The 70,926-nt window shown below is 38.2% G+C and overlaps 1 protein-coding gene and 3 long non-coding RNA genes across 7 annotated transcripts; 3 read left to right on the top strand and 1 right to left on the bottom strand.

Moving 5' to 3' along the window:
- The first annotated feature begins 19,118 nt into the window (after window positions 1–19,118).
- Window positions 19,119–21,174, top strand: LOC139973362 (uncharacterized). Its single transcript, XR_011795193.1, has 4 exons — window positions 19,119–19,228; window positions 20,092–20,146; window positions 20,275–20,343; window positions 21,080–21,174. It is a non-coding gene; the product is annotated as an uncharacterized lncRNA (long non-coding RNA).
- Window positions 21,175–30,494: 9,320 nt separating this feature from the next.
- Window positions 30,495–49,093, top strand: LOC139974359 (fibrinogen-like protein A). 3 transcript variants are annotated; one of them, XM_071981445.1, is made up of 6 exons: window positions 30,495–30,705; window positions 37,222–37,290; window positions 43,741–43,802; window positions 44,544–44,672; window positions 45,937–46,201; window positions 48,616–49,093. In XM_071981445.1, the coding sequence occupies exons 1-6, from the start codon at window positions 30,615–30,617 to the stop codon at window positions 48,897–48,899; spliced, it is 900 nt and encodes a 299-aa protein (XP_071837546.1). In that variant the 5' UTR covers window positions 30,495–30,614; the 3' UTR covers window positions 48,900–49,093. The 3 variants fall into 3 exon arrangements, with proteins under 3 accessions (XP_071837546.1, XP_071837544.1, XP_071837545.1); XM_071981443.1 differs by lacking the exons at window positions 30,495–30,705; window positions 37,222–37,290 and adding exons at window positions 40,955–41,255; window positions 42,132–42,218; XM_071981444.1 differs by lacking the exons at window positions 30,495–30,705; window positions 37,222–37,290 and adding an exon at window positions 40,955–41,255.
- A 97-nt stretch (window positions 49,094–49,190) lies between these two features.
- LOC139974363 (uncharacterized) lies at window positions 49,191–67,579 on the bottom strand. Its single transcript, XR_011795461.1, has 4 exons — window positions 67,024–67,579; window positions 54,242–54,423; window positions 53,416–53,573; window positions 49,191–52,151 (listed from the first exon to the last, which is right to left on the bottom strand). It is a non-coding gene; the product is annotated as an uncharacterized lncRNA (long non-coding RNA).
- LOC139974362 (uncharacterized) lies at window positions 59,052–64,687 on the top strand. 2 transcript variants are annotated; one of them, XR_011795460.1, is made up of 4 exons: window positions 59,052–59,307; window positions 60,853–60,951; window positions 61,332–63,642; window positions 63,846–64,687. It is a non-coding gene; the product is annotated as an uncharacterized lncRNA (long non-coding RNA). The 2 variants fall into 2 exon arrangements; XR_011795459.1 differs by having other exon boundaries at window positions 61,332–64,687.
- Window positions 67,580–70,926: the final 3,347 nt, after the last annotated feature.

The raw sequence follows: 70,926 nt of genomic DNA, 5'->3' as shown, positions 1-70,926 counted from the left end.
GCATATCAAATGTCAAATCTAATTTCGAGTGTGTCAGGGCTTACTATTAATATCGATAAATCAAATGTGTTTCTCATTGGTCCTTTTGTTAATCTCTACAGAGATATTAAGCTTTCAAAGTTGTTGACAATTGACAATTTATAATCATGGACGTTAAATATGAATCTAAGAGACTGACTTCGGTGAGCTTGCGGCATTGATAAGCCAATGATGGCTTCTTCGCGAGTTCTCGAGGATCTAAAATACATACATACATACCCTGATTACATTATTTGACGACACATTTTGACGATACCATGTCTTCTCGGCATCAAATCTGTTCACTTAAATCCAGGTGCTTTAAGAATCTCAGAAATATTTCTAAAATGCGGTCTATCTTACTAAGTCTGAGTTAAGCACTATTGTCCAATCCATGGTTATTTCGCATATTTATTATTGTAACTCACTTTATTTTGGTTTCAACCAATATTTATATGATCAACTCCAATCTGTTCAAAATTTTGCTGCAAGAATGATGTATGATATATATTGTTATGATGTAGCATGTTACTTTAAAGGTTAACTACGCTAATTGATGTTATGCAATTCTTAAATTTTGTATTATTATGCTAATTTGTAAACTTAAAGCACAATCAGTGCAGTTCTAAGCTACGGTCGAGTAACCTCACCGAATGCCATATATATTAGTTTTCAAGGAGTGGCTCGGCCTCTTCTCCCAGTGGCACCAACCTGTACGTCACGCCACGTATCACAACTATGTCTGCATAGCCCTTAGAAAACCTACCTTTTCCGTTCCGGCCTTTCTTCACCATGCCAACCACGCTGTGTGTGACTTACTCTTAACTCTCTTTTGGATACCATTCTTCTGAACTTATTATTTACCTTACCTGGTCCTGTTCTCTACACCGGAGCTGTTATTTATACGTAAAGCGCCTTCCGGAAGCTTCCAGACACACCCGCACTACGGTCACAGACTACCCTGGGATTTGACACCCCGACGGAGAGCCCAGCGGTAGCGAGGTACCTTGCGTGCGCGCTAAGTTAACTTTAAGTATTAAGGTATGTAATGTATTTATGCTAAGTTATATATTTTTGTTACCAAGAGACACGCATTAGATTCTTTTAAAACAAAACCTATCTAACCTACTTTATTGTGTTCGTTTCCCAAACCATGATATCTGGACTTCGTAACAATATATATAAATCAAGGAGAGGGTGTACTTTAAAATAATATTGATTGTGTTAAAGTCTGTTAGATAACTGGGTCCTAAATATATCCATGATATTTTGGTAACCTCTGACCGTAGCAGAAATACGTGATTGATAGAGCCTCGAGTTAAATCCTCGTATGGGTATCGCTCGTTTGCGAAGGCTGGACCTAAATTGTGGAAAAAGCTTCCTAACAGCCTTAAAGAAATCCAAAATGTTGTTACTTATAAGAGGCAATTAAAACACTACTTATTTGTCAATGGCTCTGATTTCAGCCAGAATCTCGACCAGGTTTAAGTTTTGTATCGTTACTTTCAGATTTATTTAGTTGTTTTCCAGCACAGCAGTGCACGCAGTTTTCTGTAGTAGTTGTGCTTATAAGCCTGTATTATTATTAAATATATATATATATATATATATATATATATATATATATATATATATATATATATATATATATGTATATATACATATATATATATTTTAATAATAATAAAAAGTAAGATTTAGCAACAGCTGACATATACTTTACTACTCTACTCGGTTTAATTTCACGATTCATAGAAAATGTCATAAAAGTTTACACTGAATAAAAAATCGCACCCTAAAACCATTTTATCGCAGAGATCACTTGTGTAATACATTAAAAGAGATATATCAATCGTATACATGCATGCAACAAAGCAAAGATAAATGACAGAATAGGATGTTAAGAGAAGGTTGAAAAGAGGCAGAGTCGTCAGTGTGTTTATTTATGAATCTTCTTAGCAATCAATAAACGATGTTTTATAGAGATTCAAAATGATGCATGAGTGATTGCTAAAACTTATTAAGAATATGATATCCGATCACTCATCCGTTGACAATATAACCGTTTTATCATTAAAGATATAGATCAGGGTAAAGACAAAATCACACCTGCATATAGCACACTGAGGTGAAATGAAAAGCTGTATTTTGAGCTGTATATGGTTGAGTTGATTTTGTTAGATTCTGACTAAGTCTCAGTTTAGTTGCACATAATTTGTTACACCATAATATCTCACTAAGTAATCGGTATGGTTGTCACGTCACCGCTGAATCAATCACAGTACAAGCAACGCAACATCGTTCAACAGATCACATCACCGTACAATCGATCACATCACATTACAATCGACCACAACACCATACAATCGATCACATCACAGTACAAGCAACACAGCATCGTTCAACCGATCACATCACCGTACCATCGATCACATCACATTACAATCGACCACAACACCTTACAATCGATCACATCACAGTACAAGCAACACAGCATCGTACAACCGATCACATCACCGAACAGTCGACCACAACACCATACAATCGATCACATAACCGTACAATTATTGTCGAATTATTCTATTTTGTATTGATATGTAAATACTTTTCTTCTTTCCCTTATACAGGGAGTCTTCTACTTTGTTAAGCTGTTGTACGCTTTTTGGAAGACTTCCTTCACACTGTAAATTTACATGTGAAAAACAAATAAATAAATCAAATCAAATCAAATCAAACAATCGATCACATAACCGTACAATCGATCACATCACAGTACAGTCGATCACAACACCATACAATCGATCACATCACCGAACAGTCGACCACAACACCATACAATCGATCACATAACCGTACAATCGATCACATAACCGTGCAATCGATCACATCACAGCCTAGTCGATCACATCACGATACAATCGATCACATCACCATACAATCGATCGCATTGCCATGTGTGTGTGTGTGAAGGTCATTTCCATGTTAATCTGTCAATGAAATTGATTTCGTTTTTTTGTGTATGAAAAGCCCGTTCTGTTTTTTGAGTGTATTTTAATATTATTATGATAATTTTGTTTATGATAGGCCTATATAGTGGAGCATTAAACCCCGTTGAACCGCGTTTGATTAATATGACATTTACTTACGGGGTTTTATTAATCATGAGTTTGTAAGGCTTATTATATATTCTATTTGAAAATTGAATTTCTTTTTAATATCGTCTACCATGTTCAAAACGTGATATCTGTGCTATTATCAGAAGCAATTACCGCATCGCTGAGAATTAATATTCTCTTTATGATAACGAGAGCTTTTTTTTCTGATTTTGAACAATGAGATGAGCCTATACAAAAACTGTAATATAACTTTATGAGACATGAAAGACCACTGCTGTATATGTTCATAGATTTACAACTATATTTATTCCAGTTATTGGATGACTTTCATGGTTACCAACGAAAAACCCATTGTGACATAAACCAGTAGAGTTTGAGAAAGGAGCTTCCACAAATATTTTCTTGTGGAGTTTGTAAAGCTGTCAGAGCTCAGTCGTTGCATAGTAACTGTTCAAATAATCTGTTTAAAAAAATCGTGCAAAAATGCTCCTTTTCATAAATTTTAGCGCAATTGTCTGAATGACATAGCAATTTCCCCCAGTCGCGTACTAAGCGGATGGGGATGGGGGTCCACCCGGATACCAGTCAGGGAGGTGCCATGCTACAGCCCCCATGCCCCCAAATTCCATATTGTTTTTGTAAATCATTGTGTAATCAGTTCAAGGCTTTGCCAAAGAAAGCACCATTTTGCATTTAAGTCACCTTACAAACACAATTTTCTCAAAGGGGAGGGGGAAGCCTTAGACCCCCAGTACGGCATTCCCGGCACGGGGGGACAAAGGAAGAACCCGCCACGGGTGCTAGCTATTCTAGGTACGCCACTGGATTGACCATATTGTTATAGATATAGTTTCTTTTCTTGTTCCTGTATACTCTTGTTGGCTATAACTTGGAGTATTCCTATTCATTGGAGTCAAAAGGTTACCGACCTACAACAGGCTCATTTTTTCCGTTGACACAATGGATGTAAATGTAATCATGCAAGGTATATAACGGCCATGGCACCATTTCTTTTCTATTTACCCGTTGTAATACATCTGGTATCAATGGAGGCGTTAACGTTGGTCAAGACGATAATGAAATGAGGACCAGAAAGGGGGAGGGGGTGACTGACCAGTCGGCCAATCGGAGATGGGCACAGAGCAATGGGGGGTGGTGGGGGTGGGGGTGGGGAGGTTATTAGCCGCCAAATCAAATCCGATATTCAGCAAGTGTAGTACAATATTTGTTCCATAGTTCTATCTATGCGTGTTGTTATCACTAAGAGAGTAAACGAAAGAAATAAAACGTCTACAAGCTTTTAATGCATAAAAGAATATATATTTTTTAGCTTCACTCACATCCAAGCAGGTTTGGTTATTATTTAAGGATGAATTTAGTCTTAATACGTCATATTGACTGTCCAAGAAATAGGAATGAGTTGAGTGTCGGTAATGTTTCTGTATATAGTCTGGTTTGCGAGATATTGATCTTTAAAGTATGCTCAAGTCCTGGAATGCTCCTTTAAGGATAATTCGATGATGACGTCAGTTCTTCAGTGTAGGCCTAAATGTTAATCCCTTGTTTAACAAGAGCACAACAGGCACTATGGTTCCTTGCTTAAGTGGAATATTTGTTGCAATACATGTACCAGCTATTAACCAACAACTGTATTCCATGTTTGGTTACAATCCGATTTAAGGTTGTGGAGTTATTGGAATTTTAATATTTTGGCCTCTCTCCAAACAAGAGCTCAAAGGGCACAATGGTTCCTTGCTTAGTGGAATATTAAAGCGTTGTATGTCCTCACCCAATATCATAATATTTATGCCTACGTGTAATAATAGGTTACTTCTCAATGGGGTCCTCCAGCCATCCCCATGAGCCAACAGAGGGTGCTGTCACAAGATCTTACCTAGTTTCCTGAACTTGACAAGCTGCAGTCTCAGACTATTTATCACATCGGTACTGTGAGCTGATCACTAATAGTATATATATATACAACTTCCTTATAGTTATTGAAGTAGCCCGGTTTTTGAAACATTTATTCAAAGTTAGAAGTCAAACTAATTGTTTAAACACCTTAACTTGTTGCATTTTAAAATCCTTTTTTTTTAAACCTTGAACTAGTCAATTACCAAGCATGTGTGTATCCAAGCTTATCTGGCGAGTGCGAACGTGATACCTTGATTCAGGAATAATATCACAGTCCCCTTTGTCAAAATGCAAGAGAGCCCCTTCCTCTGCTGGAGGGTCTCTACCAATCAATTCTCAATAAACATTGAACATTAATATGTACATAGTCATTCAAATGGAATACATAGAGTCAAGATAATAAATAAATTCTGTGTAAAACACCGTTATGCAATATACTGTTTGGGTAGACTATGCATAAAGGCTAGGAAAATATTACAATGCATTTGATTCAGCAATACAACCTTTTAAGATGTATTTTTTTGTGAGAAATGCATGTTGAGAATTCCAATAGGCTATCCCATCCATCCCATAACGTGATATGGGTAACTACTCTTATTGAGAACAAGTATCTGAACACATACCTGTGCAAACAACATTAGTATATATATTATTTCAGGACTGATAACAATACATAAGAATGTGTGCGTGTGTGTCTGCACTTTTTTTGTATTCTGACTAAGGGCTTGAACAAAGGAATTGCGAGTCCTCAGACGGTAAGAATCACCAGGTCCTCGGAAAAGTTCTTTTGTTAAGGGATATTGTTAAGGTTAGGGTACGTGGACTTGAACAGTAGGAAAAACCATGAGCTCCTCAGTCTGATTGTAAAACACACCTGAGTGTGTCTGTGTCTGTTTAGAGAAGTTTTTAGGAGGTTGTGTACATAGGGGGGGGGGGGGGGAGGGAGGGGATGAAATTTGTGATTTCTTAGCATATCACCGTCATTCATTATGCTTGGTTTATGTGTTGTCTTAGCATTTCTCTATAAGTCATTATGCTTTGTTTCTGTGATGTCATAGCATATCACTGTCAGTTACAATGCTTGGTTTATGTGATGTCTTAGCATATCACTGTCAGTCATTATGCTTTGTTTCTGTGATATCTTAGCATATCTCTGTCAGTCATTATGCTTTGTTTCTGTGATGTCTTAGCATATAATTGTTAGTCCTTGTATGTGATCTATGTGATATCCCACAGCTCGTTACAACAATAATCTTTAATAGTTTTGTTTTAACTGTAATATTATAATTAGCCATATTAATTAACCCAGGAACCATAGCGTAAGTTAATCCAATAACTGTTAATCCTGCTTCTTAGGACTAGTATAGACCAGACAAGATCTATTACCTTACTAATCACATTTTACTTATTATAATGATAGCAAATGATTTCTCACTGAATTATCTGGATTTTTATGCCTTGTTAATGTAGCAATGTAACAGGAAGGAATATTCTCAGGCAAATATAGTGGTGACGAGTCGACACCCACCCACTCTGGAGTGAAGATGGCAGAAGAAAGGAGTTGGGTTAATCCAATATATGTTCAAGGTTTGCTCCTACAAACTATGGCAGCAATTAATAGGATCTTTTCATGGATGATTGAAGCATTACCTGAAAGTGTTGTGTATCTGGGGTCAATAACACATCCTCACAGCAATTTGTCTCACGAGGGTATTTTTTTCATTAAATTTGGTGCAATTGCAGACCTGCTAACTACTGACTGAATGATGTCATCTGGGCAATTGAGCTGAGAATGTCTTTATTTGTCTTTCATAATATTTCAATCATTCATCAAAACAGGAGGAAATTAAAAAAAAGTATTGCATGTAATGAAATTCTAACTACAGAAAAAATTGAAAGCTAAGTAAACATTGCAAATGTGTAGGTCTCAAGGGTAAACCAACAAAAAGATTATATAATAGCCTAAGGAAGCTTTCAAAGACCATCCACCCAGATGAAATCACAGACCACATACTGTGATCAACTTCAGATAGTAAGGAATGGCTTAGCTGTCCAAATAGGTTACATACAACCATATCTTGAGGTAGGTGCAATATGGCTCGGTTCCAGTGGGCCACACCTAGATAAATATGCATTCGGTCATCCCCTTTAATCCCGACGATACTGACCGTCTATTCATGAAGGGATTATATAGAGTTTGAATTCCCCTGAAAAGCGTCGGTAATCCTGAAGGTTTATGAACTAACAGACTGGAGAAGAAATGAAGCCCTGATAAAAGGCAAGCTTTGAACACTCACTCAAAATATGTTGAAGGTTTTAATGGAAAGATGCAGTAAGCCCAACCCAAAAAACGGAAAAAACGACCAACCCAGCTCCCACCCTTTTTTTTATTTCAAACAGCTAATGATGCCACTTTTAAAACGAGTTTCCACCAGAAGTGTCATATTTTTAAACATGGTCACAAAGGGAATAAGTACAATAGAATAATGAATTAAAAGGCTTGTAAAGACTTGTAGTACTTCACGGCATGGTTCAGGGTCGGAAATGGATTTCGTTTTACCTATAATAAGGCTTAAATAATTACCATTCGGAATAAAGAAACATGACGTAGACTCTTACTACAGAACAGTTCACCATGTAGCAACACAGATTGTATTGAAAACCAAATAAAAATGTAATCCATATATTCCATAGCGGTGATAGAAGGATATTTTCATCCATGTGATAACGTATATAACCATTTGCAACCATCCCCATCCATAAAATAACATACCCTGCCTCTCCACCCTCCCATTGCTACAATAACTGAAAAGAGTTGCTTTAAAAAATGTATATCGCCTTAAAACTGTTAATGTATTTGTGACCTCTGTAAAATTCTTACCACAGCTATATATTAAAGTTGCATGCCAATGAACTTCCCTGGTAATCTAAGTCCAGGGGTGACTACTTGGGTTGCTTAAGACAATGAAGGTCATGCAGCTGGCTGCCCTAAAGAATGAATAAACACGATAAAATATACTTACCGAGTATATTATGAAACAAACAGAACATGACATTTAATAGTACAGTGAAGTTGTATGCAACAAACACAGAGAGAAACCTATCATTTGGACATACCTGCATTTCCACTGTAATTTCCCAGTTTAGACAGTTTGTAATTGTCACTTTCATCGTTGATCCTGAACAAGTCAAACTTTGCGTAGTATGGAGCTCCATCTCTGTTCACCATATCGATCCGCAGTTGATAGTCACCTTGATTGGTGAGGTAATACAACTTATCATTTCCCAACCAAAACTCATGGTCCAGCTCACCAAAGCCTACTTTATAGCTCTGCCAGTTACGATAGAAGTCAACGGAACCATCAACACGACGTTGGAACACCTGTTTAATGTAAAAACAAAAAGAATAATTTTAATAATAAATAAGAATAAATTTACACTCATATTTACCTACTGTGTAAACTTCCTGTTTATGTGAGCAGCTGGTTTCATGAGTAAGAATTGAGATGCTAGCTTACTCCATGAAATAAGCCCACCATTGTGAAAAATTCCTGTTTACATGAATTGCTTGATTTCAGAGTACCATTAACGCTAGATTACTCTCCAAACTTAATAGATATTATCATTTTTGAACACTAAACATCAGATCATTCACAATAAGCTGAACAAAAACAAGCATAGTACTGACATATATAAAAATATGATAACTTATCACAGCACCATAACATCAGGCCTACACAAAAAAACAAAACAAAAAAAAACTGGTACTTTCTTACCTCCAGGCATGGCTATATAAATGTTTATATAGGTGTATCTATATGTTCTAATATGGTCCCTCAATTTGTGAGGCTAATTTACCTAATTTCTTGCATAGCGGTTGGGTTCCTTCAAAAATCTCAAACACAGAAATGTACACATGATTGCTGGAATATTGGACAGACAGTCAGTAGATAACAGTATACACCCCGTTGCCCAAATAAACCATTAAAACTTGATTGCATATATGCTGGCCGTGGCTGACCTTAGAAAAACCTAAGGTCTAGTTGCATATGTAGCGGTGTGAAAACATGTGAATCAGTAAGGAGTGATTCTAGAGTATTTATTTAGATGCATTATTTTTATAGGAAAAACTGCAGGTCGATGTGGTTGTACTTGTAAAGCACAGTAGGTGAATATTACAAAATTAGGGGGATGCAGTTACTATGAACACTAAATTCAGATACTTTTTACCATAGGCCTTAGTCCTATGTTATATGCCTAGTTAATTATGACTGGGCAAAGATGAAGCTTCATACTTATTACCTTTCTTTCAAATGCTCATTCACAAGAATATCTTCTTCAAACAAGGACAGCTGATAACAATTTAGAACCCGGAGGGGGGTGGGGATGAACAGATCACTTAGGCCTAGTGGTTAGAAAGTATATTTCCATCAATTTGTTGAAGCAAAAAAAAGTTTACTTTTTGGTGATGAGAAGGCCCAGCTTTCCATGGCATAAATATGAGGAGTGAAACCCCCAGTCCCTGTCAGTCTTCTTTAGGAAGGCTATTTTAATTTTTAACTAACTATGACATGGGTTAGGAATGTATCATTATGTAAAATAGGTAAGTAGTTTATGATAACATGGATTAAAAATGTATGGTTATGTAAGATACATAAGTAGTTTATGAAAACATGGATTTAAATGTATGGTTATGTAAGATACGTAAGTAGTTTATGATAACATGGATTAGCAATGTATGGTTATGTAAGATAGGTTAATAGTTTATGATAACATGGATTAAACATGAATGGCTATGTAAAATAGGTAAGTAGTTTATGATAACATGGATTAAGAATGTATCATTATGTAAGATAGGTAAGTAGTTTATTATGACATGGATTAGGAATATATCATTATGTTAGATAGGTAAGTAGTTTATGTTAACATGGATTAAAAATGTATGGTTATGTAAGATACATAAATAGTCCATGAAAACATGGATTTAAAATGTATGGTTATGTAAGATAGGTTAGTAGTTTGTGATAACATGGATAAGGAATGTATCATTATTTAAGATATGTTAGTGGTTTATGATAACATGGATTAAAAATGTATGGTTATGTAAGATAGGTTAGTAGTTTATGATAACATGGATTAAACATGAATGGTTATGTAAAATAGGTAAGTAGTTTATGATAACATGGATTAGGAGTGCATCATTATGTAAAATAGGTAAGTAGTTTATTATGACATGGAGTAGGAATGCTTGATTATGTGAGATAATGTGAGATGTGATAATGGTGATTATGTAAGATATGTAACGAGTTCATGATTACCTCAGTGTGTTGATGATTATTCAGAAGGGAGGTGAACAGTTTATGATTACATCAGTTGATGATTATGTGAAGTTGTTAAAATTGTTACATCGGTTGGGTTATGTAAAGGATATAAGACTAGTGATAATATATTTGTTTGTTAGAATGAGAATTTGCCATATTGTTTCATGTTGGTTTAAAGGTCACATTTGCAGCATTGTGTATCTATATTATACAGAGTCCATCATACTGCTGTCTCGATCTACACAGCCCAGACTTCAAAGAAGTTGATTGCACTGTGCAGCATGTTTTATTTAAGATATTACAATCTTCATTGTGTATATATGTATTTATCTATGTGTTACTTAGTGCAAGATTCATTGAATAAATGTAGCATGATAATTATCAATACTACTTCTGCCAATGTTCTTTGGTTACTTGTTCCGTCCATTTTCAGGAAGTCATCAGGGGCAAACTGACCCATAGCCTACACCTTTGGGCAAAAACGGTCATCACGCCAGTGTTGTCAAAAGCAATGATCAAGTCACTAAACTTCCAGGTATATAGAAGAAACACAGTGACTTTAGCCAGTCAACTGGGGCCAGGAAAATCTCTGATAATTGCTTGTCCTTAGAAAAGAGGTTTCTCACTACCACTCTCTAGTATGCCCACTCGCCCAGAACCATAGCCAGAAATAAACAGGTGATGTGTAATTCCCCTCCACTCCTTCCCCGAGTTCCACTAGTGGTACTGCAGGGCACGATATAGCCTGATGCAGCAATAGATATTCCCCTCCCCTTCCCCCACTCCCTGCCACAGTCCCACCAGTCGTGCTGCAGGGTGCGATCTAGCCCTGGTGCAGCAATAGAAATCCCCCTCCCCTCACCCACTCCCTGCCACAATCCCACCAGTGGTACCACAGGGCACGATCTAGCCTGAAGCAGCAATATAATTCCCACCTCCCCTTCCCCTATTCCCTGCCACAGTCCCACCAGTGGTGCTGCAGGGCGCGATCTAGCCCTGGTGCAGCAATAGAAATCCCCCTCCCCCTCCCCCACTCCCTGCCACAATCCCACCAGTGATGCTGCAGGGCACGAACTAGTCTGATGCAGCAATAGAATTTCCCCTCCCCTTACTCACTCCCTGCCAAAGTCCCACCAGTGGTACTGCAGGGCACGATCTAGCCTGAGACAGCAATAGAAATTCCCCCTCCCCTTCCCAACTCCCTGTCAAAGTCCCACCAGTGGTACTGCAGGGCACGATCTAGCCTGAGACAGCAATAGAAATTCATCCTCCCCTTCCCCACTCCCTGCCAAAGTCCCACCAGTGGTACCGCAGGGCACGATTTAGCCTGATGCAGCAATAGAACTTCCCCTTCCCCTTTCCCGATTCCATGCTACAGTCCTACCAGTGGTGCTTCAGGGCGCGATCTAGCCTGATGCAGCAATAGAAATTCCCCCTCATCTTCCTCCATTTCCTTCACAGTCTCACCAGTGGTGCTGCAGGGCGTGATTTAGTCCTGGTTCAGCAATAGAAATCCCCTTCCCCTTCCCCACTCCCTGCCATATTCCCAAGAGTGGTGCTGCAGGGCACGATCTAGCCTGATGCAGCAATAGAAATTCGCCCTCCCATTCCCACTCCCTGCCACATTCCCACCAGTGGTGCTGCAGGGCACGATTTGGCCTGATGCAGCAATAGAAATTCCCCTTCCCCTCCCCTTGCCATAGTCCCAGCAGTGGTGCTTCAGGGCGTGATCTAGCCTGATGCAACAATAGAAACTCCCCTCCCCTTCCCACTCCCTGCCACAGTCCCACCAGTGGTGCTGCAGGGCACGATCTTGCCTGATGCAGCAATAGAAACCCCCTCCCCTCCCCCACTCCCCGCCACAGCCCCACCAATGGTGCTGCAGGGCCTGATCTAGCCTGATGCAGCAAAAGAAATTACTCCTCCCCTTCCCCCACACTTGCCACAGGCTTACCAGTGGTACTGCAGGGCGTGATCTAGCCATGATGCAACAATTGAAATTCCCCTTCCCCTTCCCCTCTCCATGCCACATTCCCACCAGTGGTACCGCAGGGCACGATTTAGCCTGATGCAGCAATAGAAATTCCACTTCCCCTCCCCCTGCCACAGTCCCAGCAGTGGCACCGCAGGTCACGATCTAGCCTGATGCAGCAATAGAATTTCCCCCTCCCCTTTCCCGATTCCATGCTACAGTCCCACCAGTGGTGCTTCAGGGCACGATCTTGCTTGATGCAGCAATAGAAACCCCCCTCCCCTCCCCTCCCCCACTCCTCGCCACAGTCCCACCAATGGTGCTGCAGTGCCTGATCTAGCCTGATGCAGCAATAGAAATTACTCCTCCCCTCCCCCACTCCCCGCCACAGCCCCACCAATGGTGCTGCAGGGCCTGATCTAGCCTGATGCAGCAATAGAAATTACTCCTCCCCTTCCCCCACACTTGCCACAGGCTCACCAGTGGTACTGCAGGGCGTGATCTAGCCATGATGTAACAATTGAAATTCCCCCTCCCCTTCCCCACTCCATGCCACAGTCCCACCAGTGGTACCGCAGGGCACGATCTAGCCCTGGTGCAGCAATAGAAATGTTCTCCCAGAAGAGTCTTCATTCAACTACGCCCAATCATGGTTTGGATTTGGCTGAGAATTTGTGTACATTTTCGGCACCGTAGACGCCTAGATATAGCATACTGAGGCTTTCTCTGTGGAGGACATGGTTTTGTATGAATTCTCAGTTCGATGGAGTATAATGAGAGAACTTTAAGAACTGAACATTTTTTTAAGAAATCTAATAAATATTCTTAATGTAAGCACTTATCTTCAGGCGGTTATCGGTCATACTCACCATAGGGCCCTGGCAAAATGAGTCCACACCAGCTGCACTGACCTAGTTACGACACTGCCACCCCCCCCCCCCCCCCCTCCTCGCATCCTCTCCCAAGACAAAGTGTAGATAAATCCCAAGTTCGGAATACAAAGTTTTCGTAAATCATATAAGGCCCATTGATTATAAATTCCCAACTATCAGTTTTACAGTCAGTTACGAGATCATTATGATGAAGAGACATAATATTGACAGAACGTGAACATCAGAAAATAACTTTAAGGATGAATGTAGACACAAAATAGTTAATTGTGGCATTTAGAGCGCTAAACAACTCTGTTATCACCCCATGTTGTGTTTCTTTACCACAGACTTTTAATATTTGAGAAAACCAGTAACATTTCATACATCCAAGGCCTATCAATTAAAGCGGCTGGGTACTTAGTATAACACCCTGTTCAGTTCGTCCGTCAGACAGAACACATAAACTGATTAGGAAAACAAGACTTACCGCCTGAAATATTTTTCTTCAATACTCTAAAAGTTTAACGATGATAAATAGTGATAATGTTTACCAATGGTGCTCTGCCTTTTTGTATATGAAGATATAAGAACAAAATTTTAGTTGAGTTAATACAATTGATAAAACATTAACATTTAGGCCTATATGCACCGACGAGCTGACGCCAACAGTCATTTAGCCTTAAATGACAAATTAAGAGCTTAAGCATATTTTAAAACTGAATATCTCGTGAATCAGAAGCCCTCAAATTATTCATATTTCTTGGATAGTATATTTGAAATAACAAGAAAAGTCATCCGTTAATGTAAATGAAACTAATAAGTTTACTCTCTTCTCGATAACAACACTCGTGGGCAGGGACGTAGCTAAGGCCCGATGATTGGGGGGGGGGGGGGTAGTGGCTGAAATTCCAACTGGATGGGTTTTGGAGCCAGAAAATTCCGACTGCTGCCTTGTACCCCCCCCACTCCCCCAGCACTACTCGTCAACAATACGGTCAGTCAGACACCCTATCTTTCGCGACTGCACTTTTGTTCCGAACTTTTTTTTCGGTATTGTACCACTTGCCCTCAATTCACAGACTTATTAATCATTCTGGTTAATCGAGTAAGCAACTGAGTATAAGTTATCTGCTTAATAGGCTACATAGACTACTAACTACAAAAGCTATGTTAATGTTACAAAGAGGAAAACAACAAATTTCCAACAAATTATATTCGACGACATAGTGAAATTACCAAGAAATACAGTGCTTTTTCTTAGCGCGCTTAATATTATTTTCTTTGGGGTGTGGGAGGGGGTGAGACTATTTATCACTCACATGAAAAAAAAAATCAATTTTTCCCTTCATTCCAACTGAGCATTTGGAAAGAAGTGAACAATTAAAAATTTGCAGAAAAATGTTGAGTTGACGAGATACGATAAGTTGTCAATGAAACATTTTGCCAAAAAATATTTCAGTTGCTCAGTTGGAATGAAGTGAACAATTGAACATTTTGCCCAAAAAATGTCCATTTGACGAGATAAGGTAAGTTGTCAATTAAACATTTTGCAGAAAATGTTTAAATTGCTCAGATGGAATGAAGTGAACAATTGAACATTTTGCAGCAAAACGTCCAATTCACGAGATATGAAAAGTTGTCAATTAAACATTTTTTTTTCAGAAAAATTGTTCAATTGCCCAGTTAAAGCAACTGAGCAATCCAACTTGTTTCTGTTTTTTGATAAGATTTTATCTTGTAATCTAAACAATTTACTGAAAAATTTCACCTTTTGGGGCAAAGTTTTCTTATGTTGATGGCAGTTTTAAGCTTCCGTAGATTAGCATTGAGCGTTTTAATTGTATAAGATGTACAGTAGTTCTCTAACGCAGTTTTTTTAGAGTATTCAAAATGATACGAAGTTTTGTATGGTGAAGTATAAAGATTGCGAGATACAATTTCTCAAAGTGACAAGGAAAACGTGGTAAATATGAGGTCAATTTTGACCAAAAATTTTAGGTCACTCACAAATTACAAGAATATATTAAAAGAGTGCGACAGTCGGAAATTCCCACTGTCGCACTCAAATTTTCCAACAATTGTCAGGTTTACCAAAATTGGGGGGGGGGGTGAGACACCCCCACACCCCCCTGCTCGTAGGTAGAAAATGGCACAACTATTGTATTACTATTGCTGAATATCGGTTTTGATTTGGCGGCTAATGGCCTCTCCCATTACTCTAGAACCATCCTGAATAGCCGAACGGTTAGTCACCCCATTCCACTCCCCCTCCCTGGTCATCTGGTACATAATTTGATTACTTAGACTATTAAATTAAGTAATCAAATTAAATTATTTGATTAAAAATATGATTCATTTGATTAATCAACTTATTTAAGTTGATTAAACAGATTATTAATTTGATTAAACAGATTATTAATTTGATTAAGGAGATTATTAATTTGATTAAACAGATTATTAACTTGATGTAACAAATTATGAATTTGATATAAAGAGGGAGACAGACTGTTTGCCAACAACTACTGTGTGCATGCTACAAACACTGGTTTTTGCGAGCAGTCCAAATACCAATAAGGTTAAGCAATTGGAAAAACATCGGACAAATCTTGGAGTGGAAACATAAATTTTTGTCGAATGACAAGGTCAAGATTTCTTTCCCCGATCTATATTTTAACTGCTAGCCTATTCTAGTTATATCGTCAATGGAAGAGTGATCGTTATTCATATTTTTTTATTAAGTTTTAGCAATAAACGGCTGTTAGCAATTAAGGATTGGATGATTTTGAATCTCTTGTTTATTGATTGGCGCACAGCGTACTAGAACATTTCTGGTTTTAAACACCCCCCCCCCCCCCCAAGATCACCAGAAATGGCACATCTCGGGTTTGAAAATGACCAACTAGATGTACACTTTTGCCTGAGAACCAAGTTTTTCCCATTCTTTTTTCCATCCATAACCCTTTTGACGATTTTCACCAGTCACACATCATGTTCGACCTCATCGCATCTCCATTGCTTTTGTAGGTGATTCTACGTCGCGTCCCACAATATCGGTCAGCCCCACTTTTCAAGGTTTAAAGCCCATTATTAGTTCAGAATTGAAAATTCACATTTCTCGTGAAATAAATTCACTTCAAAACATACCCATAATGTTGCACAAAATTTTATCTATGGACAACCAAAACAGAAAAACCTTCTCAACCCCTGACATACCGGTCAAGATTGCACGAGTAGAGGGAAGTATTTTAGAAATGTTGGTCAGGGAAATTTCGAAGATTCAGACACAGTTAATTTATTGGTGCATTGGCGCAGATCAGTCTTGGATAATGGTGGGGACGCGCGTCTGTTCTCGGATACTATCTAAGCAGAACGCAACCAAAAAATATCAGGGGAATATCAGTGGTTAGGGTGTCCGCGTACAGAGCGGGAGGCCCGTGGTTCGAATCCCGGTGGAGGCTGAAAGTTTTTTCACTGTTCTTGATTTTCCAACTCATTACGATTTTCATTTATATATATTCATTTGCCTTTGTCGTTTACCTCCATTGCATTAACATAAAGTCTGTTCAAAGTATCTCTTTCGAGATCCGGCTTTAGGAATCACAAATGATTTTCGAGTTGGATAGCATCATGTTTGATCTCTAGAGTAGGGCAAAATATGTCACTAAAAACAGAACTGTATTGTTCGATATAGGTGACAAACGCCTACAGTGGAATTACGATCTTCCTTACCGGTTTCGAACCTCTGGACATACAATCAGCGTCCATAGCCTAGTGGTTAGGGTGTCCGCGTACAGAGCGGGAGGCCCGTGGTTCGAATCCCGGTGGAGGCTGAAAGTTTTTTCACTGTTCTTGATTTTCCAACTCATTACGATTTTCATTTATATATATATATATATATATATATATATATATATATATATATTTATATATATATATATATATATATATTTTAAGGCAGGAAGTATAACAACTTACTTTATATGGCATTATGAATTCAGTGGTTTCACACTATACACCCATCGAGTTTAAATGGCAACTTCATGTTCCACCGATTTTGTTAAGATATACGACGTCAACACTTGGATCCCCAAGTGTACATTGGAATACATTTCAGAGACCTATAATTTCTCTCATTGTCGTTATTATTGTGTGTTTGAGTTTAATGTCGATACGAAAGTACATGAAGTATCACTTTTTAATTACAGAAAGGGGCAAAAGGCATCCCCCCCCACCGCCACGAATGGGCACGTCTAATTTATTGAACAAGGCATGTTTGAGGTACTTTTTAAGGAAAATTCACCAAGGAAAGAACCTCGGCAAGAAAAACCCAAAACCGAACCGACTAATTCGCTCTTAACCCCAGCCCCTTGTATAGAGACTGTGGCTGTGTGCTCATCGTCAGGTGTGTATCACGATTCCCCCTAGAATGGTAACATAAATGCTACGCATGTAATTAGCCAAGAGGTTGAGGTTATTCACAAAACAACGCGGCACGGAGATTGAAGTGATTTGCAACTGGTCGGTTGATCTTTTTTGTTTTGATCGCTGATCTATGTTGTGTCATTCTCATTCTTAGAGTGTTTTTGACTCTCCAATGTATTGTTAGTTACAAATATTGCAGTAGATAAGGTAAATGACATTTTTGGATAGGCAGTTAATTTTGTGCCGAATTTGGAACGTGCGTTTGGTTTGGTTGCTCTGAAAGGCCCCGGTCGAATTGACAAGTGAGCACGTTTTGCAATTTTGTGTACAGGGCGATGATCCTGTAGTTACTGTTTTGCTTTCCCCTAATGCGGTGTCATCACGAAAGGATGCCCGAACTAAGATATCCCGTAGGTTGCTGGGTCTTTTAAAAGCGATGACAGATCATTCTGGGAAAACTGATTTCAGGCGTTCGGTGCCTTGAAGTAGGTGAAAATTCTTCTGAATAATATTAGCCAGTGGTGGGAGACCAGGGCGGAATTCAGTAACCAACGGTACCCTTTTGGAACTGGTTTGACGAGTTTTGTACGTCAATGTTTCGGTACGGGGTTTGCTTTTAGCCTTTTTGATGGCATTTTCAATAGTACCCCGAAAATACTGTTTAAGAGGTGTTGTGACAGTTCGTTAGTGCGTGAATCAAAATCGACTTCAGAGGAGCAAATGCGTCGAATGCGCAACGCTTGACTGTATGGAATATTTCTGGTACAGTGACGTGGATGGCAACTGCTTGGTAAGAGGTAGTTGTGCTTGTTCGTGGGTTTATTGAACAAGTCTGTTTTGAGTGAACCATTTTGTAGGGTCACAGTGGTGTCCAGGAAGTGAACGCCATGTCCAGATAAATCAGCAGTAAATTTGATAGAGTGATGAAACGAGTTTATGTCATCAATGAAGAGTTTTAGATTTGCCTCACCATGGGTCCATATCATAAAGATATCGTTAATGAAAGGTAACCACGTGTGTGGTTTCAAGTTTTGTCGAGATAGAAATTCTTTCTCGAGGTTCCCATAAAGATGTTGGCAAAAGACGGTGCCATTTTGGTAACCATTGCGGTGCCATGAATTTGGAGGTCGTGTTTGTTGCCAAATACCAGATTATTGCTATATATATATATCTATATCTATATATATCTATATATATATATATATACATATATATATATATAAATATATATATATATATATATATGTATATTTGTTCTCTGGAAATATCTGTATTTCTTCGTTACTATGGTTACTTGCTTGATTAAGGGTATTTGTTTATTTTTTTGAAGGTGATTCTGATAACCTAGTTTACAAGTTTATAAGTTTAGCCTAAACTGTTGCACGAGTCTCTTGTCATCCATGTTGGCAAATCAAAATGCAAATAATCCCCTTTAAGTTTGAAGTATAAAACTTTTTTATTTTTGTATTTGAATAAAAATGTAGCCCAGTCGTGATTGATGGAAAAACAATATGTCTTTCTGGACAGTTGGGATAGGATCCTGACAATAACTTCAAGTTAGTACCAGGAGGCATTGAAGCTGAGACTTGGCAAGTAAGTGCAAAGTGCAGGCTCACTGCATGACTCTCTGTATTAAATTAATTAATGCTATTACTTTTTCTACACAATAAACTTTCATAAATCTGAGAAGCCTGTTTGACTAAAGAAGAATTTGTAAGATTCCAGCAATGTACGCCAGTGCCTAATATTCAAACTTTCAAAACAAATTGTTCTTGCACAAAAAAGGAAACAAGATTTACGATCATTTAATTGCAGAGATAGTTTATTGTTTTTGTTTGTCCATGTACAACTGGTAGATTAGAATTCTGCTCTATCAACAACTGTGGCAGAAGTTAAGTCATTACTGTGAAATTTGATAGGAAGGAAACCGATTCACAAAGTTATGTGTACGGAGCAAATTGTCATTAGGGTACTAACTATAAAGTTAAGTTGTCTTAGAATGAAAGTGTTTTAATTTGTGACTTTAATAACTAATAAGTATAACAACTTGTGCAGTTACACCCGGAGCTGGAGAGAAGAAAAGAACTGGTTGAAAAATGTAAATGTTTCCAGAATCACTTTGTCATATTATTGCTTGCTGTCTTAGTTTGAAAGCTTGAGAGTAATGCCGCATTTCTGGTACTGTAGCAATTGCAAGTTTTACAGCCGACATCCTAAAGAATAATTACGATGACACTTTACATCTATGTAATTAATCCAAATCTGACAAACTTTGCTCAGTTGCTTTGTTCTGGTTACTCAAGGAGTAGTTAGATACTTATTGAGATTCTGCAGCATTACTGAGCCTATGTGCCCAAATTTTGAGAAACCGTTGGATTATGTAGAGCTCTTCTTGAAAGAAGTTATTATCACAAGCAGACAATATCCTACATTTTGTACGATTTATTTTCCCACAGACGTTTAACAACATTGGCAGAGTTCTGCGAAGCCAAGGGCTGTCCTATGAAAATGGTGAGTGGAGTTTCTAAAGAAGCATTAAATTTGTTACACAGAATAGACCAACTTCACCTTGTGAATAAGCTCTGATTTTGCAAGCAAAATGAAAAGAAAAAAACATTCCTTTTCCCTTTTTCTCCTAGTGGTGAAAGTGACAGTGTTTCTCACAGATCTCAATGACTTTCCCAAAATGAATGAAGTCTACAGACAGTGTAAGTTTGTATAATCTTACTTAGTCGTTTCTTAGTAATCTTAACATCCTTATCACCTGCATCATACTGACAACTCGCTATCAGAGTGATCTGGTTTGAATTGAACTTCTGCGAAGGTCACCTGCTCTGATACTGTAAGCTTGTAGACCTATGGTAGGTTGAATGTTGAGCTTTGAGTTGTGTCTAGTATGTACACGATTCAATTGAATTCAAGTCAATTTATTTCTTATACGTACATAACTTAATGACAAAAGGAGTTAGAACAAAGAATTACATAATATTACATACGATGGACTCTAGAAAAAAGAACACTGTTCGTCAAGGCTAGTGACCGTAAAACAAACTTAAAAAAAAACTGCAGATTGATAGTATGTATCGTATGTTGTTGTGTGGTGCTGTGTAGTTCTCGTATAGCTTTAGTATAGTATACAGTAGATTTGTGACGTAATGACAGACTGTTGGTGTTCGTTGTGTAATATCTGTGACATTATATCTATGCAAGGCAGTGGTTGCCTTGTTGCAGATCACTGTACATTAGGATGTATTAATGTACATATCAAGAATTCTTCAAATATCTCATAGAATTGGTACCAAGTGACTATAACACTTGTAGACATATTGATTGCCTTATAAGCCAATTATTATGACAATTGCTATGTTTGCAAACACAACCAGCTTGTACTAAATTTAAATTGAAATATTAAGATTTTCATATTTTTTTTTTCTAATCTTACAGATTTTCCCAAAAACTTCCCTGCCCGTTCAGCATTTAAAGTAGCTGGCCTTGTATTGGTAAGTGTTTTACGGGTAGCAGTATTTGGAATTTCTCAGGGGAAATTAAGTATTTTTACATAGTAATTTGAAGTTTAGTTCATTGAACAGTCCAGCTTGCTCCCTCCATATCTGGAAATGCTTTTTTAATGGTTGAAACTTCTCAAGGCACCTTTAGCAGCTTCTCATTGAAAATACTGTTGAGCTTTAAATTATTGCAAGGTTTCTTCTTTTTAAAATTTTCTTGGAAAAGATTAGAGGAATTGTGAAGTTGAAGGTTTACAGTCTTGTTTGAGACGAAAAGCCTCCTCACACAACTCATTGGTTACTTGTCACACCCACACACCAAAGTGTGCACAATTCAAGCAATCCTTCCTGGGGTACTACAGTGCACTACATCTACGTGTCCCATAGGGGCATGCCCAAAGGGTGCAGCCACAAACAGGCGCACGCAACTATATTTACAAGTAACCTCGCAAGTCCCCATTTATACACTTGGGTGAAGGGAGAAAAAGGAGACAAAGTTCCCTGCCCAAGCACACAATGTATTAATGATTACGTGTCATATTGAGCACATTTGATAGATATGCTAATATTTGACTTTTAAATATTCATCAAGTTTGATATTCTACCAGCCATATTCCTATTCCATTTTCTCTAATATCAACCACCTTAATTACCTCCCATGGGTTTCATGCTGAGATGTTTATAAAGAACATTAAAACTTGAAATGCTTTGGTGTTGAACTGGCCATTTGTCTTAAATCGCTCGGTTACATTTCAAACAGTCTAGCTGAAGGTGTGTCTGGATGTGATGCAGTCTGTGGTTCATCTAAGGGACAGTGCCTCTGTAAACACATGCCAGCCTTTTGCAAGAAGAATATCAATTGATTAAATGGATGCTTACTTTGTGAAATGTTAAACAATTGAACCTTTTTTGCTTCAAAATTGTGTTTTTGGGACTAAATGATGACAGAGACAAAAAAAAAGTGTGCAAAGTACTTTGAACTTTAAAACTTTGAACCGTTTTACAGAGTTGATAAAAGTGTCTCCCACCATTGACGTACTAAGCATAATCATGCAGCTTTGTCAAGAGAGTAATTGGGGGGGGGGGGCAAGAGTGTTACTGTTTTTTTTTTCATGGGTTCGAATATTCTAATGATGATAGTGAAGAGGAAGATATAACACATGATTTGACAATTGATTTTGATATAGATTAATTGTACAGAAATAGAGACTACAGCACTGTGGGCTCATGGATCTAACTTTGAAGGCAGAACAAAATGGTACTTTGTACTCTTAAAGAAAGGGACAAGATGAGACCATCTGGATATCTTCTTTGAAAGCTTTAAGTACCAATGTCAAATACTGTATGAAAGTTAGCATCCCTTCAATGAATTAAAAAATATATATATTTTTCAATCTTTTTGATATCCAGAATAAATCTGAAATTTAATGTTGATCTTGTTTTGGATGATCATTTCAGGATGCTAGAATCGAGATAGAATGCATAGCGTCATTTGGCCATGCCGTTCGACCGATGAGCAAGCTGTGATCGGACGGTTGTCTATCTTGAAACTGATGACAATTGCCATGACAACTTCATCACCTCATTATAATAGTATAATTGCGAAATTTGCTGCTGTAATAATGAAGAAATCATACAGATTCAATATATGTAAACATGAAATGGATTTTTGACTTTATAGGCAACAGTTTATAATGAAAGAGAAAAGTGGCTTCCATTCTATTTTAATTTGATGCTTGGAAAGAAGATGGCGCATCCAGCCGAGATGCAGCGATCGATATGAAAATGAAATAATGACATTTTGCTTCATGAAGTTTGATTACAATGCAGACAAAACAGCATAAAGTACTTTGTGGGGTCAATTGCTTGGGATTTTTGAGAAGAATTTTATTCAAATGAAGATTACAAGTTACGCTGCTATAGGGCATGCTGTATGAATCAAAAACGATGATGTGGAAAGTTCAGATTTTAAAATGACCACTTTGCTATTTACATGTGGACCATACTGTTAAGAAATTGTCTTGGAGGTAAAATCAGAGTTTTTAGCAAGTATCACATGGATGGGTCAAGACACTAGTGGGTCCAGAGTACTCACTGACAGACGGGGTGGGCAAATGATTTGTTTCCAGAGTGTGCCCTGGGTGTTATATTTTTGCAAAATTTATAGCAAAGTAAAAAAACTAATTATGTCCAAATTATTATTTTGGTATTTGCCTGATCTTCCTCACCAAATTCGTGGGGTATATGCCGTACCTACTTCGCCAAATTGGTAAGTGGATGGCACGAAACCTGCATATGTCAATTTTAATTCAACACATTTCTCCACATTCTTCCACATATGTATGTATTGTATGTATTTTAGATCCTCCTGCAAGCAGGAACTTGGGAAGAAGCCTCATTGGCTTATCAAAGCCGCAAGCTGACCGAAATCAGTCTCTAAGATTCATATTTAACGTCCATGATTATGAATTGGCAATTGTCAACAACTCTGTAACTGGACGACATACATTAATCTTGGAGTGACTCGATCTGGGGTCCATATGATTGGAAGGCAACGGCGTTAACCATTGAGCTAAAACTCCTAAGTGTTGATTCCTTGTTGATATGTTGATTCCTTACAATAACATCACTAGAAAACAACATGTGACACTTGTCGTCCAATGAGAGCATGAGAAACCGATAAATGTAAAGTTAATATGACAAAGGCCTATGTAGATTTCTTTCACATTTGACAGGTCTTTTCCCATCGAAGCACTAGAAAATATCATGTGACAATTGTGGTCCAATAAGAGCATGAAAAACTGACATGTGTCAATTTACTTAGACTTATGTCAATTTAATTTGACGTATGTCGATTTCGTCCAATCAGAGCACCAGCATCTGTCAGTGTAATTTAACATATGTCGATTTCTATGGCAAGTTTAGAGAAGGACAGGAGCGTGGCGAGTGTTACCTCGAACGCCTAGCGTTATTCTTCCAGGTTAATAACATACGCGATGACAGAGCCGTGAGTACGTTCCTCACTGTGGTAGGTCCGGTAGCCTATGCGTTGTTAAAATCGCTATCGTCACCGACGGGCTACAATCCAGGCTTCACCGTACTACGAGGATCGACCCCGTCAGGCTACAATCCAGTCTCCGCTGTACTATGAGGATCGACCCATTCGGGCTAAAATCAAGTCTTCGTCGTACTATGAGGATCGACCCCATCGGGCTACAATCCAGGTTTAGCCGTACTTTGAGGATCGACCGCAAATTTGGCATATATTCCAAATAAGATTTATTGTGTTTTAACTAGTGTCATACGTTGCTACTCTTTCGAAGTGGATGATATAGTAGAGAAAATCAAGGGATACTCGTCAGTTCCATATACAATAATAAGTTTGATAATCAAACATCATTGACCCGTTTGTGACGCCCAGCTTGATATCCCAAGAAGATAAGCATGGGTAAACCTCATATTTGGTGTGTAGAAGTATTACATTGAGGGAAAGAAGCCTATTGTTTTTGGTAGAGGTCAAAGTTCTTTTTGGGGCACCAGTGGTCAAATTTTGAAAACCTTTCTAACTCGATATTGCAAGAAGAGAAGCGTGGGGAAAACCTCACTTTGGTGTGTAGAAGTAACACATTGATTAAAAGAAGCGTATTGATTTTGGTGGAGGTCAAATGTTATTTTGGGGTCACCAGCCGTCAAATTGTGAAAAACTTGTAAACATGATATTGCAAGAAGAGAACCTTGGACAGATCTAATATTTGGCTTGTAGATGTACCATACCAAATTTATGGAGCCTATTATTGCTTTTGGTGGAGGTCATAGGTCATTTGAAGTCAACAAACGCCAACCATTTACTTCATTCCCCTCTTACTGATCGCTCTACACTAACACACCTTCCTAAACATAATATCGCAAGGGTAGCTTAGACAGATCGTATATTTGGTGTGTAATTGTACCACATTGAGTACAAGAAGCCTTATGTTGTGGGCGGAGGTCTATGGTCGTTTGAGTTCGCCATGGGTCAAATTGTGAAACCATGATTTACACAATTTTTCAACATGGACAGATGTCATATTTAGTATGTTGATGTATCTATCACATTTAGCACAAGAAGCCTGTTGTTGAGGTCAATGGTCATTTCAGGACAGCCTGTGTCATTGTGAATGTATTGTCTATCACATCACACTGATTTTCACTGTATTACTAAGATCAAGTATATGTTGTACTCCCTTACTATACATTACGTCAGATGCATGAAGAAACTGCTCATGTTACATCATCGCAACCACAATGCATTATTTGCATTCTGGTTATTACAGCTAGTCATTTTCAATGTTTTTTTTTTTTTTTTTTAAGCACTCGAGGCTTATAATAAAAGATTTTCTAGTGAAGAAAAAAAAACGTTCATCATAATATTTTCCACCGCCACTCATAAAACAGTACTGTTCGGTTTTAACCTTTTTAAACATTTCAACCAAATTCACAGCAATTAAATGAAAAGCCTCCTCTCCAGTGGCGTCACCAGACTTTTCAGTCTGGGGGGGGGGGGCACAGGGGGCACCAGCATTTGATGGGGGGCACTTAGGTGGATACGGATCGCCGTCCTGGGGGAGGGGGCTAAGGGGAGGGGGTGGCCCCTCCCCCTTTGGCAAATTTTCGCATACGGAGGATGGGCTAGATGCAAAATTGTGCCACATTTGATGCTAACTTCGATCTAAAGATATCTCCAGAAATTGCTATTTTTGAGGTAATGATTTTAACAACGCGCAGAATTTTGCAGAGGATATGACCACATGCTGTCGATATTATGCCTAACCCTATCAATAGAACCTACATTTGTTGAATTAATGTGTGCATGAACCCCGACTCCTTTCTTGTCCTTCTCGTTTTCTCCCATTATCTATTAAGATGTAACAGCTTCCAGCATCGTTATTGGCTCCTATCAGGGATCTCACCATGCAATCCAAAGTTTGATCACACATCGAGTATGGCTCAGTATGCAGGTGTGAACATTCGCCATTTGGGGGACAAACTAAAACGAATGACGCGAATGACCGAATGACAATTGACTTTGTACAAGGTTAATTATCATTTGCGAATGACAGCGAATGACAACGAATGGCAGCGAATGACAACGAAGGACAACGAAGGACAGTGGTGAGTGGAGATAGAATGATTAACGGAGTGGAGTAAATGCGGTTATTGGTTTTCTGCGCAAAAATGATTTGAGAAAAGTCGCATGTTACGTGGTTGCGGGGTTTTGGTGTAATTTAGGGATAGGGAAAGTTTTGTGTGAGAATTCACTCGAGTGCGCGCTCTGCTTTTGACATTTACCTCTGTAGATTTATATAGAAAGGTAACTGAAGCCGTTTCAAGATCATAGTATTGTTAGTTTCTAACAATTAATATCGGAACAATGACGTTAAATTTACTTTTAAAATCAGACTTACAATTTCGCTTACTATAAGGTGCGTTTGTATCTTGTCCGCACTTTACTAGCCGCTGTAAGCCACGCACTTCGCGTCCACTCGGTTTGCGTGGCTTTAATATACCCACAAAGTCTGAACTGTGAAATCCGGTTGAAGCAAATGCCTGTGCTGGCTTTCACTGTCATTCGTTTTAGTCAACGCAATTTTTTAGTGCGTACAACATATTGTCATTCGTTATGTGTAACGCAATTGTCATTCGTTTTAGTAACACCCGCCATTTGTTCCATCAAGCATCTGACCTCAACTGACCTCTGCACCCCTACACAACAGGGTTAATATATGGTCCACAAATATAGGCAAGTATGGTGCCTGCGGACTCTCACATTCTCACATTTCGTCAGCTCCTAACCTGTCAACCTCAGACCAAGGCAACATACTACAGTACCCTCCCTTCTTACGGCAGGTCCGGATTTTCGGCATTTCACAGGCATCCAATTCATCCAGCTCATTTGAAGAAAAAACGAATTACTGTGCTTCTTTGTCCTTATGAAAAACCAACTCAGATGATGGGAGTTGAATATAACAAAATATATATATATTTTTTTACCAACCCAAATGTCAGATGGGGGGGCACTCGGGGGCACTAGGTTTTCCAGGGGGCACGTGCCCCCTGCCCCCCCCCCCCCCCCCCCCCCCTTGGCGACGCCACTGCTCCTCTCGTAGAGTCAAAGTATAGGCCAACTTGGATATACGAGGAACATTATTAACTGTGATTTCAACTGTTCGTTAAGCCTAATATGAATTGAAGTTGTTGGAAATATTTTCGGCACACAACGTTCATTTATAATTTGATTCTATACATGCTGGCAAGAAACCTTCACCCAGGACTAATATGTAATTTGTAAACATCAACATGTTTGTTTTCCTATTTTTAATTACACTATGTTGTTTTGAATTTAGATTAGCTGTTTCAATTCAATATTTTTTTCTTAAGTTCTTTATTCCAGTATATATTATATAAAATGTATACCTAGGACCAATTATATATATGAAAACCAATAATTAATTAATTAATATGATTAGAACAGAGGCAGATTAAAATAAAAGATATTGTGTGAACAGTCCAATTTTCCTCAATGAAACAACATTAGTAACTGATATAAGCGGTTCGGCGAACTGTGTTGAAAGCACTTGAATTTATATGAAGTTATAAATGAATATAAATAAATTACCTTAAGGGATGTGAAGTTCATAATATGCCAATGACTTTGATGTATTCGATTTCAAATGCAACACAATTTTGAAGTATTTAGTATGTATCTTACAACAACAACAACATTAACAACAACAACAAGTACCCTGAAACAAATTTATCATTGTACGTCTGACATCACATCTACTTGCTTCAAGTTCACTTTTGGTCTCGGTATCAATCTGATGTTAACTGAAAACGTTGCCTAGGAAATGAATTCAAACTTCAACTGGAGGCTTAGATTGTATTCCTCTTTCATCAGTCCAAAAATATACTTTCTCTATGGAATAGCCTTTTTATAAGTTTGGTTATCTATCGCCGACTGGTATCAGGGAAAATAAAATCCGTTGCCATAACACCCTCAAAAGTCAATAAACAAACTCTGATTATGGTCTTTTTTCATCAATATGGAATATTTTATGAAAGATTGTAACGATCATTAATCGCCCAATTTCCTAGAAATTAATTAATTAAGAACTTCCATTTTATATTACAGTTTTGAGTTTTCTATTGAAGACTTGCGACTTTTTATACAACACTCAATCACAATAGGTATATGAATACATAATTGTCATTGTCACAGCTTGCTAACTGTTTGGTTCTGAAACGACACTTAATTGTGAAGACTTTCCGTGTATAGGTATAATCAGGTAACAACTCCCATGGTATGGGTTACGCGATATCTCGACCATTTGATAATTTTAGTCAAAATTTCATGTTAGTGTAATTGTCAAATAGTCAAGTTTAGTTTATCTAACGCAACAACTCATAAATGTTAAATGTGATGTCAATATACCATGTTCATGATGTTTTTCATAAACTATATCAATGACTTTGTACATGTAAACAGGTAACGTGCAAGAAGCAATTCGAGGAAATGGAAATTTTCGTCAAGATGTCACTTGTTCCTCACTCGGCAAATATCGCATATGTTGACACGCTGTCGAGGTATACTAACATAGTGCTTCTATACATCTCGTCTGCATGTGCCGCCAATGCCACCGTCATAAAAGAAAATAAATCATTGCTTTTTAATATACAATAATGAATAGACCTTCTTTTGCAAAATATATCAATTTTTTGCACAAAAAAAAGGAGGGGGGGGGGTGGCGAGCAAAATTTCGCCGAAGTCCGTTTTGGGGTCAGATCTAAGGAAGGGGTATAGGAGCCGAATTGGTTTGGGTGCTGTAACGATTTGCACGAAAAATGTAAGCAAAATTGAAGGGCGTACTGGTGAAACCCCCCACACCTTTTGAGAATGTGTTACTAAATTAAAAGGTGCTAAACTTAGATGCATACTGGTGCTACCATTGGAAGGAAACTTATGTATACAAGATTTTCACTTTCCAGGTTAGTCTCCCCTCGCCTCCTACGCCTATGCCAATAACTTCTCTTTCAGAAATGTGTTTAGGAAGGGGCTTAGATGCAAAATGGTGCTATCACTTCTACAATTTTAACAAACTTTTGCTAGTGTACACGACTCGTTGTGTGTGTGTGTGCAAATTTTTAGCTCTCCATTTCTTACACTCATCTTAATATCTCCGTCAATGTCATCAAATTTATCATTTCCGATGCTATATCAATATTCAAATTGATATTGAACCAATCATCTTACCGATTGGATCGTATTGTCAGTTACAGTAGTTAACGCTTTTATAGTGTAGTCAATTGGTCCGTTTGTCAAATCCACACAACCTCATATCCATCTCAAGGTAATAATGTATAATAACTTCGTGACGATGACGTTAAAAAAAGATTTCGCTGTCGCCTTGGAAAACGAAAATGTTCCCTTCAAGGGTAATTGAGTCGTGCTCAGGTTTTTTGAGGTAATCATACCTACTGGCTAAACAAGAGTACAGTACTGTACCCTTTCTATGCCCCTACCTAAATCAGTCGGAAGAATTTTGGGAATCCTCTTAATAGAAAATTTTTCATCTTACCCCCCCCTCCCCAGTACAAAACAGTTGTTGCGCCCCTACTGTTAGCTGTAGAACAATAAAGGGCTGATCGGGGTCTGACAGATATCACGTGCAAATTCAAGTTTTCCTGATACACTAATATTGTTGTGATATATAAATGGCATTACTGCCATGCTCATTGGTTACCAGAAGTCTCCCTTTACGGACTATATATGCGGATACACATGTGTTTTGCTGAAAACGTCATTTATAGTATTTGGTCACTTTTCAAGAGAATCGTGGTATCCGAGGCGTAGGAAGAAAGTTCAATCGAGGGATGGGAGGAAGGGGTGGGGTGTGGGTGGAGTAGAAACCTCGAAGGGCAGCAACAACCAATCATTTTCACAATACTTGTTTTACAAAGAAGAGAATTAATGCTTCAAATCTAACTAGCTGTGTTCAATCTATCTGCACATTGAAGGCATAAACAGCCAATTGAGACTAAGCAATTTTCATTGCCTATTCAAATTGTCTGGGGTATCGTCTGTAAAACATTCGACCGCTCATCAGCTTCCAAACTTCAACTAATCAACTAATTGATATGATGTGAATACGGAATTGTGTACAATCAGCTCCATGTTGTAATCACAATGTTGAACTTGAATATGCATGAAACATTACATACGTCATCCACCATCATGACCAATTGAAAGACATTATACGGGTGACTTTATTGGACGCTTTATGAAGATGGTAATAAATACTGGCAAACGGTCAGTAATTCTTCATTAGTATCACAGAACGGCAAGACATACATAATACGTACCTACTTACCACAGGAAAAGACACATTTGATAAACTTAAATTGTTATTCCCTTTCCGCCTCTGGATTTGTTCAAAATGGAGAAAGGAGGATTAAAGCAGTGTCGATCACCTGTTCTTACTCATCTTCTGATTGCTGTCATTCTGCTTCTTGGAGGGAGGTCTCAAGGTAGGCTTAATTTTACCAAAATGTACCTTTTTAACAATGATATACGTTAAGTGCCTATGAGTGAACAACAGTAATAGTGTTCTGGGAACAACCATGTTGACATAATTGTATATCTACTTAATAGCCTACAAGTGATTACCTCAGAAATGCATAACGTCACATTTATCTTTTCTTCTTCTGGGGATGGACCTCCAGATCTCCCTAATGACGGAGTTCCCTTCAACGATCCCAAAGTCATACCAGTTATCTTCGTATAAGAGCTATAGTGAAATGTTATATGCTATACTTCCAGCACAATTGTACCGTAGGACTATAAGCCAGCGTTGCCAGCCCCCCCCCCCCGCCAGCTCTAACAAAAAAAAACAACACATTTATGTTGTTCAATCCGACTTAAGGTAGCTATAGGCCTATAGGCTTGGGTAAAAACATTAACCACGTTTCACTCGATATTGCTCATCTAAGAGTCCCCCAACTAAGCTTGCACGGTTTCGTGAAAACCCCTTTTCTTGCAAAAAACCGAATCTGGCTTAAAAACCGTTTTTTTTTCCTTCCCGAATTTCATTGAAAACATTCAAATTTCTGACGGAGGTGTCGCGATCGCTAAGAGGCGTATTTTTGAAGCTATACCAACACTGCTGTAAAAGTCTAGTTCGTTCGCAGTAACGGGTAAAAAATAAGGAGAATAAATTCAAGAAACGATACTGCCTTTATGACTCTCTTTTTATTACCCACGTTAACTTAACTTAAGTTAACTTAAAAGTAAAAATGTCGAAAAGAACTGTGTTAGTGAAATTCTTTCTTAAAGTTTTAACATCACGTACAATTAACCTTTGTCTTGCGTTTACTAGACTTCACGAATTTCAAGTTCGTGTTCAGAAAAAAAAAACTCACGGGTCAACCCGATCACCCGATGGTCTCGTCAGCAAGAAAACTACTCTGATAATGACAGTAACTATTTACTTACAATCGTCTAAGAATTTCTGGTAACTAAGGAAGGGTTTGCTCGGTCGGTTGCTTACTGTTTAACTTGCTAATAATTCGTTGGAATTAATAGATAACAAATTTTCCCCAGATGGAGAATCTTCCTAAACGTAGATGTTAATGTTAATACCCCCTCCCGAGAAAATCAATTGCTCTACCCCCATATTCACGCTATTAAGATGTTAACAGCGTTTAGGGGTTTCAGATGAGCGTAAACCCCACTATGACCAATTGGAGATGGTAAAAAATATTCTTTACAATATGATTGGTCCAATAAATTCAGTAGTGGCTGACAAAGTGTTCGAGGGTACCAATTGCACGAGGCTCTAGCCATGTTCGCGCTTTCGATAACAAGTTGAAAAATATTGCTGGCAAAAGCGGGGATTATAGGACGGCAGAGATTATTAATTGTTTACGTTAAATGGGAACACGTGTTCATCAACGTAAACGAACAACCAACTGAGAGTCGCCTTGTCTAGCGATAATTGATAATTAATAGTGAAAGGAAACTTGCAAATAAAATAAAATCTATTAGCGTACAAAGAAAAATTGTCCAACAGCAACATCTATAATTTCCAGCCATATATGCAACATTTTAACTCCTTTAGTATTCCTTGGCTCAAGCCTGCCTGACGCCAGGTGTATCTTGTGAATAATAGACTGTGATTGGTCTAATGTTCCTTTTGAAACTTTGTTGTTCAACTAACAGAGCCCTGCTCAAATGTTTTCTCAATGCTAGGCCTGTGTTCTGAGCCAGTTGCGTGTGCGGCTGTATACATGTCGTTTGGTATTGTGGATTGCGCCATGTACCTTTCAAGTTTTAACGATCATTTTTTGAACACGAACTGTGCTCAATGTGTTTGGAAAGATTTTCTCCATATCCTTTACTGTTAAATTGAAGTAAAATAATAAGAACAACACAAAGAGGACAAACACGTTGGATATAGCATTTTTTTTAAATGCATCTCGTCATTTGAGTGTGTACTTCTCACAACTAGTAACGTTGGCAACCAAGGTCAGTTCAATACTTCAAGGTCACCTAACTGATTCACACATATAAGGGCTGCATAGCCTAATGTTAGGCCTAGCTATCCACACTCAACACTGGTATATGGCGTGTGCCAATCGTAGGTGCCAATGTCGTCTAGCAGAAAAGCTTTCGCTTGTTGTAATTTACTTTTATATTGCAAAAAGATCAGTAAATAGGAGAAACCAATAGAAGTCAACAAATGATGGATGGAAGCTTTAACTTGTTTTTTTTTCTCCAGTATTTGCAATTAAACATTTCGGAATTTAACATTTGATGTTCATTAAGTTATTTTTTTTTTATTGAGATTGACCGCCAGACTACCTCTCATAGAGCAGAACTATGTCAATCTCGTTTCATAACTTGCTCATTGGTTAAGAATAAAATCTTCAAGTTTCCCACTGAAAGGTGTTATAACAAATGTTCGAACAAGTTAAGAAAAAGAGTAATTTTTTGGGAAAATCCCGGTCGCCAGTGTAATATCCTACAATATGGAACATACAGCGTACATGGGTATACGTTGGTAATTATACAAAAAATGAGAGAACTCAATTATTAAAGCAAGCAGGCATTTTGTTGAACTGCCTAGCACTACATTACAAGAGCAAGTGAACAACTGATATAGAGAGGAAGTTATTTCATATAATGACAAACATGGCATGTATTTGGTGGGACATGTATTTTCATTCATTCCCTATGTTCTTGACATTTACATTTTATTTCTGTGATCTATTTACATACATATGATTTGTATAGTGTTATTGTGTTTGCACTTTAATTTCAAAGTTATAATACGATTGTCTTTGCTTATTCCTGGCACCTTGCCAACTTCAGGTTGGCGTCATATTATACTTCTTATTGTTATTGGAGTAGAACGCGTGGACTCAGTGGCGTAGCTACGGGGGCCTGGGGGGCCTGGGGGGCCTGGGGGGGGGGCCTGGGGGGCCTGGGGGCCTGGGGGGGGGGGGCCTGGGGGGCCTGGGGGCCTGGGGGGCCTGGGGGCCGAGGCCCCCTATGAAATCGGCTGCCCCCCCACTGGCCCCCCACTGGGAATGGGATAAAAACATGTAAAAAAAATATATAAATAAATAAGTGCGATTCACTAATATTTTTTGTTCAATAATTTGGGAAATAGTGTTACACAATTTTCTCGTCTGCATCTGGCAGAATAAGAATAATACAATATCTGTAGTAATCATGAGAATGGTCACACAGCATGGCATGGCAATGGTCGATGCGAAGATTGCGACCATACACCACGAACCTAGCTTGTTGTGCTGCGCGATATCGATATCTGCTGAAAATATGTTCAGTGCTTCCACCTAGCGCAACAATCTATCAAAAGATTGGCTCCGTTTGTACTGAGCCGAGGTATCAGGTATTCATTAATTGCCTCGAGTCAAATGAATATATGCAGACTCGGATCCAGGGGGGAGGTCGATCTTGCCCCCCCCCAAAAAAAAAGAGAAAAAAAGAGAAAAAAAAGAGAGAGAAAAAATAATTAAATTAAATGCCAATTTTAAACATGTAGGACGTCAGTAAAGCGGTTATCCTCACAAGTCAGCCAGGTGTGTCTTTTCCGTCAAATGAACTATAGTGTGCACGCGTGCTACACGTGCCAAAAAAATGCCTAACAATCTCAGTAACAATTTTCAGACCGAAAAGTTTCAAAATTGAAGTGGTGTTCGAATTTTTTTGGGCGGTGAGGTTACAGAGCGGTAGGCTGCTAGGATGCGCTAACGAATTTTTCATGAGCAAACCCCTCACCCTTCCAGAATCCTGGATCCGGCCCTGTCGTGACGGAACGAGAGGGGATTGGGGGCTAAAGGCATTAAGATTTTTGTATCATCTCAACTCATCTGATACAGTGTAATACCATATTTCATAGATTGTTTTTTCTCATCAATTGAGAAATTGCAGACATGAGATCCATATTTTCAGGCTAGGTACATGCAGCTTAGAATACTCGGGAAGTGCCGTTTCCAGCCATCTGGGGGTTTGTAAAGCCAAACATTTTCTTGTACGCTCCGCGCCAACCGATGATGGCGCTCCGCTTAGATAGTCTTACGTTCAGGCGCGGTTGGACGAGTCAGACCCCCCCCCCTGTCACAAATCCTGAATCCGCCCCTGATATGTCATTGAATATTCCACAAAACAACTTTTTTATGCCAAAGAAACTGTGGAAACATGATTTTCCACTACCAGTGGTAGAGATGAAAATATTTGGAATTCTGAAATTCCTGCAAACATGCGGCTGTGCCTGTTCACTACTCACTACTGTATCGCCTTAAAAAATGATGAGTGGAAATTGTTTCTCCAGGACCGTATCGTATCGTGGGTATCGAGTGCTTTTGATATACGAACGTACGTACGTCTATGATGATATGCACTGTACTGTACTGATAAAAACATGGGTGAATTTCACTCCATGGGACTGATCACTGAGCACATTCCGGTATAAGAGTGAATTTCCACTCCATTGGAGTAAATCTCAACTCCTAATAGAGTTATATTCACTCATATTAGTAGTGAGGATTAACTCCAATAGAGTTAAATTTCACTCTAGTCTCTTAATTTGAAGTGCGCCGAGTTATCACTCCAATGGAATGAAATCCAGTCATTTGTTTTTAGAGTGTTGCTAGATATATGAAGAAGAAATTTACATACCAATACATGTTATCGGTCATCGATTGGCACAAAAACCCAGATTCTGATGACAGCTGCCTCAAGAAACCCAATAAATGGCCTAATTAGCACCGAGCCACCAATGTGGACCATTACCGAAACATCGATGCGTGTTAGTCTTCCACCCCCTTCCTCTAATGCTATTTAAGTCCACTTGTGGGCATATCCTGCAAACCTACCGGTAGCCCACAGGAGTTTGAGTTGGGAGAAAGGCCTTGACACCTTGAAACGACAAATGATGCCAACTTCCCTCAAGTTAAAAGTCTGGCTGAGTTGGCAGGGGCAGTCAGCATGAAAGAGAAATTTTTTTTTTTTGCATTTCTGTCACCAAAGTTGCACATCTTTTGGGTTGCTTTTTTGCCTCACAGGTGCCATCTCCTGCGATCTGGGTGTGCTGAAATCTCAAATTTTCTCTCTACGATCCGCGCCAACCAAGGTGGCGCACCGCTTAGATAGTAACCTCCGCCCCCCCCCGCAAGAAAGAACAGCCCCCATGGCCCCCACTCAAAAAATCCTAGCTACGCGTTTGCTTTTTGAATATCTTAAGCCTTTGTTAATTTTAATAGATTAAATTAATTATTTAGTTTTAGTCTGTACATGCTATTCTAAAATGACATCCCACATCTTTATGTAGCACGGTTAACAATAAAAAATCTCAATCAATGAAAATCAATCAATGTTGCAGCTCATTCTACTAGGATATTATTCTATACTTGATGATGCCAAATCCTACTTCTGTGTCTAGAGTTTTGAGGCTATTGATGCATGCCTTGCTGTACTACAAAGGAGATTCACTGGAATTACTGCAGGGTCATATACAATACTAACCCATATGGAGGAAATTATAATTCTAAATGCAGCAAATGGCATAGCTTTTAAGATATCAGATCAGCTTGTGAAAACAGACACCAGTGACATTGATTTTCAGCAGTTTGATGTACAGCTTAGGTTGTTAAGGGGTACTATTCTTCAGCAATTTCCTGATGTGAAAAGAATTACATCAATGAGCACAATCATTTCTGCTATAGCAGAAACACCCAAATGACCAGCCCTTACTTTCAGAACTTGCAAAACTCATTCATATATATATTTGTTGGCTCATTTAAGTACCGCTTCAGCTGAAAGATCGTTCTCCACACAGCGTCTTCTAAAGAATTATCTGAGAAGCACAATGTCACAAAAGAGATACAACAGTCTGATGTTATTGAATGTACACAAATCTAAGACCGATGACTTGGATTTAACCGTGGTTGCTAAAGACTTTTATTCAACGAATGAACACAGAAGGATTTTATTGGAAAGTTCTAAATTATGGATGGAGAGAAGTATAGATGTAGGTTGATAGAGTCATGTGCACCATAACAGTATTGATAGCATACTAACACATCATATATAGTAAAGTTATATTGCCGTTGGCCGGCATGTGCATCGGTTTATAGCATAACGAATGGTGGTTATGGAATGAGAAAGTGCCCCTCTGATGTTGTTCCCCCCTGGACTCTTTGGAAGCTTCCTACCCCCCTGAATGCTTACCTGTCTATTGCAGCAATAAGGTGGTCCACTACCTGGTTATTTCTCGGACTGAAAACGTCATTTAACAATTAACATTATTTGCTTTAGTTCTCCGTTGTCATAGCATACAAGAAATTCATTTTTATTTGAAGTTTTCTTTATTTTGATTCAATAATTTAAAACGATTACTTGAATTATACACACTTTAGAAAAGAATTAGAACAATTTCCCGCTTGTAAAATAAAATAAAACTTGTTGATAAATCTATCGTAACTATTCCTGTAATGTTTCATGTGATTCTTGTTCAACAGCTGCTCGTTACAATCCTGGTCCATGCCCAGGGGCAGCACCGAAACCAAATGACCATGTTACAAAGGAAGGTAAGTTCAAAAACGAAGCAGTAAACTAAATCTATACACTAACCGTTACAGTTTAGGAAAGATCCACTAGAGTGACGTGCGCAGGATTTGGAAGTTGATGGGGGGGGGGGGGATTCCCTTACCAATTTAGGAAGAGCTTGACGTTTTATTGAAGGCCGTCCCCTCAGCCCGGAGGCGTCGTTTTATTCTTTCTCGAACAAAAATGTCATAATCCTCGACTGAGGTGAGAGCATGGTGACCTCATCAGTGGCGTAACACATAAAATTATATCCCTCCTCTAATAAAATCCCCCCACCAGTCCCACCACCCACCCACTGAAAGATAGAATAATACACAAATGTGTTAATTTAAATTTACATACACATATAAGTATGTTACAATTGAAGCGTTTGAAAAATTTCGAAGTTTGCGAACTATAACACTATAAAGGAGAGGGGTTCAATTTCTTAGACCATCCTCAGACGACATAACATCTGATGGTGATTGGGCGTTCCCGTTGCTGCCCCCCCCCCTCTCCTTGCGCATTACACTGATCTTTTCATATTTCTCGGGACCTTCAGCCAGTTTCTGCGGTCAAGTTAAATGATATTAGTATCATATTTTGTTCACATTATCTGTACCAATGTTACATGCAATGCCAGCTTGATGTTGCATGCAGGATTTTGATAGGGACTGTATAGTCATTGACATTAATACCGGTAAGATTGTGAAAGGATTTTTTATTTGAGGCGGTTCGAGGGTTATTTAATCAATTTTATGTCGTCTTTATGGAAAAGCAATGTCAAATATACTGTATGGTGTGCCCATTATGAACTTCTAATTTTTAACCAGTGATATAAGAAACAGCCAACAACAGCTACAAAATGTGATATTTATTTTATTAAGTTCCCATAACATTATTTAAAATATCACAAACATCACAAACATCTAATAAGATAGAAATATATTGTTTTGTTGAATTCATTCTATTTGCAGGGTTAGACTCAATTATGAAACAATTTATTTTGTTATAATGACAAAAATAAGATATAAAATTAAAATATATTCTTGTTTTATATACAATCACACTATGTTCTTCATCTCTAACTACTAATTTTCATAATTAATTAACCATCTGAAGTTGTCGGCTATGTTTTATATTATCGGCAAAACAAACTCAAGATTCCACGGCAATTTTATGGATATGTTTTGGATTCAGAATACAACAATGAGCAACCATCACTGGATGAGTTAAATACTAATGACTCAACACTAACCCCCACAGGGCCCTTATACTTTGATATTCCCCAAGGTTAACTATTTTCTTGTGTTGTAATTGTCTCAGCTTATAAAAGTTTATCCTAATCAGTTTCTTTTATAAGATTGGTGATAGATCAAATAAACAGAATACTTTAATGCACCACTTTGAGTACAACATTAAGTGAAATTGTGGTGACCATAATTTGCTACAGTAAATTGTGCTAGGAACCTAAATTATGAACAGGATATTGCTGTCTTAAGAATTGATAAAATATCAAGATCTATTAGAAGTATGCAGTGTGATGGTAGCCATTTTGTGTGGCACTGTATGTATATATTCTGTAGTTGGTCAATTTTGTGATTTCAGACATGGTTTGAGCATAAGGAAAGGCAACTTTTGGAACAAGTTGATTATGGTAGCGTCACGTCATTGCCAATGAACCTACCATTGCAAACTAGGCGTGCAGTATATGTGGGTATAAAGGGTAAAGGGGTCGCAGTAACATTAAATAAAGAAGCTTCTCTTTTGCATCACTTTAAGCACATATAGCTCGTTTGTGAGCATATTATGTTGTACCTTTCATACGTATACATACTGACCATCTAGGCCTAATTTTTATTGTCTTTGCTAATTCATGGTAAAAATCATCTCTTCTTGAGACAATATTATTGTCTGTATTTTGACCTACTGATAGCTACCAATATGTACTCAAGCAAACCTGTGGAGGCCACCCCAAAGCAAACTACTAGCAGTGAAACAACTGGCTCGACTGTCAGGGAAGGTACAGTGAATGTAGATGCTATGTATGCAAGGGAAGAAGGACGGATTCATGCTTAGTAGTTCACCTGAGCCTCTTTCTTTGAGACCATTGCCACATTGTCTTTTATTGATTTTTGTTACACTTTTTTGATCTGAATTGTGTTTATAAAAACAGCATGGCATCCTTGGTTGTCTTTATAAACACCATTTTTGCCTTGAAAATTCTAACTCCTTGTTAGTTACTATTAGAGGCCACAGCATTGTACATGTGTTTTATCACGTTTTTGTATTGCATCGCAACATGAGCTGACTTAACAATGGTCTTTGCATGTTAGACTACATAGTCCAGCCACTTAAATTAATGAGACTCAGATGATTACCACTGTGCAATAGAATTACAACCTTGGCTGATAGAAATAGATACATGTATGTTTAAATAGTCTACAACATATCAACATTTATTCTGTACCTAAAGCCAACCTTTAAGCTAGCTGCTCACTGCTCCCACTGACCGACGTGACCCGACTGACCGACAATGACCCCACTGACCGACGTGACCCAACTGACGACGTGACCCGACTGACCGACATGACCTTACTCTACTCCACTGTTATGACCTAATTTTCAATAGTGGTAAAGACCCATATAGTCTTTCAACTGACCTCGCACATTTGAACTACATATATTAACGATGACTGAAGACGTCCTCGTGAAGGTAGGTCACATGTGTCAGGCAAAATTATTTCTCCATTTATAACTTTGCATGATTGGTTAAAACTGTTCAATGTCTGTACTAGTATATAAATATATACCTACTCTTTCAAACCTTTCAAATAACAACTTTTAAAGCTCTCAATCAGTATTTTATTTCCTTTCACATTTATTTTGACCTACTGATAGCTACCAATCTGTCCTCAAGCAAACCTGTGGAGACCACCCCAAAGCAAACTACTAGCAGTGAAACAACTGGCTCGACTGTCAGGGAAGGTACAGTAAATGTAGATGTTAGGTATGTAAGGGAAGAAGGAAGGATTCATGCTTACTAGTTCACCTGAGCCTCTTTCTTTGAGAACATTGCCACATTGTCTTTTATTGATTTTTGTTACGCTTTTTTGATCTGAAATGTGTTCATAAAAACAGCATGGCATCCTTGGTTGTCTTTATTAAGCACCATTTTTGCCATGACAAACTCTAACTCATTGTAAGTTACACTACTTATTATAACAGGCCACAATTCATTGTACATGTGTTTAATCACGTTTTTGTAATGCATTTCAACATGAGCTGACTTAACAATGGTCTCTGCATGTTAGACTACATAGTCCAGCCACTTAAATTAATGAGACTCAGATGATTACCACTGTGCAATAGAATTACAACCTTGACTGATAGAAATATATACATGTATGTTTAAATAGTCTACAACATATCAACATTTATATTGTACCTAAAGCCATCCTTTAAGCTAGCTGCTCACTGCCCCAACTGACCGACGTGACCCGACTGACCGACAATGACCCACTGACCGACGTGACCCGACTGACGACGTGACCTGACTGACCGACATGACCGAACTCCACTCCACTGTTATGATCTAATTTTCAATAGTGATAAAGACCCATATAGTCTTTCAACTGACCCCTGCACATTTGAACCATTATAACGATGCGTGAAGACTTCCTCGTTAAGCGAGATCACATGTGTCATGCAAAATTATTTCTCCAATTTATAACTTTGCGTAATTGGTTAAAACTGCTCAGTGTCTGTACTGGTATATATACATATCTACCTGCTCTTTCAAACCTTACCAATAACACTTTTTTTAAAGCTCTCAATCAGTATTTTATTTCCTTTCACATTTATTTTGACCTACTGATAGCTACCAATCTGTCCTCAAGCAAACCTGTGGAGACCACCCCAAAGCAAACTACTAGCAGTGAAACAACTGGCTCGACTGTCAGGGAAGGTACAGTAAATGTAGATGTTAGGTATGTAAGGGAAGAAGGAAGGATTCATGCTTACTAGTTCACCTGAGCCTCTTTCTTTGAGAACATTGCCACATTGTCTTTTATTGATTTTTGTTACATTTTTTTGATCTGAAATGTGTTCATAATAACAGCATGGCATCCTTGGTTGTCTTTATTGAACACCATTTTGCCATGACAAACTCTAACTCATTGTAAGTTACTATTTGAGGCCACAATTCATTGTACATGTGTTTTATCACGTTTTTTGTATTGCATCGCAACACCAGCTGACTTAACAATGGTCTTTGCATGTTAGACTACATAGTCCAGCCACTTAAATTAATGAGACTCAGGTGATTACCACTGTGCAATAGAATTACAACCTTGACTGATAGAAATACATGTTTAAATAGTCTACAACATATCAACATTAATTCTGTACCTAAAGCCAACCTTTAAGCTAGCTGCTCACTGCCCCGACTGACCGACGTGACCCGGCACACCGACAATGACCCACTGACCGACGTGACCCGACTGACGACGTGACCTGACTGACCGACATGACCTAACCCTACTCCACTGTTATGACCTAATTTTAAATAGTGGTAAAGACCCATATAGCCTTTCAACTGACCCTGTACATTTAAACTATACATAAATTAAAGATGCGTGAAGACGTCCTCGTTAAGCGAGGTCACATGTGTCATGCAAAATTATTTCTCCATTTATAACTTTGCATAATTGGTTAAAAATGTTCAATGTCTGAACTGGTATATATTATATATACCTGCTCTTTCAAAACTGTCCAATAACACTTTTTAAAGCTCTCAATCAGTATCTTATTTCCTTTCACATTTATTTTGACCTACTGATAGCTACCAATCTGTCCTCAAGCAAACCTGTGGAGACCACCTCAAAGCAAACTACTAGCAGTGAAACAACTGGCTCGACTGTCAGGGAAGGTACAGTAAATGTAGATGTTAGGTATGCAAGGGAAAAAGGAAGGATTCATGCTTACTAGTTCACCCGAGCCCCTTTCTTTGAAACCGGCCATTGCCACATTGTCTTTTATTGATTTGTGTTACACTTTTTGGATCTGAAATGTGTTTGTTACCTTGACAAACGACATATTTCCGACATTGCACATTAAGGATGTGCAGTAAAGAGAGCAAATTCATAGCATTGGAAAACCTGAGAAAGATTATTGCATTAAAACTTAAAAGCTGGCCCCACTTGCCCTGACTGAACCCCCCCCCCTCCCCTGCCCGACTCTACTGTCGTAACCTAATTTTCCATAGTTGTGACGACCCATACTCTTACAACGCACCCCTGCACACTGGATGACTAGTGAGCACAGACAATGACTGTTTTATGTTAACAAACTGTGCTCCTTTAAATATGTCACATGACAAACTATTTCCCCTTGATTAGTTACAATAATTATTAAACTGTGCAGCTTGAGTCGTGAACTGACACAAATTAAATGCTCACTGCCAGCCAGAGAAACGTTAAGTCTGTGTACATGTTCAGTTATTGGGACTGAAACAGACATGACTTTAAAATGGGTAAAGTCACCATAATTTGATAGAGTAGAGATCTGTGAAAACTCTATGGTTAGCCTGTATTGTTAGACCTATAATAATATAGATACAGAGCTATGCATTGGTTCACTGTAATCACCATACCACCCTGACTTCACGCAAAGACAGTAGATTGCCCTCTTGTTTAGTTGGTGTACGGTGACTCCCTGTGTTCCCTTTAGTCGCGTACTGTGTTATACATGTAGTTGCAGTGATAGACACTGTAGTCGCTGTCCTCTTTAGTCAAATTGTAACCACTTTTTCAATCCCAATTATAATCTACAAAGCCGTAACGGAAACAGCAAAAATTGTGCCATATGATCGAGTAAACATCAGTTTTGTATCTTCAGACACTTTCGTGGGTTATTGCACCCGTTCAGGGCAATTATACGGTAATTACTTCAACACATGCCGTAAGTATGGGAACTTTTTCCTTGTTTCGAGCAGTTAGATTCTCCCGACCTTTGCAAGTATAAAGTCTCTCTATTTCTGAGAACGTTCAAACCATCCATGAAAATCTGAAGCTGAAGAATAGAAAAATAAGCGAGAGCTTAATCAAAGCTATCCTATCAGAGAACAGTTATGCCCTAACCATCCCTAGTTTACAGTATTATACCATAATACTTGGAATTGTTGGTAGAATTTGTCAATAGGCTGACACGGTAGACAAGCCATGAGGCATACATACATGTAGGCTTTTGGTATGCATGGACAAGCAATATTACTGTTGCCATACTCTTGACATGGATGTATGTATTTATCAGAACTGGTCTCTAAAAGGATCTGTCTGAAGTACTTCGAATTTGAGCACACTTAGATAGTACAGCATGATTGTATTATCGTACCTGATGTAAAGAGTCAGCAAAACGAGATATTTTTTTTTGTTTTTTTGTTTTAACGATAGCCAGCGAATCAGTGCAGACCACCCCAATGCAAAGCAATACTGGTGATGATCCTTCTATCGTGGTGAGAATTACATACTTAATTACATACAATTTTGAAGTAAGAGAATATTGTGTTTGAGGAGTAAGATTTAAGATTCAAATTTTGATGATGATATATGAGCAATTATGATATCGCCTTGCTGTACAATACTGTATATTGGCTGTTAATTATCACTTCCAGTGTAGACGCAAAGAATCAGCTTGGAATACTGTAAATGAATAGAAAGAAAAAAAACTGAAATTGGGATATTTTTTCCACTTTGTCATCCAATAGTTAAGATACCCTTGAAACTATTTGGTTACGATGTCACTCTTTGTAGGGGAGATGGTTTGATGTTGTGATTGGCATTTAAAGTACATTCCATGAATCTTGGAAACATCAACACTATCAGTAGAGCCAATTAGAACATTCTGTTTGTAATAGCTTAGAATCGTCAGAGATTTGCAATGAATTTGACACAAAGTATTCAGACATCAATGCTTCCAGATTGCCTGAATTACCACCAAACAAAATGTCTGTCCATTAAAGTGAATATAGGATGAGGAACCACCTTTCCATGTGACGTTAATGTTTCTTCCTCGTTCAGCATGATGTTCTGTATGATTTTTGTTAGCTATTTTAATACTCCTATACAAGTATAAAGAAAAAGCTGAATGATTATGTACTGCTGTCAAAGGTCGTATATTATCCATAATTGGGATAAGATATGTCACTTCATGGATTGCTTGCTTGCTATTAAGTAACTTGTTATGTTATTATTAGATGAAAGACTGCTTGGATGTCTTCAATGTCAGTAATACAACCGATGGCATCTACACAATCAAACCAACTAACTGGACTGGGGATTCATTTGATGTCTTCTGTAACATGACTGACGGAGGAGGATGGACGGTAAGTCTAGTATGACATCCTATAGTATAGACGATGTATTGTATATGTATAATATGACTGACAGAGGAGGATGGACGGTGAGTCTAGTATGACATCCTACAATATATAAGATATATTATATATTGTATATGTATAGTATGACTGACGGAGGAGAATGGACGGTATGTCTAGTATGACATCCTTTAGTATAGACGATATATTGTATATGTATAATATGACTGACGGAGGAGGATGGACGGTAAGTCTAGTATGACATCCTTTAGTATAGACGATATATTGCATATGTATAATATGACTGAAGGAGGAGGGAGGACGATAAGTCTAGTATTACATCCTATAGTATAGACGATATATTGTATAGCCTATGTATAATATGACTGACGGAGGAGGATGGACGGTAAGTCTAGTATGACATCCTATAGTATAGATGATATATTGTATGTACTTATAATAGTTTAAGAGGTATATATTATATATTTTTGATATGACTGAAGGTTGGTTAGTATATGTAGTATGACATCCTATATAGCAGGGGTTCTCAATAGGTGGCCTATTAATAGTTAGCAACGAAATAATTCAATCCGGACAAAGAAGAACAAAAATGTTGCACTTATCGGGTATCTAGGTATTTTGAGATCAGTGGAGTCTGTCCACTGTATACGAAAATAGATAAAACTGGATGAATGAATGAATGAATGATTTGAGCAAATATCTAGGAAGGCCGTTACATTCCACTGCTGTCAGTGGAGCCTGGGTGGGTATATAACTAACAGGTTGATATTCAGTTTTGGTTTGTCAATAAATGGAAGCCCATTTCAGATGGGAAAACCTTGATATGCTCAGATTGTATGGCAATACCTCTTTATGACTATAGCATACTAAAACTAGAATCCATAAAATCTCAAATGATATGTTTCATAGCTTCTAACCTGCAGTACTTTGTTCAGTAAAAGATTGAATTCCCTTACTCTTTTTTTGGCATACGCTGTACTTAAGAAAAACTTTCTAAAAATGCTATTTTAAATCAATAGTTCTTTAAAACCTCGAAGAACTCGCTTGTTTTCTGTTATATATTGATTAATATGATTAAAATAAAAGTTATTCCTGATTTAGGTCATAATTTGGACAAATACTGATGATTCATTAATCTAAATAATCTTTTCATATTTCTTCCTGAAAAAAATGCAGTCATTGATACGTGTGCGAATTAGAACCAGAAAGGGTCACAAATGCATCCTTGACATCATTTTTTTTTATTAAACAGGTATTCCAGCGTCGTGTTGATGGTTCTGTTGACTTCTTTCGTAACTGGACCAGCTATAAGGAAGGCTTTGGAGACCCCTGGCACGAGTTTTGGTTAGGTAATGATAAACTGTCCCACCTTACCAATCAAGGTGACTATGAAATCAGGATTGACATGGTGAACAAATATGGAAACCTCTACTACGCTAAATACGACTTATTCCGCGTCAACGATGAAAGTGATAACTACAGGCTGTCTGAGCTGGGAAATTACAATGGAACTGCAGGTTGGTAATGCAGCATTAAAGCAACTCTTTGAGAGTTGTCACTTGTCTCTAATTTTGCCAAATCCCCAAATTGTTCAAAAGTAGATTGCATTATTGGTAATACTGCTATCAAACATCCATCAAGTAAGGAGGAGGGAGGTGGAGGGGGAGAGGGAAGGGGGTAGATGTCACCCTTGCGACTGTGCTACTCATCTCGTACATGTCTCTCATGGGTATTTACTGTTTTGATCTATATTTACTTTACTTGCGTTGAATTGCTCACCATCAGTTTAGTAGACTGCATGCATACTCCACTGTTATAAAGCTGCAGGTTGGTATGCACAATTTAGTCTAAATTTGGCTAAATCCTAAACATTGTTTAAAAGTATATTGTTATTGGTAATATTGCTATCAGACATCCATCGAGTAAGGGGGAGGGAAGGAAGTAGGGAGAGAGGGGGGGTGGAGAGAAAGTAGATGTCACCCTTGCGATTGTGCTACTCGTCTCGTACATGTCTCTCATGGGTATTTACTGTTTTGATCTATATTTACTTTACTTGCGTTGAATTGCTCACCATCAGTTTAGTAGACTGCATGCATACTCCACTGTTATAAAGCTGCAGGTTGGTATGCACAATTTTGTCTAAATTTGGCTAAATCCTAAACATTGTTTAAAAGTATATTGTTATTGGTAATATTGCTATCAGACATCCATCGAGTAAGGGGGAGGGAAGGAAGTAGGGAGAGAGGGGGGGGGGGTGGAGAGAAAGTAGATGTCACCCTTGCGATTGTGCTACTCGTCTCGTACATGTCTCTCTTGATTATTTACTGTTTTGATCTATATTTACTTGACTTGCGTTGAATTACTCACCATCAGTTTAGTAGGCTGCATACTACACTGTTAAAGCTGCAGGTTGATACACACAACTAAGAGGCTTTTGAGCGTTGCCTCCTGTTTGTCCTCAAATTTGTCATATTCAAAACTTGTTCAGAAGTAGATAGCAATTGCTGTCAGACATCAATCGTGAAATGGGAGGAGGGAGAATTATTAGTTAATAATTCACTAGTTGTGAGACGCCAAATGGTTCTTAAGGTACCTTAAATATGTGGGACACAAAATTTCTGTGATTGGCATAATTAGTTAATAATTCACTAATAATGAGAAACCAAATAGGTGTTATGGTACAGTCAAAATTGTGGGACATAACATTTCCTGTGATTGGAACTATTAGTTAATAAGTTTTAATAATTAATTAGTTAAGATATCTAATTAATACTCTGGTTTGTAATAGTGACAAATGCTGTAAATAGACGAGTTACTAAATGACAGTACCAAAAATGATGATATGAACTTTAATAACAACCATCAGGTATAATTTCAGTTAAGTCGTGGAGAGGTAGATTTGCTATGTCCAGTTGTAGTGAAAACGAATTACACCGTCAGATACGCACAACCTATACAAGTATAAAGAGCATTCGGTATTGCTTACTCAAGTACCATTCCATTTTATCTGAGAGATAATGAGAAAGATAGTTAAATTGAGGGGGGGGACACTGTACATTTAGAAAGTTTATCTCACCTTAACCAAATTATTACAGGGGCTATTAATTGAAATTGTGAGTCACTTTCCAGATATTTACACATAAAATGGTCAAGATACAACCTGGAGCAAGTTTTCTGCGCCAAGCCAAAGACTTTCAAAATCTTTTTATTGCAACTTATTAATTTTTAAATCAGTGAGTTTGGTGGTGGGGGGGTGGGGCATTGTTTGCATGAGAATGAAAGGTTTGATGAAACATATAAGCGACAATAATCGAGAGCGGAAAAGTTCTTTGAGCAACCCTCCATTAAGGGCTCCAAACTACAAAAAGAATAAATAAATAATAAATAAATGGGAATACATTTATTAGTGTCCCTGACTTCAAAGTGTTTTCATAGCGGTGCGGAGGGAGGGGGAGGGTTGGGGGGGTGCCGTCTTCAATGATTGGAGTGATAAGGCGAATTACGAAAAGGCTTTTTGTGTTAGAGATTGCAAAATCTAAATAAAATTGAAAATAGAAATACTTTCTTCACAATAACAAGTTTGGATTAAAAATTTAAAATGATTGAAAAGTTTATAAGACGGAAATATTCATTCAATCTGTTTGAAATTAGTGAACAATTTTATTAAAAAATCTAAAGGAAGTTAAAATAATCTTTAATGATTAGTCAAATACCTACAAGTAACTACCAAGATATTAAATGAGAACGTAGAAAATAAATGACGATGACTAGGAAGTAGCTAAAGTTGAAGTAATCGAAGAAGAAGTCAAGATTGTAACGATAGTCAGGAAATCGTAACATTAAAAATAAAAATCAATAAAAATCCTGCTAATCTATGAATGCCAGAGAAGTACATACTGATAATGTGATTCGTTATTTTTGTCATTCACAGATACATACAACCAGCTTGATGAGGCAGGTTTGGAATTTCACCGTAACCAGGCTTTTAGTACCTACGACAGAGATAATGATATTTACAAAGATGGGCACTGTGCAGTGATGTATCACGGTGCGTGGTGGTATAAAAACTGCCACCGCTCTAACCTCAATGGTGATTATCATACTGTCGAGAATAATTCCAATCCAAATCATCGTGGTTTTAGTATATCCTGGAAGTTTCAAACAGAATGGTCTTGCAACATCAAATACACTGAGATGAAGATCCGTCCTGTCTAGATCTAGATTCAGTAATAAGTAATCCACAGATGCAACAAAAGGATTGTGTTTAGACTCACAAAAGTCTTAAGAATAATACTATGTGTAAATGACTCAATTTTTCAATCTCTGAAGTATTCATTACCAGGATTCGCTTTCTCTGCAATATTAGTTCTCTGTGGAAGTAAGATTGGAAGATAACTCCTTTATTGTGATAGTATCATGTCATTGTTATGTAACATCTAAAATTGTTCAATTATTATTTTTTTTTCACTGGTCATTGTATCGAGGTGTGGTGGGGGATAGGAGTTTGAATGGGATGGGGGGGGGGGTTGGTGTAGTGGTAATGTGAAAAGATGAAGTTTAATGACACAATTGCTCAAAAATTCAAATTTACAGGATAGGTATAAGTGCTGTATTTACCACAGCACTATATTAGTATTATATATAACACATGTAGGTATCCACAAGGCCACCAGACTTTAATTGCAAATGGGAGATTGATGTTGTACTCCATGGAGCTAACTCTGACGAAATAACTGATAACAAAGTTTAAACTTTCTTTTCAAGAGGAACTATATGTGAGTAGCTGTTAATATTTAGTCATGACCAGGGGCGGACTGGGGCATAAATTGCTGCCGGTGTGACAGTACAGAGTGTCCCCTGTATAAAGTGTCTCCGCGGACACTTTGTACCAGCATATTTAGTCCGGTCGGACATTATCTGCTGAAAATCGTGTCCCACCCTCACAGCAAATATAGTCCCACCGGACGAAATGTCCTGGTACAGAATACTTCATAGTATATTTTGTCCCGCATAAAATTTAAGCATTTCGACATTCAAAAGGCAATTGAGTTCATTATATCAATAATTAGAGCAGATGCATACATAGTTAGATGTTACAGGAAATAAATGAGACGTTGTGCGTTGCTGCAAAACAAAATGTAGAACGGGAAAAAAAAGAAACAGTATAACATCTTCCATCTGTAGAAGATGTTAATCATGTTTTTGTTGTGATTGCTGCTATGTTACCCTCCGTATATGATGCATGTTGTATTCGGCAACTACATTGCGTTCATAGTCATCTTTACAGAGGGAGAGATAGTATAAACCTAACTTCCTCCCCAACGGAGGGCGGGTACGGGATAGGGAATGCAACAGCTACAACAAAAAATGATAATTGCAGAGGTAAAATATTACGAACTTTAGGAGTCCAAACTTCATTGTTGCCGTATTTCCCTAACATACAGTGGGTAAGTTTTGGCAAGTATGGTAACTGTACTTCATGGGTCTACGAGAGTTGCCTAGCCAATATGAAATTTCATCCGTGCGTAAAGCTCATTATAGGACGGGAACCGAGGGTGTTTTCAAGTTACATCCTAAACGAAATCGGCAACGCTGTATACAAAACTCAGGCCCATACACATAATTTTGATGCAAGGATAAGGGGGGGGGTGTGAGTTGGGATGGTAAGTTATCGAATTTGTGTCCTGGGGAGGGGTCTTCTTAAGTCTGTGACCTATCTGTGATGAGTTCCAAAATATTTTTGTTTGCTAATAACAACCATGAACTAGCTGGAAGATACTTCTCTGACCTTGAAAATGTCAACACTGCCCCAACCCTCTCCGTATGGGCTTGACACCTATTTATTGACTTTCATTACTACTTTATTGTTTACTTTTTTACCCTTCCTTATTTTTGTTACTCAATTGTCGAGTCAAGGTTTTCTCCCTCTCAACAGGGTGGAAGGCCATTCCCCCACCCCCTGCCCCCTAAGCCTGTTGTGATGGCCATGCGCGAAGCAAATCTTCATTTGTATAGACAAATGGCATTCCAGGCAGTTCCAGTGATAAAGGTTCGTTGTTTCTTATTATGAATGTTTCTTATTGGACAAAAGTGGTTCAAATTAGAAAAGATATATTAGAACGATATCCTCTTCAAAAGAGCTGCAAAACATACAGGGAACAAAACAAAGCCAAACAAGGGAAAGAATAAAGCAAATAGGACAGAGCAGGATGCAATATGCTAGATTTTTCGTCTCATCATGTTTCTCACACTTTAAATACGTCATTCTTGTAGAGAAAAGTTTGTTCAAAGAAAGTTAATATAGTAAAAATCAAAACATGAAATTGGATGATAGTCATGCACAAATTCAATATTCTGAATCTATATCAGACTGGGCAAAGAGTGAAAAAATTATACATAGGATCAGGGAGCCAGGAGCCGGGGGGGGGGGCACTGTCTGTACATACTATTTTTAAAATGGCATCCCATATCTTTTTATAACATGGTTAACAATAAAGAATCTCAATCAATAGTATTGATAACATACTAACACATCATATATATTTAAGTGATATGGCCGGTGTGTATCGGTTTATAGCATAACGAGTGGTAGTTGTGGAATGAGAAAATGTCCCTCTGAGGTTGTGTTCCCACCCCCACTTCCTACCCCCTGCATGGGGAAATTTAACTGGAATGATGACTCTCCCTTTGTAGCTCTGATGCAACTAAAGATAATCCACGCTTTCTAGAGCATCCTTCAAGCAGGGAGGTATTGCTTGATTAGAATGATATACTACTGTCACTCTTCTTCAAACAATATGTACTTGAAACTCTCATAATCCACATGAAGAACATCCTCTTTAGAGTTTGGTAAAGACCTCAATAAAACCATGCAGAAGTTTCCCTATTAGAATCCCCCCTTGAACTGCTTTCCACAAACAGTAGGATTACCTATAAAATGCTTAAATGTGTAACTTGATACCGTCAAAAGTTAAATCTTGATTGTAAATTACAAATAAAATAGCTGATTCTCATGTATCCAATGGGTTTTTCGTTAAGACTTACACAGAAATCCATAACAGCAAAAGTTACAACAGGAAGCAGAATATGGTCGGTTATATGTTTTACTATGAGAACTTATCTTGAACACAATTTCCAGAACCAAGAAACACGCCTTCGTATTTGTTATTTAATGAAGTAATGAGGTGATAAAGAATTTCGAGCGTCACAACCCTTCAACTTGAACTGCAAATATATGGATTTCCACCGAACGACTGGCAGTGAAAAGTCAATGGCCTGACTTTGCTTAAACGTATAGCAGCCGACGAATTTTTCTCTCATGATATGTTAGAGTGAAAGACAAGATTGTTGTCGGTAACAAGTTAACTGCCAAGAAAATTGTTTAGACATGTCTTCTGGGGTCTTTTGTTAACTTCATACATACTCCCTCCATTGGTGGTCAGATATGAGATATCAGTACAACCAAATCTGTGCAAAATAAAAGTTGAAAGCAATATTATGAGTAGTGAATGCCACACTGTAAGTCATATATAAAATAAATTATCATCTTGAAAGGTTATGTGTAAGCTCCACTACAAAGATAATTAACATTCACTATATTGGTTAAGTGTAGACTGTATAGTGTACAACTGAACTATGCTTAGCCATTGAGTTAATTGGATGTTTTATTGTGACACCTACATGTTTATGGGATTACTGGCTCCATTTTTTTAATTGGAGATCGCATGTCATAATTTTGGCGCTATATTGTACAGTTCACTACCAAACCTGAAAAGTTTTAACCACATGAGCCAATACAACATTTGTGACATATTAATTAAATTTAATATCAGAAATTTATCAAATTAGATTAAGCTAGGATACAACAGAAGGTTGACTTTTGGTGCTCTATTGATGTATGTGTGCATGGTATGACTGTTTAATGCCGATCAAACATTAATTGTCCTGAATCAGGATCCATGGGGGTTCCAAACACCCTCTGTATGACCCAAATGCAAAAAACAAATAATGCTAGCTAACCATTATTATGGTAAAATGTACTATTATACATCATTTTGCATCAAGAGACCTAAACATTGCCTTATTTTGTCAAAGAAAAAGGGGTCCCTCTCCCAGGTTTCAGGAAATATCCCCCACCACACACACAAACACATTTAGCAATTTCCACAACGGACCTAACAGAGAAATGGTACCAAAACTCAGTCGATACATTATCTCTCTTATCTTGTCGAGGTTCCTTTCAAAACAGCCAAGTAGTAATAAGTTCACACTTTCTAAACAGAAAAGTTCCTGTGGTTACAATATCAAACTTTCCAACACCTTTTTGAAAAACAACACACAATAGGTGGTGTATAGCTGTGGAATGTGGTCTTAATTATTTACTCATCATTTGTTTGAACAAATAAACTGTGTCTGCTGCAGTGAAACATGTCCAGCCAAAATCACTTCTTGGGGATGTAAATCAAATGACAACAATTGTCAGGCTATATGCTACCTAAGAACCAGAGGTGGAACCTTTGCAAGTAAATATAGGAACAAAAACTACTTACATATAAACTTGTTAATGGGGACTTAACCTGCAAAGATTTACAGTACACTTTCTTGGTTCTCACCTACCTTCGTGACCTTTCTGTATGCTTAATACCTATTTGCATGGTACAAATAACAGATATGATGCCATTCATATTGGAACTAACTACAGAAAATTATTCACTTTTTAAGACATGCTTACCTCATCATCACATCAGTAATGAAATCAGAAGTTGATGCTGCAGTCTTGTCAGGCACTGCCTTAGTCTCAGGCCACTTTGAATAGAAGTCAGACAGTGTTATCATGTACAGTCGCTTGGCAGCTGTCACTGGTAGAGGACCAATAAGATCAACACCAACCTGTTAAGAAAGAAGACAGCATTTAGGTGCTAATTTAAAAAAAAATACAAGTTGCAGGCTTTGCCTTGACTGTTGTTCTATTCCATTGCTTCATTCTGTACACAGATCTCGATAAAAACAGTGGGATATCTGATCGAAACAGGGTGTTGGTGGATTTAGGCCAATTAGTTTTACCTTGCAAACATGAAAATGTAACTTACACCATACTGTACCATATATTTACAATCGCTTCAACCACTGAACCAGAAAAGTGATACGCCACTTTTTGCATCTTACAATTATATGCCTATATTGATGGTTGCTCTGCAGTTAGGCCAGAGTGTGGCTTAAAGGTTTGCTGTATAAATAAATATGCCAAATTTTCACTATGGACAAAATTCTGTAAGTATGTTTATTTCCCTGGAGGAAATTTACCTCACTGGGACATTCAATCATCTCGTGTCATCATTTAAAATGTCTGAGCACAATTTAAAGGGTTATTACCCCCAGGAAAGTACTTTTTGAAAACTTCTAGCAATTAAAGTGGCCAAAATTTAGGGCCAATACAGACTACTGTACCTTTAAACTTGTAAATGTTTAATTTGTCCAGAAAGAGGGACATTAACTAAACTAAACCTTCATGGCATACTGCGGACATCCTGTGCAATTAAAACAGATTGAATATTTACCTGTTTCCATAATCCAGTTACAGGAATGCTATGGAGACTTGTTCGTAGGTGTACATGACAAAGACGCTTTGACATCCTGTTGAACATAACTTGTTACATCAACGTTGATAGTTTTGCAATAGAATCAAGACAATAGACATAGTCTGTTGTCTGGTTTATCTATGCCGCGCAAAGATGAACACCTTCAAAGAGATAAGAAAATTCATGATCAATGAGATATCATGTTTTTTTGCCCCCCCCCCCAAAAAAAAAACACAAACAAACACGCACAAATATATGGGCTGCACAATTGGTAGTTCTAGCTGAAGTGCCTTAAAATTAATTACAACTCTATATCAGTGTTTGAAATGGAATATTCCCATTGTTGTACATATTGCATGGCCACAAGTGGGGTCTATATAGATATTTAAGAAGTTTTCTTCTGCAGTAAGGTTTGGCATGTAGAGAATATGCCACACATAAAAAAGTACTATCAGGCCTTCAATATCTGTTCTTACCAACCAAAATTAATGAACGTGAATTTGTTATGCACAGTATTAGTGCCACTTTCCTCTAGAAGTAGGCTCGGCTATATGCTATAGTCCAATAATTGCATTTTATAGTGTCCCATGCATGCAAACCAGACTACCTCTCTAAGCTTTAGTGATCTGTTGTTATCTTTTATGATAGGCAGGGCGATAAAAGGTGGAAATTTATAATAATTGTCACAAAAATTTGTTAAGACAATTGGGTAAACAAAACGAAAAGAAATAGGCCCTAAATGATAACTTTGCGCAAGCATACAACTGATTATACTGTTGCATAAGCAATTGCTTGACTTTTGCGAATGAGTTTTTACAACTAACCAAACGTGGTAAAAGAATATCATGATTTGTGCACCAATCAGTCCTAGAGGCCTGGTTACAGTTTAACTGTGGAATGGCCGTTCGCAATTAAACAACCAATAGGCCGTCTTCCATGTGCCAAAAAAGTGCTTAGTTTTTGGATTTTGCTCAATTTTTTAGGGAATACTTGATTTGAGTGAAAATGAGTACAATTTGATATAAGGTTCGGTTTTCTGTTTGTTGGCAGCGACCAAATGTGCACACGGCTGTGCCAAGAACCAAAATGGCTGCTAGCTGCCCATATATGGCTATGATGAATTTGGAATTTTTTTTTTAATAGCCAGGGTGGAAGAGTAGAGTAATATAAAACAATCGCTATGGATGGTCTTCTGGAGAACAAAAAGCCCACCAAATTTGATATTTGTCCAATGCTGACTGGGGGAACAATTAACAGAAAACCAAATAGAGGGCGCCCTTTACTCGTCGATTAGACTTTTTGAGAAAATCTACCGACCTGTTTAAGAAACAATACAGAGGTTGTATGTAATAATTTATGACTGAAAGTTACATACACATGTGAACTATGGTATCATAGAATACTCAATGCTATTATGATGACTTCAGAAAGTAGTGCTGTTGCCAAGGTAACCAAACATTTTGTTGTTTTTGAGGATTGACCAGAAGGAACTTTAGCTGTGATATCTCTATATCTACTTGAGCTCTGACCACGAACCTTTATAGGAATGTATTATTCTTGATTGAGACCAGTTTCATTACAACTTTTCTTTGGTTTCTGTGGTATAAATAGATTTCTGGTGGTCAGAAATTCATGATACACTGGCTTCAGCTTTCTGTATAAATTATAGGGCATATTGTAACGTTAATTCAGTCTAAGATTCGGGGTATGGGGGGGTGGTGCCTGAATATTCCCTACTGAGGACTGGTGGTGGTATGGAAACAAATGCGTCTTCGATGGACATATGTTAATAACGATGAGCCTTGAACCTCGCTATTACATGCAAAGAATATAACACATAGATTAAAGAGTAGAGAGGGAGCGCTGAGATTTTGCAATCTATTACTATAATCAGCCACGGTGCAAACAATACATCGGCACGAAGCCCTCAATAATAGGTAGAAAACATGCGCTTAAACGAAATGGTCACAAACAAGGTCTCAATACCGAAATAGAGTCCTATAACTATACATACAATAGTGTATGAAAGATGAATACAGAACAGATACAAGTACGACCACATCATGATCGGAGCCAGGGCTACTACCAGACCAAACGATTCAGAACGGGAGGGAAGACACAATCTGAAGCACAATCTGATCCAGCTGAGTTGATGAACAAATGTCACATGACCTGTAATACTTATATCACTGTCCGCATCGAAAGCACATGTGACTGAAAACAGTGACATGTAGCCTAGATAATTGAGGTCGACTGATATGATGACCAACTGGCAGCTAAAACACATTAACTGTATGTACTTTAGGTCAAACGAAGTGGGAAGTTGTTTTTTTATTAGAATTAATATTTTTCATCAATGTGCATTTCTGTATGTACACCAATGTATATCCCCACTAATTTTTCACACTTGTTTCACTTATGTAATTATATTTCACATTTGAAAGCAACAAAAACATGGGGTACTTGCAAATAGATGATACTTTTTTAAGCAATTTGATGATGACTCTGGAAATAAATTATAATTGCTAGTTAGTTAGATTTGCTAAAGGCCTTCCTTCATATTATAGAATATACACTCCTCTGGTAGCACATTCTGTGACCTTGATGAGGAAGAAGCCAACTTTGATGATCAGACAAGGGCGGCGGAACCGGGGGGGGGGGGCACAGGGGGCACGTGCCCCCCCACTTTTCCTCAGGTTAAAAATGTGCCCTTTTTCTACATTAAAATTTCTATAAAAAAAAAAGAGTTTACAAAGCGAAACCCACGTCTATTGAAATATTTCGGGAAGTTTTATATGTTTACTACCATAGGCGTAGGGGCCCAATTTGATTTGGGGGGCTGTAACACTTGCCCGAAGAATATTACCCGAATTTTTCGCGCGCTCTGCGCGCGTTCAACATGTTAATGTGCATATCATATAGGCATGCATCGGTTATTACATCGCATGCCAATAAAATACAATCATTTGCCGTGTTATTACCCTTCTATATTGGTTAGAATTATTGGGAAAGTCATTACAACAATCATGATCATAATAATATCAGTATAACAATTGAAAAACACATAGCAAATTATTTTTCTTTCAGTAGGTGCCCGAAAAATTCTCAGCATATTGCCCGAATTTTCACAAAAATGTTTGGTTGGGGGGCCCCCCGCCTCCTACTCCTATGTTTACTACCACAAGGCTTCTAACATTCTGGTGGGTGCCATTATGCATATTCAATTTGCCCAAAAAATCCTAGTGCATTTCCAAAAATGCATTGCTATATTACATTGTGACTTTGTAATAAGCAGAAGCCATTTATAGCCTACTATAAATAATGAGTATAGTTTTAATATCCCATAACCTACCCCATCCTTTCGTATTTTGACATATTTCATTTGCTTTCATGCATGTATCGATCGCGTGTGCAGGGACTTGGACTTGATAATGATTTCACCTCATTTTGTCTCGAAAGAAAACTTGTTCCTTGTTTCCCAATTTGCACATTGGATATTGCAGTGCTAGTATGCATTGTTTCCTTGAGGGGGAGGGGGGCGTTGATGCAGTGATGTGTATACGCAAATAAGATAATACAATAAGAGTTATAAAGGGTACTAAATATCAGGCTGCATCAGTCCAATCGAATTTCTATAAAGTGCCCTTCGACGTTGGTGTCCCCCCCCCCCCCAGATTAAAAGTACTTCCGCCGCCCTTGTGATCAGAGGAGTTGTTTTTCCAGAGGTTCATCAATTTCTGTTTGGTGATGTTCAATAGAGGTATCTAGATCCGAAATCAAATTAAAAAAAATGTAAAACAATTAAAATCCCTCAGGATACCTCCTCTATCTGAAAGTGACATACAGTTGCTTTGTTGGGTTGATATGTTTTTTGTGTATGACATTCCTATGTTGAGTTGGAACAATTCCTTTTCAGAGATGTCTGTGAGTGACAGCTTTTCTCACATTTTATGTGGGCCCAACAGACACTGACTGTTCGTTGCACAGAAAATTATTTTTGTCTTAGAAATGACAGCATGACACATAGCACAGTGAAGCCTCACTCAATTTGGAAAACATACAAATGATCTTTATCAATTTCAAATTATGCCTTTCTGCTAACAGATTAAAGCTAAAATGATGATTGAACTTCCTTTTTATCTCAATACATTACATGTATAGAGATATTGTAACAGTAAGTGGGACTCTCTCTTCTCTTAAAAAATTTTCAGCGTCTTCATATAAAGTTCTTTTTCTCTGGAATTTTCAGAGCAAGCATATATCATATAGGCCAACAAAAGTTACTATTTTTTATTCGAGAATTTTATCTCATTCTATGACTTTTTCACCGATTTATATCCAAATCGGTCCAATTTGGACTGAAATTCAGTTGAAACAACCCATTTTTGCACACGCTCCAAACTTATGTTTTATGAAAGAGAATAGAATAGAATTGTCTTTCAACAGTGGTATCGTCAAGGATAGGGTCCTATGTATTATATATTTTATTAACATTTTAAACTTTCATTTGTTGTTTACAGGTAGGTATTAATAAGAATTTTACTAGCTGTATATGACATTTTATGGCTTTTAATTGCTTTATTTGATGTTTAAATGATTTTTCTTTCTTAAAACAAGACTGAGCTGCCGCCACTACTTTTAGTAAAAAGGTCCGTTTTTGATGATTAAGCCCCGCCCCCAAGTCTGTTTTGTAGCAGATTGGCTATGACTCATGGCAGCTATGTTATGTTAGATATACGAAAATGGCTACCCTCGCGACCAATTTTCTTTACTGTAGTTAGGTACGCCAGGGCCCCGTTCCACAAAGACTAACTTACGCTTGATCTTAAGATCAAACTTAAGTTCGATTCTCATGCGATTGATCGTAGCGTAAGTTCGATCGCTAAGTAGCGTTCCACAAAATCAAACTTACGCTACGCATGATTTTAATTAATATTTGGTTAGTGGACGAGGCTACTGTGACCTTTCGTGACCTCAAATAACTTGTGTCTCCGAAGTTTTGACACGGCGAACAACCTGTCGGCGCATTATATGTCATCAAAATGGTGAGTAAATAACAGATAAATGTGTCAGAATAAACATTTAACCACAATCTTTACAAGAATAACCTTTGCCATATTTTATTGCACTGGTTCGTTGTGTGTTACGACTCAAAATCATTGAAAGATCCTCCGTAGACCGCATTTTATCCGCCAACTTGGTAGTCTTTGCGTACGTTAAATTAGTTTAATACAGGCAGTCAGTGTTATATGTAGGCTATGTACTAGTGCCTAGAGGAATACACGGGACAACGTTAGGCCTGCCTACGTCTTTTCTAAAGTTTAGGCCTAGCAGTAGCACAAATTTATATTAGCAAATGACTACTGTATAAAGGATAAACTACATAAGTATACGCCTGTATTATTACACGGACACTTATTATTACAAGACTATACAAGTATACTTAGGCCTATAACGGTACCCGGCTAATGATTACAAGTGGGATCATTGACTGATATTGATAAATTGTCACAATTTCGTAGTAAGGAACTCTGTATGAAGTCCAGAATCCAGACTAAAGAGAGAGGTATAGTTATTGGACTTGCACCCCTTAAGTTATACTTATAGGCTTAATTCTGAACAAAAGTGAAAGTCACCTTGCTTCCGACTGAGGCCTTGCTAGCCTAAAGTCCACAAAACAAAAATAAAAGCAGTAACAGCCTACTGTAAGTCTACAGGGCCTAACCTACACACACTAACGTCTGATTTGTATACCCATGGAGCTTATAAACAGATAGCTCCATGAGTCCATGGTATACACTATGTTTCTTTTGGCTGAACTTGAGCTGACCGGGAGTTTACATCCTTAGTGATGTAAAATGATTTATTTTGGATTGTTTCAGTCTAGGCCTAAAGCATTGTTAAATCGAAAATCGTCTTTTTGAAAGGCAACACTGCAGGTAAACAGGGTTTTTGTTATTATGGACCTTCCTTGCTAGGTGCACACAAAGCAAGCAACTTTATCTGCCCACTTAGACAAGGCCAGAGTAGCTAAGTCGGGCTGGCACTCTACTACAAAATACAAACACGTTTAAAGTGATCATATGTCAAGGGACATGGCTTGAGAAGTTATTACAATTAAAGCTGTTCAATGGGATGAGCAGCTGTGTGTGCTGCTTGCCTATAGCCATTGACTGTTGGAACTCAAAAAAGAGGTCACAGGGTTTAGTCTGGTATTGGCAAGGCTGGCTCATTAAGTTTAGAGCACAGTGTTCTTCAGTCGTTAATGATAACTTGACAATTTTCACAGTAACCATTTTTCCTAGTCTAACTCAAAAGAAAGAAATCCAGGAAGAAAATTTTTCCCGGCAAGAAATGTTTATTCTTTGCCTGTTTGTGAAAGAATATCGTGATAAATTGTTTGGTCGAGCTGGACATTGCTTCTGAACTAAAAATGAAGTGGTCAGATTTGAAGATTTTGGCCAAAAAATATAAAAGAGCTAAACATGCAACAGGTAAATAGCAATTTATTGGCACCTCACATCCATCACGTTTTCTTGACACATAGTAAAATCCAAATTGATAACATTGTTAATATCATTTTATTTTAGGTGGAGGGCCAGCAGCTGTATACAGCCCTGTTTACGAGGCCCTGCTCTGGAGACATCAAAGACCGACCCTTTGACTGCTTTTTAAGCGAGTCATCACAGGTACAATTTATTTTTGATATACATGTTAAAAGACCCAATTTGAATTTGAGTACAAGAAGCCTATGGTTTTTGGTGGAGGTTAAAGGTCATTTGTGATCACCAGAAGTCAAATTGTGAAAGCCTAGAAAAACTTACAGCACTCTAACTTAATATCATGCACAATATGTTTTTGGTACCCTTGATGAATAATTTTGAAAAAGATAAAGGGAATAAAAAGGAAAAATAGTTACCTTTTCCAAAGTGAAAAAATCCTTTCACAGAATTTTAAATTATGTGCAATTATTATATTGTTACGTCTTATAAAGAGGACAGCATCCATAATGGAAGGGTTAAAGGAGTATGTTGTAATTGATCAATTGTTTCATTTGCTCTATTCACAGGATTCACATGCACCAACAGAAATGTCACCAAACAGGCAGTCAACCCATGCCCCAACAGTTCATTCCAGGCCAAAGAAGCCAGTTATACTGTCTCACTGTTATAATTACACAGCCTACACTATAGTGTACTCTTCTACGTGGAATATAGGCCTATTGGTTTTTTTTTACTAATGTAGCTTTATTGCATATACAAGTGAACTACTACTTGAATAGGGGAACCATCTGAGAGGGAGTTGTAGATAATATTAATGATCAAGGATTGTACACTGCCTTTCCAACCATCTTTGAGTTGAATGTAATTTCTGAGCCGTTCATTATGTAAAAGCATTGTAGGTCAACTTTAGATACTAATTTTTAGCTTGTAAACTATCTGCCTTAGATATTAAATTTCTATCGGGTGTATACTACTGGAACTAAATTGATGGTCAACATAACTTAAATTTTCTGCCCTTTTGCTAAGATCATGTGTAGTATCTGTTCTCTTTCGAGGGGAATGGTTATGCACACCCGACGATGATCACACAGTCACAGTCCCGATGCAAGGAGACTAGGGTTGAGAGCGGATCAGTCGTTCAGTAGTTTGGTGTTCGTGCCCAGGTTCTTTCCTGGGCGACTTTTTCTTAAAAAGTATATAACTTAAATTAAATTCAAAATGCGATTTTAAGTTGTTATGTTAGAATGTCAGAACTGTTTTTTTTTGCTCGAATGCATGTGGTATTTGAAAATGCAAAATGTTTGGTTGACATGACATTCATATTCTTTGCTGACACTATATACAGCCAAAACTAATTTGCCTCTTTTTAAGTAAACAAGGATAAGGGAAGAGTTTTGGTTCTATTTGCATGCCATCGCCAAGCAGACATCAAAATTTGTTCTTGAGCTGGCTGTTGACTTGCTCAATCTTGGCTTGTGTCCTTGTCTGAGCAATTAAAGAATAACTATATATTTGAAGACAGCTGTTTATTTCATTGTTCACTATTAAGTAATTTATGTCTATTTTTGTCCGTATGGTGAACTACAATATACAGTAATAACTGATACTATTGAGTTTGTGATTTTGTGTGTGTGCTTTTTGGACAAATAGAAAGCGGTATATAAATAGATACCATATAGATATGATACCATACCTCGATATGTTTTGGTTTTTATAAGCTTACTTATTGAATGAGGTCTCTTCGAGTTCTGAATAGGCGTCATCAACCACGGCTGTAGAGGATAACCAAAGTCCCCAAGAAGTATCCCTTGAAGTTGGTGGTCCTCAAACTGTCTCCTAACAAGGCTTTCACATAATATCCTACTGTCATGGCCACCGTGCTACAACATTGATGATTTTGTATTTTGCACTACAAATTAACTGTTCATTGATTGCATATTTACCTGTACAGCTAACAAATACATACTCATCCGGCCCATAGTTACAACCGCGGATTCCAGTCAATGTCCCATATACTGTACCCACAACCTGCGGAAATCCTGCTACCAAAAAAATAAATCCCTCGAGCCTTGGTCACAGAGGCTGGAGTGGTTAGGAACTGAATTTCATCATTTCGGATTTGAACCAATGCTCTTGTTACCCTCCTCAATGCCCGTGAGGCAGATGACTTGCTGCATCCATGTAAATAGGCACACTCTGCTAAGGCACTTTTTGATCGTAATTCATGAAATCTTAGTGCATTGATAACCTGCAAACTGACCGACAGAGCCATACTTCTGTTGGTGGGATGTTCTAACTTGGCCAAAGTCATACAGCCTAGCCTAGTAAACCTTTATCTTTGGTATGATTGTAAAGTTCAAAAGGCTGCCGTCTGTCTCTAAAAATTCTCTCTCTTGGTAGAATTCGACGATAAATTCGATAATTACGTTGTTGACCAGCTTGCTGATACAAATATAACGCCATTTGTGCACAAGTATATAAAATTTACATTTTATTACATCTGCATGTAAACAGTAAGAAACTAAACAAATTGTATATCAATTGCTTACCATAGCAAAGTATCATACTTACGAATGATCTGGATCACTACTTAAAGTTACGCATGATCGGATCGAACTTACGCTTGATATCAAGTGTAAGTTTCTTTGTGGAACGGAGATAAGTTTGATATCAAACTTACGCTCGATCAGCTGACTTACGCACGATCGATCAAACTTAAGATCAAGCGTAACTCTTTGTGGAACGAGGCCCAGGTGTAGTCTATTGCATTCTAATTACATATACACATTCTGTACTGCTGAATTCTACGTAGTGCATTTAATTTATATTAGGCCTTCGTTTTTGTAACATCCATTTAAGGATAGTACTGGTGTTCAGGTAGCTTTTCAGAGCAAGGGCCATGATAAGTTTGTTTGATTGCCCTGCATGTATTTTGTATAATTACGTATACACATTCTTGTATTTCTGAAGGCTACTTACTGTAGGCCCAGTGCATTTAAAAAAACATATATATAGGCCTAGGCCCCCTAGGCCTATTAGGCTTTCAGTGATAGCCACATTAGCATTGTACTGGTGTTCAGACAGCTTTTCCTAGGAAGGACCAGGGTAAGTTTGTTTGATGGGTACGTATAAAAGAGGAGCCGGCCATAGCATCACAAATTTTATAAGACTATAAGAATTGTATAAGGTTATGTTTTATTTATAAGGATATAAGATGTATAAGGTTATAAGAAGTATGTTTAGCTTTCTTTTGAACCTGTAATGTTTGACATCAAATGTACAAAGAATTAAAATAAAATAACAAAATGGAGAGGAACTGAGGTGGCTATTATGGGAGGAGGAGGCCACCCATCACTTGCATATAAAAACTTGTAATCTTCTTTTACATTATTTTTTCCAAGTCATAAATCCATGAAATCTTCATGTCAGAAAAATTGAGATGGAAAAACGTGGGTTGTTTTGATATCTAGAAGTGGACACAGTTTTGATGGTAGTCACCACTACAGTCTACAGTAACATACAGTAGGTCAATAGGCCTAGCTCTCAAGGCAGGCATCAAGAATATGGTCGAGTTGTTCGCCTCTTCTAATTTGGCCGTTGTCATTGACGTCAAACTATATGACTAAAAAGTCCAACAGAGACTGACCCAAGATGAAGGATACCACATAAAAAACAAGTTCTTAAATATTCTATGACATTACTAAACCTTGCAACGTCGTTCTTTCGACTAAAAGGCAATTTAGCGCTAAAGGCAAGACTAGCAGGATAAAGTGTAACCTGCAGAGACTATTCGTGGCAAAGTAGCAAAAATGCAACTTATATATTTGTTGTACCATGATTGATATTGATAATTGTAGAGACAGAGCAAAGATTTGAAATTAGGAATCAAAATTAAAACTTCCAGTATTGAGATACTGCGTCATTGATGCTCTTGTTTGTTGATAGTCATAACAAACTAGCCTCATTTTAAAATTCATAAATGATAACAAGATGTCTAATGGTCTTATCTTCCTTCATTTCACTTAATGTTTTCAAAATTCATATCAAACTGCACTGCAGGTTTTCTACCATTTCTTCAATTCCCAATTTCATGTGTAGTCAGATAAACTCATTAAACAAAATCATGCCTTAGAGGCAACTACCGTCAAGACAGGATATCTAAATACCAGGATCAGGCATAAAAAGAACATTTGGGAATAAAACAATAAAAGGCCCTTTTTGCTCACAGTAATCTTCTAGAAATCTGCAGTACTTATTTACCACGTATTCACATACCAATGTAAATTCAAGCAGTTCAATTACATTGTATGCAGGGGGAAATGAGCTTTTAAAGTTCCAACAAGTGAATTGATCCAAGAAGTGTTACATCACATCATTAAAACAATTTGTTTGTGTTCATTGACATGTTTCTGTATTTTACATTACTGTTTAAAGGTAGTCTGTATTAGCCCCAAATTATAGCATGCTATAATTTAGAAGTACAAGTTTTCAAAAAATCGTTCCCTGTGGGTCTTTACTTTCCAATTTGTTCTTAGACATACTACATGAGCACACAAGATGACTGAATGTCCTGGTGAGGTAAATTTCCTCCAGGGTGGTAATAACAAAAGTTAAAGAATTTTGACCAAAAGTTACCATATTTGAAAATGAGGCATATTTGGGATCAATACAGCATACCTATAACTCATAATAAAATGCATTTTGACAAACTTCTTACCTTCAAGTGCTTTATGTTGAGGTAATTTCATCTGTCGTTTCTTTGCTCTGATAATATCTGTTTTGTTGGTAAAAGCCGCATAGCAATCACGATGGTAGAAGATGTCCTCAAAGCTGTCAGGCAGTTCTTTGCAGGTGGATAGAACTTTGTGAGCAACATCACACTGTGGGCCAGATAATTTGCACCATTCCTCAGCACTGGCAATAACTTTAGACCAACTGATTGGGGTGAACCTTGTTAATGGCCCAATCTTCCCAGCACAATGGACTGCACATTTGTGAGAAGTTATCATCAAACTGTTAGAGAAAATAGCAAAATAAAACAAAAAGCTGGAACTTTACTAGTTCAGGCATTCATAACCATAGCTAGTCGATATGGAGTAGTGAGGCACAGTGGCTGCTTTCCTGGTGCAATCCACTTGAACAGATCCTAGTGTTATGGTACTTTGCAAAACCTTGGTTGTTTTATCAAAACGTCTTTGTCTCTTATTGACTTGTGCAGAGCCTAGCCCTATTGCATCTAATATACAGTTACAGTAATTACAATTATAAATCAAGCAAATTTGGCAAAAGGATAAGTCTAGCATCTATGCCAGTAGGCTAATCATTTGGGTTAGCCTGAGCAAGTATACCATCTACGATCTAACATCACCATCAGTTAAGTAGGCCCATGCCAAGGATGGTTCTGATTAGTTATTATGTTAAAACTAAATAGGAGCAACAACTAACATTAGGCGTAGGCCTACGCCAATACAAATTGATACTAAAGTCACCCCTGCTCATTGCAGCAATTCCTCGATTAGAAATCTAGGCATAAACAACATTGGATGTACCAAAGTTCAATCATCCGTATTATGAGGACATCATAAACTAGGCCAAGCATAGGCATAGCCTATATTGTTTGCTAAGTCTAATGTCAACGAAGACATTGGTCAGGCAGATATATAATGTAGGCTAATGCAATATCGCTATCCCAACCGGCGTTAGGCGTTACAACTTTGCAGCGTAGGCCTACGTACTTAATCAACAGAAATTTCGACCTCATTTGCCTACAATATCATACAAGTGTACACATATATTTTACGACTTTTTTTGCGTCTACAGTTATTCTATTCTTACCTTTGTCAAAACGTTTTCTGATCATTTGGACTACCATCTCCGATAGATTGGAGCAATGGATGGGCCACAGGCTCTTTATGCAGACAGTGCGTGATCTAGGCTATCTACAGTAGATGTAAACAAAATAAGTTCGGGCCGGGTCAAAAGGTCACGAGAAGCAGCCCTATGATTGGTCAGTTGCTCAAAATCAGGCATGTCCCATAATCAATTAAAATACTACAGTTTTACTGCATCTTTAGAGTAATGTGCAACAATCGTGTTGTTGGCATAGCAAATTAATGAATCTCGTGATTATTCTCAGCATTTTAAGCTACAGTAACACCATTCCCCTGAAAAATTGAGCAAAGGAAGCGAAAAGCAAGCCATGGAAGACGGCCTACAAAGGCATATTGTGTATCCTATACTGTAAGTTACAGGCATTACCTTATAGATGTCACTAGTCAGTGTGAGCTGCCTTAAATTTCCGTACGCAAGAGTTCCATTTTCAGCCAGTCTGAAAGACTGACTTTGTCTCCGTAAGACTCTTCTCTGTTTTATTCTTGTAAACCCACTTGGATAGCTCTCATCTCTTAGAATATCCGCAATTTGTCTCACGTTCTCTGCTAGCTTTTCCGTTTTTAGTTGTCGCACGACTTTACTGCTAAATATACGGAAGCCGAAATGCGAAAATTTGCTAATAATACGGATACTGCCAGAGTCCATTTCTAATTGAATTTTTTGCTACTCGAACGTACATGCTAAGGCGGACATTGTGTTCAGGGGGACACAATTTACAACAAAATATATGACCGTCAAATAATGTCCCCTCCGTGTAACCATAGCATATACTGTCTGGGGAGACAGTCTGTACCAACTGGCCTTGTACAATAGGTCCGGGGAGACCAAACGTACTGGTAAATCCAGTATAAACTGTCCTGTGGGACTGGGACAGCTTATACTGAATATGGAATATTTGCGACAGTTTGTACTGCTACACCGGCACTGTTTTTTTTTTGAGATATTAGCTGATTAGTTAATAGTTAGGTCTGCTAATGCTATCGAGAGGTGTAAAAGATCGCGGCAAAAGCCGGCACTGGGTTTCGAACCACCAGTGCAAAAGAGAGTCTCGCTCCACAGCTAGTACAGTGCGCAAAGCCGTCCCGCCACTGTATCGGCTGAGATATTAGCTCATTAGTTAATAGTTAGGGCTGCTAATGCAAGCGAGAGGTGTAAAAGATCGCGGCAAAACCGGCACTGGGTTTCGAACCACCAGTGCAAAAGAGAGTCTGGCTCCACAGCTAGTACAGTGCGCCAAGCCGTCGCGCCACTGTATCAGCTGAGATAGTAGCTGATTAGTTAATAGTTAGGGCTGCTAATGCGAGCGAGAGGTGTAAAAGATCGCGGCAAAAGACGGCACTGGGTTTGATTTGATTTGATTTGATTTATTTTGTTTTTTCACGTGCAAATATACAAGGTGAAAGGAAGTCTTCTATAAAGCATTCAATAGCTTAACAATGTAGAAGACTCCCTGAAGAAAGAAAAGAGAAGAAAAAATTAAAGATCAAATTAAACGTTTCGACAATAAATCAATTATATGATATTTTAATTAATATGATGCAATTATTTCTTTAATATAACATTTTCTAAATGTCCTACGCGATAATTTATTTTTAATAATGTTAGTAGTAGAATTCCAGGTTTTTATTGCTCGATTTCTGAGGCTTAACATTCCTGTTGAGGTATTCGTGTTGTGATAATGCGCATGATTTGCATGTCTTGTGTTGTGGTGATGTATATCCGAATTACTGATTAAATAATTATGAAATGCATTAGGTAGGAGTCCATTCCAAGCCTTATAAGTGAAGGTGGCAAGATTTACACGTATTATGTCATTAATTTTCAATACATTCAGATCCTTGAATAGAAGGTTGGTGTGATCACGTGGTGCAGCATGTGATATGTGGCGGACAGCTTTCTTTTGTAATATAATAAGTGGCTTAAAATTAGTATCACGTGTACCAGACCAAATTATCGAGCAATAAGAAAAATGTGGGACCACTAAAGTTTGATATAGGGTCTTTAATATGTGTTGTGGCAGGTAGTGTTTCAATTTCGATAATATTCCTATATTCTTTGCAACTTTCCTGCATACTATGGAAATATGATCACCCCATGAAAGTTTATGATCAATATGTACACCGAAGAATTTATTAGAAAATACCTCTTTGAGAATTTTACCTCCCATAAAAATTTCTTTATCCCAGCTAAAATTTCGGGATGTATTAAAAACGATATAATTCGTTTTGCCAATGTTAAGCGATAGCTTGTTAGAGGCAAACCAGTCGTTAAATTTATTTAATTCAGAAGACACTTTAATATGAAATAAATTATCATTTTCATTTGATTCGAAAAAATATTTGTGTCGTCGGCAAATAACGTAATGTTTGCGATTTCTGATACGTGGCAGATGTCATTGACATATATAATAAACAGTAAAGGGCCTAGAATTGAGCCTTGTGGAACACCACATTGAATTTCTGCAAGATGAGAATGAGTGTTTTTGTAAGAGATATATTGATGCCGATTAGATATATAACTATCGATCCAGTTCAGCGTCGTTCCTCTGATGCCATAATGTTGTAATTTACTAAGTAGAATGGTATGGGTTTCGAATGGGTTTCGAATCACCAGTGCAAAAGAGAGTCTGGCTCCACAGCTAGTACATTGCGCCAGGCCGTCGCGTGACTGCATCGGCTGAGATATTAGCTGATAAGTTAATAGTTAGGGCTGCTAATGCGAGCGAGAGGTGTAAAAGATCGCGGCAAAAGACGGCACTGGGTTTCGAACCACCAGTGCAAAAGAGAGTCTCGCTACACAGCTAGTACATTGCGCCAAGCCGTCGCGCCACTGTATCGACTGAGATATTAGCTGATTGGTTAATAGTTAGGGCTGCTAATGCAGGCGAGAGGTGTAAAATATCGCGGCAAAAGCCGGCACTGGGTTTCGAACCACCAGTGCAAAAGAGAGTCTCGCTCCACAGCTAGTACAGTGCGCCAAGCCGTCGCGCCACTGTATCGGTTGAGATATTAGCTCATTAGTTAATAGTTATGGCTGCTAATGCAAGCGAGAGGTGTAAAATATCGCGGTAAAACCGGCACTGGGTTTCGAACCACCAGTGCAAAAGAGAGTCTGGCTCCACAGCTAGTAGAGTGCGCCAAGCCGTTGCACCACTGTATCGACTGAGATATTAGCTGATTGGTCTCTTGACGTTCTTTTACAACTCGTGCCTACACGGGGAGGTGTAAGTATTAGTTAATCGACGTAATTTCTCAGTCCATACAGTGGCGCGATGGCTTGGCGCACTGATCGAGACTCTCTTTTGCATCCGTGGTTCGAACCCCGGTGACGTGTCTTGCCGTTCTTTTACAGCTCGTGCCTACACGGGGAGGTGTAAGTATTAGTTAATCGACCTAATATCTCAGTCCATACAGTGGCGCGATGGCTTGGCGCACTGTACGAGCTGATGATCGAGACTCTCTTTGCATCCGTGGTTCGAACCCCGGTGACGTCTATTGCCGATCGTTTACAGCTCGTGCCTACACGGGGAGGTGTAAGTATTAGTTAATCGACCTAATATCTCAGTCCATACAGTGGCGCGATGGCTTGGCGCACTGATCGAGACTCTCTTTTGCATCCGTGGTTCGAACCCCGGTGACGTCTCTTGCCGTTTTTTTACAGCTCGTGCCTACACGGGGAGGTGTAAGTATTAGTTAATCGACCTAATATCTCAGTCCATACAGTGGCGCGATGGCTTGGCGCACTGTACGAGCTGATGATCGAGACTCTCTTTTGCATCCGTGGTTCGAAACCCGGTGACGTCTCTTGCCGTTCTTTTACAGCTCGTGCCTACACGGGGAGGTGTAAGTATTAGTTAATCGACCTAATATCTCAGTCCATACAGTGGCGCGATGGCTTGGCGCACTGTACGAGCTGATGATCGAGACTCTCTTTTGCATCAGTGGTTCGAACCCCGGTGACGTCTCTTGCCGTTTTTTTTTTGACAGCTCGTGCCTACACGGGGAGGTGTAAGTATTAGTTAATCGACCTAATATCTCAGTCCATACAGTGGCGCGATGGCTTGGCGCACTGTACGAGCTGATGATCGAGACTCTCTTTTGCATCCGTGGTTCGAACCCCGGTGACGTCTCTTGCCGTTCTTTTACAGCTCGTGCCTACACGGGGAGGTGTAAGTATTAGTTAATCGACCTAATATCTCAGTCCATACAGTGGCGCGAAGGCTTGGCGCACTGTACGAGCTGATGATCGAGACTCTCTTTTGCATCCGTG

Source organism: Apostichopus japonicus, chromosome 9 (assembly GCF_037975245.1).
Source record: "Apostichopus japonicus isolate 1M-3 chromosome 9, ASM3797524v1, whole genome shotgun sequence".
Lineage (NCBI taxonomy): Eukaryota > Metazoa > Echinodermata > Holothuroidea > Aspidochirotida > Stichopodidae > Apostichopus > Apostichopus japonicus.
The sequence above is the reverse complement of the archived record's forward strand: the minus strand, read 5'-3'. Positions and strand labels throughout refer to the sequence as shown.

What these genes read in the sequence shown, in the direction of transcription:
- LOC139974359 (XM_071981443.1), top strand. Translation starts at nt 40,955, where the DNA reads ATGCGTGAAGACTTCCTCGTTAAGCGAGATCACATGTGTCATGCAAAA. An exon ending in TGGCTCGACTGTCAGGGAAG is followed by an intron (nt 41,256 to 42,131) that starts GTACAGTAAATG and finishes ACCTACTGATAG; the next exon opens with CTACCAATCTGTCCTCAAGC. An exon ending in TGGCTCGACTGTCAGGGAAG is followed by an intron (nt 42,219 to 43,740) that starts GTACAGTAAATG and finishes TTTTAACGATAG; the next exon opens with CCAGCGAATCAGTGCAGACC.